Source organism: Sylvia atricapilla, chromosome 3 (genome assembly GCF_009819655.1).
Source record: "Sylvia atricapilla isolate bSylAtr1 chromosome 3, bSylAtr1.pri, whole genome shotgun sequence".
Taxonomy (NCBI): Eukaryota; Metazoa; Chordata; class Aves; order Passeriformes; family Sylviidae; genus Sylvia; species Sylvia atricapilla.
Genome location: NC_089142.1, coordinates 50,823,046 through 50,895,134, shown reverse-complemented (window position 1 = coordinate 50,895,134; position 72,089 = coordinate 50,823,046). Strand labels below are relative to the sequence as shown.

General features: G+C 39.8%; 2 protein-coding genes across 6 annotated transcripts; one reads left to right on the top strand and one right to left on the bottom strand.

The window, feature by feature from the left end:
* Positions 1-13,844: 13,844 nt before the first annotated feature.
* SERINC1 (serine incorporator 1) lies at positions 13,845-30,805 on the top strand. The gene is made up of 10 exons (XM_066315315.1): positions 13,845-14,007; positions 19,505-19,666; positions 21,153-21,346; positions 24,149-24,228; positions 24,420-24,557; positions 25,683-25,852; positions 25,951-26,041; positions 27,339-27,480; positions 27,588-27,818; positions 29,251-30,805. The coding sequence occupies exons 1-10, from the start codon at positions 13,969-13,971 to the stop codon at positions 29,387-29,389; spliced, it is 1,386 nt and encodes a 461-aa protein (XP_066171412.1). The 5' UTR covers positions 13,845-13,968; the 3' UTR covers positions 29,390-30,805.
* Positions 30,806-31,747: 942 nt separating this feature from the next.
* HSF2 (heat shock transcription factor 2) lies at positions 31,748-46,995 on the bottom strand. Of its 5 annotated transcripts, XM_066315322.1 has the most exons (14): positions 46,753-46,991; positions 43,311-43,419; positions 42,974-43,101; positions 41,462-41,586; positions 39,372-39,447; positions 38,162-38,223; positions 37,964-38,048; positions 36,954-37,123; positions 35,537-35,643; positions 35,371-35,446; positions 34,688-34,793; positions 33,714-33,773; positions 33,049-33,115; positions 31,748-32,675 (listed from the first exon to the last, which is right to left on the bottom strand). In XM_066315322.1, exons 1-14 carry the CDS (start codon positions 46,912-46,914, stop codon positions 32,386-32,388), a joined length of 1,623 nt encoding a protein of 540 aa, XP_066171419.1. In that variant the 5' UTR covers positions 46,915-46,991; the 3' UTR covers positions 31,748-32,385. The 5 variants fall into 5 exon arrangements, with proteins under 5 accessions (XP_066171419.1, XP_066171417.1, XP_066171418.1 ...); XM_066315320.1 differs by having other exon boundaries at positions 35,371-35,643; XM_066315321.1 differs by lacking the exon at positions 33,714-33,773 and having other exon boundaries at positions 35,371-35,643; positions 46,753-46,992.
* Positions 46,996-72,089: the final 25,094 nt, after the last annotated feature.

Below are 72,089 nucleotides of genomic sequence, written 5' to 3'. Positions count from 1 at the left end.
GCCTAATTTACACAGCGCCAGCTAACTTGGGTGAAAATATGAAATAAAAATAGATTATATATATATTAAAAAAAAAAAAAAAAAAAAAAAAGAGAGAGAGAGAGAGAAATGCAATGTGCTTGTGCTTGCAGTCATTCCCCAGTCTATATTTCTGTTTCACCCAGCTGGGAAAGAAACATTTCTTTTTCAGGTCAATAATTAGAAAAAGGTTTTGTTTGAAGTAATGAACTAACATTACTTACAAAACATTACAAAAGCAACAGAGCTCTAAGTGCATTCCCCAAAAGACAGAAAAGGCAAGGTAGGGTTTTAAATGTAGACTGTGTGGGTTTCTGAAGAGAAGCAGCATCACACAGAAGCTCAGAAGACCCAAAGTGGAGGTGTTCATGAGCCTTTCCAGAGCTCTGTGAAACATCCTCCAGGCCTGACACACATTATTGCGATGTTACAACAGAAAGACAGGCAACTGAAACTGTGCTTTCATTATATGAGTGTGCTGGCAACAACATGGAGTTAAGGATTTCTTCTGCCTACCTCACAGATGGTCACTTTTAGCTCCATGAAAAGGTGCGTCATCTCCCACAAATGGCAGTGGGCTCATGCTGGATCCAGGAGCAGCAAAAGGAGCATAAGGTGAGCCACAGGCACTAGTGAATATTGCCAGAGGATTATCATGAAAGCATGGTCTCCACCAAGCTATGTTCCACTGCAACCATCACCAAGTGCTTAATTGTGTGGGTCAGGACCTGGGCTGACTTGGCAGAGCTGTGTGTCACCAGTTGGAGTGCATTCAGACATGGTCTTTTGCTGGGGTGATGTCCAGTTTATGCACTGGCATTTAAAGAGAAGACACTGACTCCTTTTGTCCCACAGCTCCAAGTTCCTAGTGCAACTGAAGCAGCACAGAAAAGTGCAACTCAAGCAGTGTAGAAAGGTTGCCAGGCCATTACCTGTGTCCTAATAGTTGAGTTTTGTGGCATGAGGCACAGAAAAGGTGCAATGTAGGCACTGGCAAAATGCACTGTTTGCTTTATAGCAGTGAGAAAAACAATGAAAATTGCTCTTGCTTTGTGAAATAGCTTCTTAAGTCTCTGGTGTTCATGATTTTGTCTTGTCTACTCAGTGACCCCTGAACGTTTGGTGACAGAAACTACTCAGCAAGTTAGTTTGGCTGGAAGATTCACACAGTTCCTGTGTGAATACTCTGTGGTATTGAATTCTGGAAAAAATTCACCAGTTCTTTATACATTTATCTTTATACATTTATCTTTATATTAATTTCTTCCTCATTCTATTGGAAAGGTACAAGAAAGTTAGACATTTACTCGTGTGGCTGTCTCCAAGATGTTTCTTTACAACTAAGGTCAGTTCAGACTCTCAGAGCTGCTAATACTGGCTGCTGCAGTAATGTCAGAAACTCTATGAATTCCTGAGCTAAACATTTTCACTTTTTCTGAGCTATCTGCCCTCTGCACACCATACAGGTAGACAAAAGGATTACACGGGATGGGGAACCAGTCCCAGGTAGAAATGTTGGAAATTGTCCAACCAGGAGCAGGCTTGTCAGATGTCCAGAATAAGCTGCAGTTACTGGGGAAAAGTGCTAAAAAGGCAGTAAACTGGGTGGAAGGGGAAAGAGGGAAGGGGGAGGGAAAGAGAGAGAGAAAAATAAAGAAAGAAAAATAGTTGGATAATAGCTGAAGAATAGTTGAAGAATAATCTCAAGTTTTCACAGTCTACAAGGGCCAGGTTCACAGCATTCCTTTTGTTCATTTGTTTATGTCATGGATGTATAGGCTGCAGTGGCATCTCTGAGGTCTTCCAATATTATTGTCTCAATTTTTACTCTTTTAAAAAATTGTTTATTTTTAAGTAAAACAAACAATAGCTTCTCTTTCAGCTATAAGTTCCCAGCTCTGGGAACTGGCTTAGGAGAACTGCTCTTTTCACATGGCAGTCCCAGCTAAACACATGGCATGTTAAGGCACCAAGCTTAGCTTGGTTATCTTGAAAAAGCCAGGTTGTTCCTCAGACTTTTGTCAAGTAGAGAGCACTCTTTAGTAAGCAGTGTTTAAAGGAGCTGGAGCTTTTAAAAGGACATAAACAGGACTCTCAGTGGCTGCAACAGCTGGAAGAGCAAACAAACACCAAGATGTGTCACTGACAAATGAAACACAAATCAGTAGACAGACAAGACAAAAGACAAGAGCAACAGCACTGGGGACAATTATTTGCATGGCATCACAAGGTGATTGGAGAACTGATATTACAGGCATCCAAGTACATCACTGTCTATTAATTTGGTGTTAGCCGTCATTTAAATTTAGTATCTGAGTAATCTGGACTAAAAAGTTTCAGACATAAAAGACACTAAATGCAAGTAATTTGGACTAAAAGAAATCAGACAATAGAGTGGACTTGAATCTGAGTTTCCACTTCAGATGTAGGGATCATTATGTCAAGAATGATGCAAGCAGTAATAAGCTTGCATTGTGTCTTCCTGGGGGGTACTGATTTCATGGCTGGCTGAGAGAAGTCTCCAGGGAGAGAGCACGTGGATACTGAAAGCAGAAAAAATCAGTTCTCAAGAGGGGTGAAAGGACTTTTTGTCCTGGGAAGAAAAAAAAAAAAAAAAAAAAAAAAGAGAAGATGCTTCATGAAAGAACCTCTCAGAATGAATCAGCTCTTTGGAGTGCATCAAGTTAGCTTTACAAAACAGACTGTTTCTATGTATTCACCATGCAGGAACCTTCAGTGACTCAGTGAATTAATTTCTTTCAAGAAGTTTCTCAGAAGTGCCTCACCAGCATTACTGGAGAATTAATCTTTATAATTCAGTTGTCAAGCAGTGTGACTGATCACCTATAGTCTAATTCTTGCTCCCTCATTAAATGGTCTGTGTTTCAAAAAGACATTTTCTCCTAAAAAAAAATAAATCACCTAGTCACAAAATTAATCTCAAATTTAAGCAGCCTTGAAGATCGAAGTTCTTAACTTTGTGTTTATTAGTCTCAGGAAGCGCATGTCTAGGGCATAGACAATGGGTTTGAAGATACAGACTGACCCTCTTAAATAACTTTGTATAAGATTGTCCTGCCTTTTGTAAGATGAGAGTATAAATAAATTAGAATATCTTTAAGATCTTTAAGACCATGATGGATTTGGAGGTCCAGAATATTATACCAGGTAATGAGTCTGTAGGGAAAGAGATTAAGGATGGAAATACCTGAGATTTGATCAGTTCTGAGGCAGCCAGTTTGAGTAAGACTATCCAACAGAAAAACCATCAGTGAAGGGTTGGGGAGAGAGATGAAGTTTCAGAAGGCAGAACTGAAATATGTCTCCCCTGGTGGTAATTAAAACATGAACTGTCCAATCAAAACTACTGAAACAGTTTCAAGAAGAAATCATATTGAAATAAAAGTTGGATGTGATCAGATGGTGCCAACTAGAAATTTTGTCCTTATCCAGAGCCAGTGAACGTGCCTATCTCCAGTTTATTCATAAATTATTAGGCTGCCAGAGCAGCACCTCTGTTCACAGACTCTCTGTGATGGTGAGAACAGCTGTAATGACTCACACAAAAGTCCGATGACTACAGAAACGGTGCACACAGTCTTTCCGTAATGCAAACTTACAATGAAGTTCCTTCCTGCCACAATAATTTAGCAACAGTAAAGGGCTTGGTTGCTGTGGAATGCAAAAGTTTCAAATCATCACTTTGTAGGGGACACACAGCCTGAGGGTTTTTTCCACTTCCATAACCCCTGAAAGACACATTTCCTCTAATTGTGCACTAGAAAATATTATTTCCTCTTCAGACATACCATGAGACAGTTTACAATGTGCAGAGATGGCTGGTCTACATTAAGAAATCAAATTATTTGAGAACCTGTCGCTAGAAAGTTCATTTGCTATATTGTTTAGACTTTATGCAATGTTTACTCACTTGAATGTGCTTTTAAATTCAATAGAGCTGTTACTATAATTAAGTCTTCATACAGAGGACAGACAATGTGGTTCTTGCAACATGGAAAGTGCTAAATATTGACATATTTTTTCTGGTTTGGTTTCATGCAAGAGAACAGAGAATTTCTTCTGCTACACTACAGATGTGAAATATGCAGAAAAAAAGACGTTCCTCAATCAGAAAACCTGACACATTTTTTACAGTTTGTGTGTATGCGTGGGGTGTTTTTGTTTTTGTTTGTTTTTTTGTTTAGTTAATTTAGAAAATACAACTTGACCATGACAGAATAATGTCTGGAATCAGAATATGAAAATAAGAAAAGGAAAAAATGCTTTTCATTGAAACATTGAAACACACTGAAAAAGAATAATTTTCCAAACTTTAATTTTAATTAGCACCTATTAAAGTGCAGCCTCACATCCAAAGCAAAAGTATGACAACATCTTATTCCAAAAAACCTAAATGCTGATTGCAAGATATAACTTCATAGGGGTTTTCTCCATTTTAAGGTGCTTCTAAGGATGTTTAAATGTTAATGAACCTCTTAATTATTTTGTTTTTAAGCATTAACTGGATAACCAGGTAATGTGACAGAATACCAGGAGCAAAAAAGTAAAATATAGAGTTCCAAACATAAACAGTTTGAAGGTGAAACTATCTTAGACTTGGTTGTTCCAATGGACATTTTTGTTGTAGACAGTTCTCCTTCAAATTCATTATATTCCTATTTTATCTAGGTTTTGTTTCTCTCCTAGATTACACACTGCAAACTGAGGAGGCGTTGCTACCTTAAGATTCCCTTTCACAAAATCCCCATGAGATGGTCACAGATGTGCCGGCGTAGGAGTACAATGGATCTATAGTTTGCTCCCTTTTCTTCATTCCCTGGAGCATGAAAATTTCTGGGCCTGATCTTTTTCCTTTCCTGCAGTCATCTTTAAAAACCCCACTTTTTCTGCTAATGGCATATCGAGTCTTGACACAAGAATGACAGAGTGATCCACAAAATGGTGCCAGCCGCCCCAGCTTGACTACGTGTTGTGCTTTCTTTAGGAAATATGCAGAAAGACTTGTACAAACATGAGTTCCAGCGTTTATACTGTTGCATATGAAAATACCTGTCACTAAATGGAATGTTAGGAATGTTACCTGGGGCTCAGGACAGCATCTGTCACTAGCAAAGCTGACAAGGATAAAAACACAACACTGAAAATTCAATTTATAGGCATTGTATAATGGAAAATATTCATGATGGGTTTAATGTATTCCTTCTGCGCTAATGTCTGTGTTTTATATACAAAGATATGCTGCATGTTTATAGGCCCAAAGTACACTACACACATTGGGACACCAGACTGTGCCTCCTTGGATGTGCAAGTCCAGATTCATCCCATCTTTGGCAGTGTTCAAGGTTAGCCTAGATGGAGCTCTGAGCAATCTGGTCTACTGAAATGTATCCCTCTCCATAGCAAGGAGGTGGGAACTAGAGGATATTTAAGGACTCAAACCATTCCATGATTCACGCCAAATGATCCTGCCCTTGTAGGTAGCTCTCCACTTTCATTCTCATTTCATCTGTGTTAGGATATACAGGCAGGAAAGAGGTTGTCTGCCTCCTGAAACATGTCTCTAGTCCTGAAACTTGGGGTCCTGTCACCAAGAGTCCAAAGCCCTCTACCCCAAGTATCCATCTTTAAATCAATAAGAAAAATATCAGTGGGCTAACCACCATCTGCTCGCTGACCACATAGGGTAAGGGAGCTTGGGGAACCAGATGTTTATCTCAGGTACATCATGCTTTAAGAAAACATTGGGAAAGCTTTAGAATTGCTTTCTATTTGGTATATTGCAAGAGATAGATGAGGGCATCCCTGGGCCTGTAATTTACCCAAGATGATGGACACCTTTAATCCAGCACCACCTGGACCAGTACACTTGGACCTTTCTCTTTCACCATCCTCACTGTCCTAAAACTGCACCTGACCTCCTTCAGACCTGTTACATCATCTGCCTCACTTAATATACTGCTGTCACAGATTTTACCCCTCCAGAAAGAAGACAAATTCCATTTTATTCTTTTTCTTGGAGCATTGAAATTGAAATTGAAGTCTGCCTCTGTTGTTGGGTAGCTTGGAGCTGGCTCTTCTTACCTCAATTTCAAGTGGGTAGGCATGAACACTTTTATACTCAAGCTCTGGTTCACTGCTCAGACCTGGCAGAAAATCTCATTGCCTTTTTTACTAGACCTTGCATGCCCACCTGAAATAAGTTTGCTGCAAAGAGATAGGAAATTTCTCTCTTGGCTTAAGCCCTACAGCCAAAATAGGAGTTAATGTAGTTCAGCATTTGGAAGGTTCATATCAGGGTAGGTGTTAAAACATGTAGTGGTTTAACTGCTTGCAGTATGACACAATAGTGCCAAGAGGAACTGCCAGAAAGTCTCTATTAAATAAAAAAAGAAAATTACTGAGAGTCCTGTGTCTCTCATAACGAACTTCCACATGCAGTGTACTGAACCAGATGTGTGCAATAAAACCTTGCTGTGCTTGGGTTATCCCACAAGCACAGAGAGAAAATCAGTGCTGAGCATATTCCAAAGCAGTCACAGAAATATCAAGCTTCTGAATGCTTCCTCTCGCTGATGACTTTCCATCATTGCTACAAAGCGACTGCTCCAATACAGCTATTTCAGTGCAGAACACCATGGATTATGAAATTCAGATTTAGCAGTGAAAAAAATCTCATCCAGAAACCAACCTGTCAAGCCAGAGAAGAAAAATGCCAGAAGTATGTTTTTGTTGACCAGTGTGTTTTGTTTTGGTTTTTTTTTTTTCTTTCATGGTATTAAACAGTTTAACTTTGGTTTCTGCAAAATAGGTAAGCTATCCATCATCATAAATAAGCAACTGTTGAAAGAGAATTTTGGCTGTAAACATTCTCTCAAGGTTTTTATTTTTTGGAAATAGGGACTCCAAGTTAAGCATGATTGGCCTGAGTGGTCTACTAGCAGGAGGTCCAGAGAAGCAGACAGTTCAGCTGAAGTTAACAGGACTGCAGAGGAATTGTTAACATATTAATTTAGGCATTCATCACTGAAAACATTGATTCTTCTTCTCCTTGTTTACAAACTGATTCCATATGAAGTCAAAGTATTCTAAAAGTGAACTCTGATTTACTTCCTTGAATGCCTTGATCAGTATATCCATAGTGTGTTTTACTATTAGGCTATATTTGCACACAGGCAATTTGTTCCACTCCAAAAAATAGCAGCAAACTGTTTTAGCTTGCCAAGAGATCATACCGACAGCTGAACAGATTGAGAGAGCAATTTGCCCATTTAGTACACAGACATAAATCTTTACACCTAACAGCTTTGCTTAAGGGCCAGGACTGCTCGCTCCTGCACCTGAACCTGCCACCAACACATGTATGGTCGTGCTGGGAAAGAAGCAGCAGTGAGGCAAAATGCTTGGATTTACAAATGTTGACTTGAATAGTGTGGCTCTCTCTTGAGTTTACACAGATGCAGAGTTCATGGTGCAGTCTAAACTTTCTAATATTCAGTCCTCCAGTGCTTGTGGCTGTGTGAGCCATACGTGTACAAATTCCAGCTTTGCCTTCCCCAAACAAGTGCAACACTTTGGCTGAAGGATTATGGTCAACTTGTGTCCCTGATGGTGTCCCAGGATTCTGTAGAGGAGAGATCTTGGTACACTTAGCAAACTGCAAGCACCATGTTCCTTTTTCCAAAATCTTCTAAAAACAAGAGCAATGACAGATTTCAGAACTACATCCCCCTCCTCCCCCCGCCCCCCCCCCCCCTTCCCCAACAGATGTGCTCAGTGGACTGGAGCACCTCTCCTATAAAGACAGGCTGAGAAAGCTGGGATTGTTCAGCCTGGAGAAGAGAAGGCTGAAGGGAAACATAATGAAGTATTTCAGTACTTAAAGGGAGCTTATAAAAAGAAGAGAGAAGGACTTTTTTATATGGGCAGATAGTGACAGGACAAAAGGCAATGGTTTTGAATGGAAAAGACAGCAGTTTTAGGTTAGATGTTAGGAAGAAATTCTTTACTCAGAAGGTGTTGAAGCTCCCTAAACAGGTTGCTCAGAGAAACTGTGGATGCTTCATCCCTGGAAGAGTTCCAAGGCCAGACTGAATGATCCTTTGAGCAACCTGGTGTACTGGAAGGTGACCCTGCCCAAGGCGGGAGGCTTGGAACTAGATGATCTTTAAGGTCCCTTCCAACCCCAACCTTTCTATGATTCTATCGAAAATTCTTGCTTCATTTTTACCTAAAATTATTAAGTTACAGAAGGAACTGTCCTTTTATCATTTAAAAAGAGAAAACTACAGATAGTTGCTATAACTCAGAGCACAGTAGGACACTTAGCTAAGAATATCAGGAAGACTGCACTAGGTCAGGGTAAATATCCTCTTGCCCAGCATTATGTCCCTGAACAACACCAATAGCAAATGCTTCAGCAAAGAGTGTAGCTGAAGGACAAGCAGATGGTGATAGCTTTGCCATTCCAGTTTCAGCAATTACCATTTTAAGGATTTTCTGAATAGAGATTGGAGCTGGACAATTATGCTTAATAGCCTTTGATGGATCTTGCTAGTAGCTACTAATCGAAAAGGGAGCCTCTTTTGTCATTTTGTGACTGATCAGTTGCTTTGAAAGCTCTTAGTGAGGACCTTGTATAAGGCCTTCTTTAGAAATTTAGGCAACTGCAGAAGCCAAATCACCCTTATTCATATGTTCACTAACGTTTTTTGAAAGAATGCTATTAGGTTTCTGCAGCATGTGTTCCCAGGGGGCTAAGCTGGGCAGGTGCCTCCAGAGCCTCTGTGGCACCACATTTGTGCTCCCTGTTTTCTGGGACAACTCCCACAGCCAGTTAAATGACAGCTAGTGGTTCAACATGTTCACATTTTAATTTGTTCAAAATAGCTGGTAAGCTGCATCTGATCTCACCAATGTTAGAATGTATTCAAAATTAGCCACAGTGTCCAAAGTATCAGTCCTAATAGCAGAAGGATCCCTAAGTTCCTGCTTTCTTGTTCCAGCTAAATGCTTTTATGGACCAAATACTAAAATCCTACATCTTTACTTCCTCATCATTACCTTTTAAGAAGATCAGAACCTCTGTATTACCAGTCATGACTGGCAAAGTTTATTCTTAGCCAAAACTCATAATTGAGGGAAATACACCTTCACTGCCTTTAAGAATGAAAGGTCATTGACAAAACAGACCACTAACAGCTGGTGTGAATCAGTGTAGCTCCAATAATATCCCTGCAGATATATAAAAATAAATAAAGATATTATCTTCTCTTAAAATACGTAATTTTTCCTCAACCGCCTGCTGCTTGGATGGATGGGTGTATTTTAAGGGTCATTTAAAAAAAAATAAAACAAAAAAAAACAACTTATTTTAGTAATCACCTGACTTCAGATCTTGGCCACCTGGGCACACGCTGGCTCATGCCCAGCTGACTGTCAATCAACATCCCCAGGTCCTTTTCCAGGCAGTTTTCCAGCCACTCTCCCCCCAGCCTATAGCGCTGTGTGGGGTTGTGACCCAGGTGTGAGACCTGACACTTTGTCTTGTTGAACCTCATCCCATTGGACTTGGCCCATGGATCCAGCCTGTTCAGATCCCTCTGCAGAGCCCTCCTGCCTCCACCAGACTCCCATCCACCTGTGTCATTCATAAACTGAGTGAGGGACCACTGAACCCCCTCATCCATGTTGTTGATGAAGATATTAAACAGGACTGGCCCCAGTACTGAGCTGGGAGGACACTATTCGCAACCAGCCTCTCTCCAAAGCTGTGCTGCAAGCTACCTTCAGCAAAGCCACTGTCTGGAGCCTGGAGCCTGCCTAATGCAATGCCAGGGATGTGCCCTAAGGCACCCCTCCTGGCTGAGCCTTCCAATACACAAGACAGGGTGATTTTGAAGAATACAGATGGATTCTAAATTCTTGCTGGCTGATGACAAATAAGGGCAATAAATCATTCCTTGATGAATTTCACTTGTTTCTTTAGACTCATGCCCAGGATAAGTGGTACAAACACAAAGCTTCTCATGGCTCGACCAGTAGGGAAGATGGGAACAGATTGAAAGTTGTCAGTATTGGGTTTTAAAGGCATCCATCACAGCCTGTCACAATGCTAGCAGCAGTCTCCAAAATGCCAATTATTTAGAAACACTGAACCATACTATGCCATACAAATTGTAGGGGGCTGATTTTATTATAAATATTTCTGTCTTTTCCAATTAAGAATGTAACATTATGTAGTGATGTGAAACTGTCTTGTTAATTTACCCTTGGAGAGCATTTATTCCAGGCACACAGTAACAGTAACAGAGTAGAAATTAGTTTCCTTTCTCACTTGCAATGACTGTCATGGGGCTTAATAGGAATGTTAATAACAATCTTGACCCAATCCGTATCTAATGTTCTGCTGCCATAAATGGAGTGACAACAATTTGCACAATCTGATGATATTTTGCTCTTTGCTTCATGACAGTAGCTGTATAAAACAGTTTTAGATTATCCGCTCTTTTGTAAAGGATTAAATCCACATATATTTACATTAACAAAAAGTTGTTACTCAGAATGTTGTTACTCAGTTTCTACTCAATAATGTATTCTTCAGGATGATAAAACATCATTTTAGAAGCATACACGATAATGTTTTACCATTTAAATTCATTGCTTTGTTTGATTTTGATATACATAAAGAGGTATTGCTAGAAGAAAAAAATTACAAAACCCACAAACTTGTAAGAGGGAGATAAAGAGGAACATTTATTCTATATTCCTATCTATTTGAATCTATTAGATTTCTATCTAGGTCAGTGCTTGAATAATATGGCCTCTGAATTCCATTAAATTTCTGATATCCCTATTACAAGTCCTTGCACAGTCCATCAGAAATAAGAATTTTATTCTTTCGTGTTCCACTTCTCTCTCACAATAGAAATGGAAACCTGGATATTATTAATCTGTTGTCACAGACATTACTTCAATATTACATTTCATTTAGAGGATCAAGGGGGGAAAAAAGGTGGGCTATTGTATATTTCACTTAAAAATGACATAAAGTAAGTGAAATGTGGAACTGTACTGTGTACACAGATTCATTCCAGAAAATACACCCCTGTGGAGTATTTTTCTGTTAACATTGTTGAGATAAAGCCCACATTTTCACATTGCCTTTTTCCATTTGAACGCTGCCAGGCAGAGATTTCAATTCTTTAAGTTGCACTGCCCTCTAGGGGAAAGGATCTTTAGCTGTAGTTCCATATCCATGCCGCGAGAACAAAAGCCCTCTTGGCTTTTCTCCTTCTGTTTTGAAGGCTGAACACTTTGCTTCCTCCAAATCTTACGCTGATGCTTGGTACGAGTTCGGCATGAGCGAGACCTCAGTACAGCCATTTTATTTGCATCAAAACAGCCAGTGTTTTATTTGCATTTTTATTCCCTTACATGTTCTATTTGTGTGTGTGACGCCTTGCCAAAAACATAAGCCTATTTAGTAGTGAATCTTGCCCTGTCTAGCTCACCTTTCCCCTCAGTGATCCGGGGACAGGGACTCAAGAGACAAAATGGTTACCAGGGCTTTTCTGCTGGAGGGTAAAGCTTCTGTAGCCTCGTTCAGGACCCTCCACAAGGCAGCGCTGGGGTCTCTAGAGATCTGGTGTTCACTGAGGCAGCTGATCACAGTTGCTTGTGCAGACCATGAAACTGAGGTGGTCTCTAGTTCGGAAAAACTATCGCTTTCCAATAAACAGCTGACAAAAGGCAGGTTTTAGTAAGAAGCTCCCTAACAGAAACAAAATAGGAAAAAGTTATTTTTGCTATTTGAGTCCTGGTATTATTTTTATATAATAAGAGAGTCCTGGTCCTCTTTTTATTCTAAAAAGAAATAATCAGAGAGATAGCCAAATAATGGACAATTATGATTGCCACATTCATGCAAACTCAAAAAGGTCACAGGGAAGCAAGATACGACACTGGAGAAGCCATCTGGGACATAAATCAGGGTATGATCAATTCCATCCCCCTTCAAATGAAGTAAAACTGCTATTTCACCATATAATTTGATGCTGTCAGGCAACTGTATGACTTGAAAATGGAATAAAATTCCAAAAGAGAAATTCCTATAGTAGATCTTTTCCCTTTTACAATTTTTTAGAGAAGATGTGTAGTGAAGGAGGAGCAGGACTCAGTTCAGTGAAGTGTACATAATGCTTCAGTATCTTTCCACAGTAGACGCTCCAAATAGAATAGCAGAAATAATGACTGAGTCACAGAACAATGATGGGATCTAGTATCTGGAAAAAAAAAGACCCATCAGGTTGGTATGGAGAGAAATAGGCTGCCATGGCTCTCTGAAATTCTTATAAGGAAAAAGAGCACACTGTGAAAATTGTGGGAATACTGAAGTGGAAAAAAATCAGTAGCTTATGAAAACTCATCTTTGAAGAAGATTAAGGGTTTCACAAAGGAGAGGGAATGGAGATTATACATTCATCACACGGAGCAAGCTGCCATGTTAGCAGTGAGCTGATGCTGTGCCTCCAGGACCTTCTGGCTACTGTGGTGGTGTTACATGGAAGATGAACACAGCACACTTCACCGGCTCAGTTAGTGCACAAACAAAAGTGAACATTAAGAATTACTGTTGTGGATCTACTGGCTGAACTGAAGGCACTCCAAAATTTCTCAATGTCCACTAATCCTATGTACTTACCTTTCAAACAAACAGCTATACCCATTTTATTAATTGTTCCCACTTTCTATCACTAGACAGTTGCAGCCTTAAACCTTCAGCCTGCAAAAAAATTCTTTCTTAGCTTTTTCTTTTCATGTTTGGTTTTGAAAATAGGATTGCCTTTAAAATCAATTACAAAGGATTTAGCAACATCCGTAGATAAATCCAATCTGTGCCCAGCATGTAGTAGTGTAATGACTGCATGTTAGTAAGAAGAGAAAATTGTAAGAGACAAAAATGCTCTTAACTTATATCTTAACTTAATGATGTATACTTCTAAGCATTTTATTAAAAAAATCCAATTTTTTATGTATCTTTCTTAAATGTCTAGTTTTGGATCTTAAGGAATTTTACAAATTAAAGGGTTTTATTTTTCAGCTGAGACGGTATCATTGGTATTATAATACCCTTATTATTAAGTATTTTTGAATAAATATAAGTATATATTATGTCTATATTAATAAACATATATTTAATATATTTAAATGTCTCGCCTTGGTTGATTGTTTTTTAAAGGTTTATAGGCACTAGTTTTTCTTTTAGGAGTATTTTATTTTTTGTGGGCTTTTCTGGGGGCTGCGTTCATCTTCTGTGATAAGTTAGGAATTTCCATACAAGCTACATAACCCCAGCTAACATCTATGCACGCAAAAGGGGAAGGTGTGCACCTGGCCAGGGGTCTTTGTGACCTGTAAGCGTGACTTTAAGTATTATAATGGACATAGCTCAGCTATAGGGCAGGTGGACATCAAATATTTTGCCGAGTTAATAACTTATCCATAGACGTGCATCGATACCTTGACTTAGTACATCCTTAAGGTCTACTAGTTCCCAGAACAGACTGTTTTACTAACATACAACATTTTGATTTACTACATCTCGATTTGCTACATCCACAGCTTACGACTAACAGGCCTTAACCTTTAGCTCCCGGCTGTCCCTGACTGACGGCTCCTGCCTGTTCCCCGTGCCCGGTCTCCTTCTCCCTAGCTGGGTTTGAAGGCGCTCAGGGAGCTGGGGGAACACCCGGCCACACAGTCCGCCATGCTCCTCACGGGGGCTGCCAGCGGCCGGAAGTGACGTCCGCGGCCGTCAGAGCGGCCGGAAGCGCCGCTGGGAGCAGTAAACAACGGCGTCGGGAGCCGCGGCCGCCGCTTCCATCTTGGAGGAGCCCGAGCCCGAGCCCGAGCCCGAGCCCGCCGGGGACCATGGGCAGCGTCCTGGGCCTCTGCTCCATGGCGAGCTGGGTAAGGTGGACGCGGTCGGCGCGGGGGTCCCTCTCTGCCCTTGCCTGCCCGCCGCAGGCACGGAGCCGGCGCCCGCGGCTTTCCTTCCTCCTTCCCTCCCCACCCGGGCCTCGCCCGTCGCCTCCCCGCGCCTGTGTCACTCAGGGCGGCGGTGGCGCTGCCTTCCCTGCTCCTCCTGCGGCACGGGAAGGCTGCGGGCCCCGGCCCGGCCCCTACCCGGCCCCAGCCGGGCTCTGTCCGCCCCGAGCGGCCGCGGCCCCCCGCACCGCCGGGCAGGGCTCTCTCCCCGCCGCCGTGCCCCTCTCTCGGGCTGCTCCCGGGGTCTCCAGGGTTCTGTCAGAACCGTTTCTATACCGGCGCTATGGGGAGCTTTGTCCTTAACCCAGGCCTGTCGAGCTGCTGGGCGCTGCTTAATCCGCGTTCCGGTGCGGGAGGTGTTACGGTGTCCGCTGAAATCGCCTCTCCCCGAATCTGTCAAGAGTCTTATCAAAGGCTTTGAACTCCAAGCATTTCTTTAGGGAAAATCAAAACCCGCACGTTTCCCTGATTCTGATATTTGTATTTATTTCCTCTTTCTTACGGCTTTGTCTTGAGCAGCTCCACCCTTTGTAGCATCTTTGTCTCGCCGAGCCATCCTTTCCTCGCGGCACAGTAATCCGTGGTGATGTGTCACCACTGGGCTGTGGGAGCACTGTCAGGTGATTTTTGTTCATGGGAAACAGCAGATTGTTTTTAAATGCTATCTCTAGCATTTAAACTATTGGCACTGTGCAGGAAAGCAAAGAGGTTGGTAAAGTCTTCAACTGAGGCATTGCTTTTTTATTCCTAAGTGATACGTCTGTATTGACAAAACCAAGTGGTTTGTGAGTTTTTAGATGTTTGCTGTAAGAATGCCAGTGGGATTGTGAAAATTTGGATTTTTCATACTAAAAATATTGTACCATACATGAATTAAATTAAATTGCCTATTATTAAAGCATTCATACACACACATCTAGTGATATAGCAAAATCCCATATTTATCCAACCTCCTATTTTTGTGATATCTGGATGTATAGGCTTTGGTTCCTCTAATACAGAAAGACCTTTAATTCAGAAAGATGACCCATAATCCTGTAATCTCATGTGAAAATGATATGAAATTACCATAGAAAATTATTGGAGAATCTTTGTAAATTAACTTCCAGGCTGATGTGCCTATAAATTATCAACTAGAACACTGATAATATCCTTTTAACTTATTACTGTGAGCATTCATTTCACTCTTATTAACATTTTAAATACTACTTGTTTAGCCAGTTAGACTTTAATTACTAACTGAATATAGTTAACATTATTATTTTTGATTATTTTCAAGTACTTCGTAATATTGTGACTACAGGCTTTAATTCAAATACTTGAGTTACTATATACTGCATTTTCAAGTTCATAAGCAGCCTTTCTGATAACTAGTTAGGTATTTGTAGTGTATGAAGAACTCCTGTCTACTTGCTCTTGATTGTTTGTTTCCCTACAGAGAAATTCAGCTAATAGTTTGTTAGATTAAATGATTTGCTTGGGATCATAGTCTTAAATAAGCCAGATTTGCTGTGAGTAGTTAACCTCTGTCCCTTCCTTTAAAGTGCCCAAACAAATCAGGTTGGGTAGTTTTTGTTGGTATTGTTTTTCTCTTTCCCCTGATGGCTTTAAAGCGTTCATTTTCTTTCCACGTTTAAAACCACTGCTAATCAGCACTTAAAGCCTATACAGCAGTTCTGAGTAGGAGGACTCTGTCCGCGCGGGTCTCTGAGGATATGGCAGTACAGAGTGTGGCTCTGAGAAGGGCACAGAGTGAGGGAGAGGCTGAGCCAGGTGCAGTGGGTTGCTGTGGGCTGTGCCCGGCCAGCAAAGCGCCTTCTGTGAGGAGCTGCTGCGGTGTTGCTGCTCCGCAGGGCCGCGTCAGGCTCCTGCAGAGCCCTCTGCTTGAGGCCCCGCGTCAGGCGTCGTGCTGTGCTTGTGTCTGCTGGGCTTTGGTGTCACTGCTCTGCCCTCCCGTGTGCTGATCCGTGCTCCAGGGTAACATTTTTAACAGCAAGAGGAGCCTGTCGGAGATGGGGGTGAGGCCAAAGCTGTCTGTTCGAGCAGAGCCATCTCACCGAGTGTCTTCTGCTCCTTACAGCCTAGGTTGATGAGGCAGCACCGTTTTCCCTCTGCTGTGTCTTGCCTCTATTGTTCTCAGTTTTGCTCCTTTAATATTCTCTGTCGAGGCAAAGATCTTGATTAATTCAGTGTCTTTAAGCTTAAGAGTAGGGATGACGTAGCTAAACCCCAACAAGGGCCCAGCAGGGGCTTAGTGTTTTTGCAAATAGTTAATTCAATATCTTATCATTTAGTCATTACTCCAGTAGGAAGATTATGTTTGATATTAAAAACTTGTTCTGTGTGCATCAGGGGCAGTAACATTTGACCTTCTATGATTTGGTGGGGTTTTGTATCTCCTGCTCTCTCCTTCAGTATACATCTTGTTACCTGTTCATCATGCAATTTCCACTGCCCAGGGCAATGAAGTGACTGGTTTAGCAGGCATGAATTAACTTGTCTGCCCAGCTGGCTGCTCCCAGAATAGATGTGTGGGTTGTCTTTTCTTGTTTTGCCTTAGTAGACGCCTTAGAGCTGCTTATTTTTCTCAAAAACACAAAGAGATATGCGTTGATAGGTAAGTAAAAAAGTTTCTGGAAGGCAATAGATTTTTTCAGTTGTGTCTGAGTAACTTTTATCAAAGCTTCTTTATAGAAACAAATGAAAAAGTAATTGTAGAGTAGCTTTTTGACTGCGTCTGTGAGTAAGCTGAGTCACACTTGGGGAGTTAAGCTTTGAGCTCCATGGTATTGTCTTGCTGTTTGTACTACTGAAATTTTTATGGGAGGTGTGCTTTAAATTTGGGAAGAAAGTGGCACAAACTCACCTTGTCTCCTCCGTTGGTAAGCTGAATTCCATGGGCTTGAATGTTCTTTGGTTTCTGTTCTTTTTGAAGTCTGTAGCAAGTAGTTTTGCCAATAGTAGAATACTATTTTGTTGGAATGGTATTTTATTCCCTTTTGCCAAGGAAAGAGAGACTTGGACTGTAATGTGATTCCTTGTGTAAGTAGCCAGCTTGTATAAATAGTGTCATGTATCAATAGGTGTCTGTTGTTCAGAGATGTATGTGCATGAGCTGTTTTGGGGGCAAAACATTTTAAACGCTGATGTTGGAGCTCAGACACCCCAGTGAGATGTATGGCCTCTCTTCAGGCACATTGTTCCCAGTGAGGTGGAAACAATCATCTTCGTTTCAGCTACTGCTGGTCTTCCCTGTCTGTAGAAGCATTTGTGCTTCTGCTTCCCCTGAGACAAGAAGCAAGTGGCTTGAATTATTTAGGTATTTACCAAACAATGTAACATTGGGATTCCTTACAAAAGGGAATTTTTGTAACAGGTGCTCCTGTCCCTCATTTTCTGCAGTAGATGAGCCGACTCATAGGGCCTATTCTGCCAAACTCAACCTTCTGTTCTACAGTGTGTTTAGAAATATTAATGCAGACAGAATAAGTTCAAGAAAGTAATTTTTTGAACAGAGAACAGATATTTTTCACTGGAAAGGTTATTTGTATGTGTAGGAAATAATGTAAGTTCTATAAAATCTGGATGCATTCGGAGATGATATTTGCCATACATTTCCTGCTTATGAAGCACAGATGCTCCTTGTGTAGTTGCTTGCAGTCCTAGAGCAGCCCCAAAGGTCCACCTGCTCCATCCTCTATACAAAAGAGGGCCTGAGTGAGATGATCTGGTACCCTGTCCAGTTGCATCGTGATAACCTCCAGTGATGGAGACTACCATATCCTTGCAGAGGTTTTTTGCAGGGACTGGTTGCTCTCAGTCTAAATAATTTCTTTATTATATTCAGGTGAAATCTCCTATGATCAACACTTTCATATTATTTGTGCTATGACAATACTGAGTGGATAAGATAAAAATGGCCAATATAATAACATTTATATTCTGAAATACTTAAAATGAGAATCCACCTCATTTCACTGCTTTAGCACGACAAATGTAATAGTGAAATTTGCTAATTCAAATATGATTCTGTAGTGTAGTGAAGTGAAATTTCTTGGCTCCTTGGGAAGGAACATGTACCAAAAAGAATATAGGGAAGTGGTTTAAAAGATGAAGTTTATGAGTCCAGTGTGTGAGTCTGGTTGAAACTGTAAGAATGATAATTGGCCTTTTCCTCAGGGAGTGTTGTGGCTTTTCTCTGCAACCCCTGGGGCTTCTCCAGTAGGAGTGGGCTGCTGGCATTTTTGGTTGTTGTATGACTGAACTGCTGAGAACTCTTTCTGACACATGCCATACTGGGTCAGACTGGGTGATTGGCATGTCCTGCTCATGTGGCCTTGTAACTGCTCCTGTCCTTATGTGACTGTCTCATGCAGTGATGAACAGAAGTCAGTGGCTTCTGTCCCATGGTGATGTTGTCCCTGGATGTGTGCTGGAAGAAAAGCTTGGGGTTTAACCCTGTTCTGTGTCAAAGGTAGTGTGGTTTGTTGTAGCTCAGAGAAGGGCAGTGATCACACATTTCAATTGTACCTCTCCTCCTTTGGCTAGTGTTTACTTGTGGGACCTTGCCACTTACTTCCCAAATAGTCAGTCAGCAAGTGGCAGAGAATTTTTCCCTGCTTCCCAACCCTTTCCTGGTGAAATAGGTCCCTTTTTTTCTTCCCGCAATTTTCTATGTAAGAATTAAATACAGGTAAATTTTGTCCTGTTTGGCTATTTTTTTACTTGTAGTATTAGAACTGTACAGCGTTTCCATCCACTTTTGGTGTTGGTATTTGATCTCAGTAACATGTGTACTGTATGTTTGCTCTGTTCTTGGTGTTTGTAACTTTTACATTGCATAAGTTAATTTTGCAGACAAACAGAATTATGTGATATATGAGTAGCTGCTAATCTTAAATAGTTTGCAACCTAAGATTTAGGCTCTATCACCTGTTTTTTTGTGTTTTGGAAATATTTATGACCCCAGTGAGGATTATATCCCAACTGTGCCAGGTGCTGAGAATGTACCTACATGACAGTTGTGCTCCTGTCTTTTTCCTGTGATGTGTTTGTTTTAATCTCTGCAGCTGTGGAAGGGAGGATATAGTTGCTAACAAAACCAATCCTTGCATGTCATTTAGCTGAAATGAAATACAATTCAAGAGAGCAAATGAGCCAGAATCCAGTCTTTATTTCTTCTGAATGGCTAAATGATTACTTCAGGCACAGCCCTAATTTCTCTGTGCAGCAGTGCATTGGGAAGCGCCGTTGTTGGGTGTCTCTGTAATGTGTTGCAGTGACTTAGTCTGCACCAGTGGTGGGATGCACAGGATGAGTCATCTTCTATCATAATAACTGATCATCTGCACAGCGTGATTAAATATTGAAATCTAGTAATCCAGAGCTTTTTAAATAATTCATGTTCTGTCTTTGTCAGATACCATGCTTGTGTGGAAGTGCCCCGTGTCTGCTTTGCCGGTGCTGCCCCAGCGGAAACAACTCCACCATAACTCGGCTGATTTATGCCTTCTTCCTACTGCTTGGTGTCAGCGTGGCCTGTGTGATGCTAATACCGGGCATGGAAGAGCAGCTGAAGAAGGTCAGGTTATTTATTGTTAACATTTTTGGTGGAACAAATGTCACAGATAATAGTAATTGACATCTTGAAAAGCATAAATTTTATTTGGAAATATGTCATTTTGCTACCAGCTATGCTTCACAGTCATCATTAATTTGTTTGAAAGTCAAATGAAGTTGGGAGAAGATCCCTCTATAGATGAAAAGCACTGTTTTGAGGTAAAGCCTCTTCTTTGAATACTCAGAGGAGAAAAAATAAAGTTTTGCATCAAACAAAATTTATGTATGTGTAGTTTCAAATTGAGTATTCCTGAGATGCTTGTATTTATGGCACTTAATTGATTTTTATTGTGGTAGCAATTAAAAAAAACAAATAACCAGATTCTAAGATGTCTTCTAGTTTGGTCATGCTGTACTGGTTAAAAATCTCTTTTAAAGTCTGCAGTGTGTAACAAAAATATCTTTCATATTTTTCATATTAATCATAGTAGCATGTTTTCTGCCCAGGGAATGAGAAAGTGTCTGTAGGATCTTACAGTTTATTAGCTATATGAAGATGTGATATAAAATTGGAGAGTAGTAATGTGAGTTACAGTTACAGGCTCACTGAACTTGGGTTGCATATACTTCAGTCCTGTTTGGCAGTCTTCAGTTTTTTTCAGTAGATAGTAGCTTTGGTTAGGCATGATTTTCATATTTTTTCCCCCAAATGATTCATCTGTAAATGTGTACTGTAGGTTGGTATAGTTACCGCATTAGAGTTTCAGGGAGAGCCATGGTAGTCACCTAGGAAAGAAAATTACACCCTTCTAGAGTATGATTTGACTTTAAAAAATGTTGCTTATGTCCTGGTTGTGACTGGAGAGAATGTTCTCAGCTGTTTCATCTGGAAGTTATGGATACACCTAATTGATGGTGACAGTACCTTTTTGGAAAAGGCTGTGTCTGTTTTAAAGAGATGTAAGCAGGCCACCCCCTAGCTATGTAATAAGCCTGATGGTAACTGTCAAGCAAATTTACCAGTTCCCATATCTTTGATTATCTCCTGATTCAGATCAACAAAGGAAAACTGCATTTCTTTGAGAAGTTCTGAAATTACTAATAACATAAAAAACCTGTTAATAAGATCCTTGTCCCATTCCTGTAAACATTCAAGGTCAGATGGGATGGGACCTTAAGCAACTTGATGTAATTGAAGATGTCCTTGCCCATGGCAGAAGGTTTAGTCTCAGTGAGCTTTAAAGATCGCCTCCAACCCAAACTATTCTATGGAAAGATTTATTTTATACTGCCTGTGGAGGTTTTTTTTTTCCTTGCATGTGTTTTATATTCTAGTTGGACTGTAGCTAATGTTTGTTCTGTTCTTCAATATCGTATTTTCTAACAGTGTTAATAGTTATATAATGTTACAATATTAATGAACTGTGTATTGGAAATTTATTAATATACATTTACTGATGGGAGGTCTTTTAAAGATGACTGACTGACGTGTCTTGTATTTATCACAGATTCCTGGATTCTGTGATGGAGGGTTGGGAACAAGTATTCCTGGTGTGCAGGGCCATGTGAACTGTGATGTCCTGGTTGGCTACAAGGCCGTGTACCGTGTGTGCTTTGGCATGGCCATGTTCTTCCTTCTCTTCTCCTTGCTGATGATCAAAGTGAAGAGCAGCAACGACCCCAGAGCAGCAGTGCACAATGGGTAAGGTGCAGGAATAAGTGCTGAGATGAGTTAGTGATTAATTTTTGCTTCATTCCACAGAGATTTTTTTCAGGAAATAAAAAGATGTAAGAGCCTCATCTGTTCTCTGAGAATTATATTCCTCTTAGCTTAGAAATTTGTAAGAACTTTTGTTCTTTTCTGGACAGTTTTCCTTTAAAGGTTATAGCAGTTACAGATAGATGAATAAAACATATCTTTTCTCCTTCTCCTTCCTATCTTTTTGGTTGCTCCTCTGCAAAGAGAAATGATTTATGTATCTAGTTTCTGAGCTTTCCAGTAGATTTTTTTTTTGTATTTCATTTGAGTTAGGATTGTCAGATGGAAAAATATAGTGGAACTTCAGCTTGTGTGTTGGCACAAGTGGTAGTTGTCATCCAGGGTCTGACTATGTGTAATGTAGCTCCTTGAACCAAGGAGATGTAAATATTTGTAAGAGGGGATGATGCTAAAAAGCTTAAAACCATTTATGGTGCCTAATCTTGGTGGTTGCTGTGATTGCTTAGACTACTGCTTTTTCAAGGTGACTGTATTTAACAGAAGCTATGAACAGCTGAGTAATAAAATTTTATTTTATATTCAGTATAGTATGATTGAACATGTCTAGCATAAAATGAGAAAAAGCTTCAAATTATCTCTAAGGAAATAAAATAATTAGGACTGAGCAGAATATTGTTTTGCTTATTTTTGGGTTTTTTTTGGTCTAAAGAAAAGGTACAGTAGTAAGATATGTTAGCAACAGTAACTCAGTTCAACCTTTCCCTCCACCCTGCTTTGTTCAGAACATGCTTATTGCAAGAAAGAAGAAAGTGGTTCAGCTACATTTTGTATCAGCTCTGTTGGGTTGTTGGTGTTTTTTTTTTTTTTTTGTTTTGTTTTGTTTTTTTTCTCAGAAAAAGGCACATGGTGATTTTACATGATGTGGGATGTTTTTTACCTAAAATTGTTCTTAAGTGTTTGGCATCTTCTTCATAACCTTATTTAGAATTGTACCGTCCAAATTTAGGTACTGTTCATGCAACCCATGGCAGTTTGCTCTTCTTAGCCAATCTAACATCAGCACTAGGATAAAAGTAAAAAAATGTTATTTAACTGTTGCTGGTAAAATATTAAATAATATTACTTTCAGCACTTCTGTTATAACTCATTGCTTTATGAAAAGCTTTATGGCTTTTGATTTTTGAAATTGTGTGTATGTTCAGTAATGCTTTGAGATATAATCTGAAATATTCAGAATACTAGGTTTTTGCATATATGTGTTCTAACTTTTTCATGCTTGCATGCAGGTTAAGCTCAGTAATGCGATCTAGTGCCAATGTTCACCTTCTCTGCTTTTTTAATGGCAGAGTGGTTTCTTGCCTCAAGTTTATGATAGCAATAGAAAAAAATAAATTATAATGTATCTGTGAGATAGTTGCTGGCCTGTACAGAATGCATAGCAGCTTTAGGTGTTATTTCAGAGGACTGTTGTTTTCAGTTGTCGTATGGGGTAGAGCATAAAGATTTCTTAAAAAAAGTCTAGAATTGGAGATCAAATATATGCAAACTTGAACCCATTCTTATTTCTATAATTAAGAGTGACATTGATTTTAAAATATGGGTTCTAGAACTAGTTTTAGTGAGGTTTGTATTGCACTGTAAATGTTACAACTTAATTCAGCTTTCAGACTGGATTTAGTAAATTCTCTATATCCCAGGGAATTAGTCCATTTTGTTCTGCATTCTCCACTTCTGTCATCTCACATGGTTCCTCTCCACACAATTGGCACTTGTTCTTCTGTCTCCATCACTTGATTGTAGCAGCCAGTAAGAGAGATTGAACTTGTTCACAGTATGGGAAGAAATGGGAAGCGATAGAAAATTTGAAAATTTAACAAGTGTTTGACATTGTGGGAGTGTGGTACATATCTTTGTGCTGTTACATTCAGTTTTGAAGTGCATGTAGATGGCATCATGCCTGTTTTTGGAGCTGCCTTTCACTGGGATCAGAAAAAATAGTCTTGACCTTCTCACAGTTTTGTTGACATAACAGTTTGAAGTTCCCTATGCAGGGTATATTTATACAGTTAGTATTTGTGGTGAGTTTGGTCTTTGGTGAAGGATGCTCCCCTGTATGTTTTCTGGAAACATCTGATCTGTTCTGGTGGTCTGTGAATGCACATCTTTTACTGGAAGAAAAGTTCCAATGACACTACACTGAAACAGGGACTTAGAACTTGATTATGTCTTTTCTGTGCAGGACAAATAATTTGCTTTTGTTTTTGTGATAAATCCTCATCAGCTGTAGGCTTAAAGAATCTGAAGTTGGGTGGGAAGAATATCCCACCATGTTTTGTATGTCTCTCTCATGTAGGAAGTGAAGCAAGACTGGTAGGATGCTCCAGCATAAAATATTATGTCATTGTAGGCACCAGTCAGATCTTTGATATTAAAAGCAGGAAAGGATTTTTTAACCCATTTTCTGATCTGCAGGCAATTCAGTAATCTCTCTGCTGTGGTTTAAAACATTCTTAGGAAGAAAAAAAAAACAGCTCACAATTGGCCTAATTTGTAATTCATGAGTAAGAAGATACCTCTGGGAAAAGTGTCAAACTCTGTATCAGTCTAGTACAGTTTAAGCATAATGTTTTGGAGAACAGAAATTTTGGGCAGATGAAATTTTTATCCTGCTTCAAATGAGGCAAGTTAAGAATGAGCAAATAAAAAAAAGCAACTCTTAAGATGTGTATTCTATGTGTGAATTAGACCAGACTTCACAGCTGCCTTTTTTTTATTTCCCTTTAGATTCTGGTTCTTTAAGTTTGCGACGGCACTTGCAATTAGTGTTGGAGCTTTCTTCATACCAGAGGGACCATTTACAACTGGTGAGGGAATATTGTCTTCCTCTGTATCATGGTGCAGTCATATGTAGTTTTTAAAAAAGTAAGTGCATGGTGATGTCATACAGTTTTAATTGTAGCTGTGTAACTGAAGTGCTCCTCTGTGTTCAGAGACACTAAGATGGGGGGTAAATCACCTATGATTATTAACTGTTTTTTTTTTACTTCTCTCCTAGTGTGGTTTTATGTAGGTATGGCTGGTGCATTCTGCTTTATTCTTATTCAACTGGTCTTGCTTATTGACTTTGCCCATTCCTGGAATGAATCTTGGGTCGAAAAAATGGAGGAAGGAAACTCAAGATGCTGGTATGCAGGTAAGGAGGGACTGTACTATAATCAAGTTTTAAATTTCATTTAATGTGCATTGTGTTAATTTAGTCACTGAACAGTTCATTTTACCAGTGCAGAAAGGGCTGCTTCATATATAAGTATAATTTTCTCAGATGAGTAGTTCAGCTCCATTGATGTCCTTCTAGTTTCAAGTTAAATAAGGGGAAGCAGGGAGAGGTGCAGCAGCTTCTGAATAATAAGGTCTATTCCCTGGGAATAGGGCATGAGTTTCACAGATTCACAGAATGGATGAGGTTGGAAGGGACGAGAGCAGGTCATCTGATCCAGCCTCCTAGCTCAAGCAGGGTCATCCCGGAGCACGTGGCCCAGGATTGTGTTCAGATGGTTCTTAAATATCTCCAGTGAGGGAGACTGTACAACCTCTCTGGGCAAATCTGTTCCAGGGTGCAGTCATACACAAAGTTAAGAAGTTCTTCCTCGTGTTCAGGTGGAGTTTTCTGTGCATTGTATTAGAGAAGTGGCAACTGCAGCTTGTTGTTGTTGTTTTTTTCAGCCACAGGTTTTGCCATCCATTGAGTGCTGATTAAAAGCAAAGTAACCTGTTAGCGCTTCATGTTGAGTAGAATCATCTCAAATATTTTTTTCTGGTTGCCAGTCATTCTTTGAAGGTATATGCTGAGTGAAAGGCCAGGGTAGTGAAGGAGAGTACAGGTCATCTCACTGGAGAAATGATATTTTAATAAAGTGTTTCAAAAGACAGCATGACTTGTCTTCATTCAGCATCCACTGCTCTGTTTATTAAGGTGTAATTTAGAAATGAGATTTTGTTTTAGCCTCTGTTGGAGAGGGATTTCTTCAGTTTATTTTTTTAGCTGTCAGTCAAAGTGTGTGCAGTACAGCTGTATTCCTTTATCCTCCTTGCTCTTCCTAGTTGCTGTTAGAGCACTGGAGAATCAAGCATGGCTTCAGGATTCCCATTTATTGTTTTTTTTAAATACTTCATAGGCTATTTGAGAACTTTTTCTAAGTTTCATTGCCCAGAACTTTTGCTGTGTATTGTATCCCACACTTGGTAATCATGCAGTATTATTCCAATCATAGGTGTCTTTGTTATTAACCAGTTTAACTATGGTTTTGTTTCTTCACAGCTCTGCTCTCAGCTACAGCTGTCAACTATCTGTTGTCTCTAGTGGCTATTGTCTTGTTTTACGTTTATTACACTCATCCAGAAGGTTGTTCTGAAAACAAGACATTCATCAGTGTTAATATGCTCCTGTGCATTGGTGCTTCTGTAATGTCAATTCTGCCAAGGATTCAGGTACAATTTTAATTCTGTTGCCTCTTGTGTTATCACAATGGAATCGTGTCTGCAGCTGTTGATTGCCTAACTTCCCTGTGTTGTGACTCCTTTTGTAGGAATCTCAGCCAAGGTCTGGTTTGCTGCAGTCTTCGGTGATCACAGTTTACACAATGTATTTGACTTGGTCAGCCATGACCAATGAGCCAGGTAAGTGCAGTAGCAATGTCGAGCTTTTTGGGTAAGCAGTTCAGCAGTAATTTTACTTTCCCCTCTCTTGCAGGGCAGCATTAGAACAGGGTAATAGAATGTGCATGCATTAGGGCTCAGCTACATGTGCTGCCAGGAGCCTGCTCTTCTCAGGGATGGGAAGGGATGGGCAGCAGTGAGGGAGGGCAGGGTCTGTGTGGCTGGTCCAGGGAGGCTCCCTTGAGGGGGAGAGAGAAGCAGAGTGGCACTTCCAGGGTGTGCTCACCTTTTCCTTCCCCTGAAGACATGCTCCCAGCAATGATATAAAATAACAACCTGGCCTTGCCTATCCATCTCTGAGCTCTGCACCCTCTGCAACGAGATAATATCTTTTCCCTCTGCTTATATGGCATGTAAGAGTTTTCTGCTGTTTACTGGCAGAATTGCAGTATTCTAAATCTTAGATTTTGCAGATCACCGCAACTCCTCTGAGGGGTCTAGAAGTTTCGTCTTTCTACCAGGTGTCATGTTTATTAGGTGACCAAGATACTACTGCTATTAAATTTTTCCAAAGAGAGGAATTCTAAAAGTATTTATAAAAGTATTAATAAATGTTGTCAATGTTTATTGTGTCTGAAAACAGTTGAATATCTCTAAAACTAAAAAAATAAGTGCAGAAATTCTGGTGATAAAAATAAATCCCCAGATATTGATTTTAGTGGTTTTAGTTGGGTCTTTTACCCTTTTATCTTAGTTATGGACAATCTTCTGTGCTTCCGTGTCATGAAATACATGAATCATCTAATTCAGGCAGTGATTATGGGAAAATAACTTTGTCCAATAATTTCAAGCTGTTTCATCGGTGTTACCTGTGCATGCTGTGGATTGGGAACCACTCATAGTAAAAACCTGACTTACTGGCATTGTTTTCCAACTCTGGGATGACTCGGGTAAACCATCTATAGAGTATGATTGTCAAACTTGTTTTCTAGCAGTACAATTTCTGAAGTTTATTATACAAATTTTTTGTTGTTGTTGTATCTAATTATGTGAGATGGAATAGTAAAGCAGTTGATGCATATCTTACATAAGTTCAGAATCCTTTTATCTGCGCCAAGAGACAGATATTTATGCCATATATACTGTCATTTCTCAATCTAGAGAGATTCAGTAAGCTAAAATTAGATTCAGATTCTACTTCAAGACTGTGACAGTCACGAAGTTCCTTTCTATTTCTGTGCATTCAGCATGGAAATGTGCTATTAAGTATTTGTCCTGTTCTTGTTTTATGTAAGTTCTAATGCAGTTTCCCTCACAGACAGGCGCTGTAACCCCAGTCTGCTGAGCATCATTGGTTACAACAGCACCACCATTCCAACCCAAGGTCAGGTAGTGCAGTGGTGGGATGCACAAGGAATTGTAGGACTGGTTTTGTTTTTGCTCTGTGTTCTCTATTCAAGGTAAGATTCCTTTAAAAAAACACATTAATTTGTACCACTTTTTACTGTTGGATACTAAATTGTATTTATTTGGGTAACTGTACCATGTCCTTTCCTGCCAAATCCAGCATCCGGACATCCAACAACAGCCAGGTTAACAAGCTGATGCTGACCAGTGATGAATCAACACTGATAGAGGATGGAATGCCCAGGAGTGATGGCTCCCTTGATGATGGAGATGATGTTCACCGAGCTATAGATAATGAGAGAGATGGAGTTACTTACAGTTACTCCTTCTTCCACTTCATGCTTTTCCTGGCATCACTGTATATCATGATGACGCTTACCAACTGGTACAGGTATTTACATTTTAGATGCTCTGCTGATAATGAGCATACACAATGAATGCCATCTCTTGCTGGACAAGGAGGCACAAGTTGCATGCTCTGGAATGTAGGTCTTGAGTGGGCCCTCTCAAGGGAAGTTACTGTTTCAAGTTACATTTAGGGAACTGTATTTGAAGACTGTAGCCAACCTTGTTCACAAGTGCCTGTTGCATTTTCTTGGATGATTCTTATCATTCACTGAACTGCTGAAACGCATCCTGCTGAAGTGAATAGGAGAAAGTCTTAAGTTACTTAACAATTAAAAATTAGTAAACACTAGGCCCGTGTCTGGTACAGAGAGCTAGAAAAAGGACATGTTATATCAACAGGTCAAGGGGGAGGGTGTTTCTTTCCATCTCCTCAATGCTAGTGACTCCTCCAGTTCTGGGTCTTCCCAGTATGACAGGGAGTCCAGCAAAGGGCCACAAAGATGATGAAGGGACTGGAGCATCTGTGGTATGAGGAGAAGATGAGAGCTGGGACTGTTCAGCTTGGAGAAGGGAAGGTCCAAGGGGTGTCTCACCAATGTATATAAACACCTGAAGCAGGTGTGTGAAGAGGATGGAGCCAGGACTTCTCACTGGTGCCTTGTAACATGGCCAGAGGCAAAGGGCACAACCTGAGACACAGGAGATTCCCTCTGAACAAGAAACACTTTTCCATCGTTAGGGTGACTGAGCACTGGCACAGGTTGCCAGGGGAATTTGTAGAGTTTCCATTCTTGGAGGTATTCCAAAGTCATCTGGGCAGCTGGATCTAGGTGTCCCCACTGGAACAGTGGAGCTGGACTAGAATGGTGGAAGTAAATTATGTTGTCTGCTCCTTGAAAAAAAATCTTGACAATAAAATAAAATAGTCCTCCTGTGTGTGAACTGTTGCTAACAGCTTGATCAGATGTTCTTCAGAATTAAGAAATACAAACTAAGGTCTCTAGTAACGTGGCAAAGAACAATTTCTGTCAAAAAAGCAACACTAAAAGGTACTTCCTTCAGAAATAACTCTAGTCCTGCTGTGGATTTGATTTGTGGCCCTACTTGGGTCAATGACATCAAGATGAGTAATTTCTCTAGGTAGTGTCCTTTGGCATGGTAAAACACATTCTTTCTGTCTCTAAGTGCTGCCCTTTTACTGCCTTACTGCAGATTTGTTAGAGATTCCTTGTAATTATTTCTGCTTGGCAGCCTCTCATACTGAGTATTTTTTGTGCTGCTGTTGTTTTTCCACCTCCTGTGACACCAAGGTGCAAGTGCTGGTCTTGTACAGGCTGGTGTGAACTGCCTGGAGGAAGGGTACTTTGAGGTGTGAATTGAAAATGATCTCCTGTGAAAACAGTGCTGAAGGGTGGCTTAAAACACAAGTATTGAAAAAAAATTTTCAAGTGATCCTTTTTCTTTCCTTTTCACAGTCCCGATTCTTCTTACGAGACAATGACCAGCAAGTGGCCGTCGGTGTGGGTGAAGATCTCCTCCAGCTGGATTGGCATCGTGCTGTACGTGTGGACTCTGGTGGCTCCACTGGTTCTCACCAACCGCGACTTTGACTGAGCCCTGCTGCTCTGTGTTGGCGCCTGAAACAAGCAGTATTCCGGGTAATGGTGGGGTGTAAATATGTGTGTGTGTGTGTGCTGTCCAGGTAGTATTCTCTGCTTTAGCCTGCATGATTACCTTGAACCACGTCTTGTCATTTCATTAAATGACTTTTTCTAGCTGAGCTCAATGGTAATTGCTGTAATGATGGTTTTCATAGGATTACTCCTAGTTTGAGTGCTTTGGGAGCACAAGATGTAAGATCAAGAGCTTTTGGAAGTATGTTTTTTTCCCCTCAATTGCATTAACTGGTTTTAGGAAAAAAAGTGCAAGTGTTAATTAGGGTAACTAAACTGTGTTAGGTCAGGCTTTGCAAGTAAAGGAGGGGCTGCCTTTGATGATCCCTGTTGCCTTGATTCCAAAGTAAGCCTTGAGTAAGTGTTGTTAGACTCAAAGTGGAGCATGTTGGGGTTCACTGCACATCGTGCAGCACTTTGGCAGTAACAGCCTGACCTTCCCCATGCCGAGGGCAGCAGTACCTTCAGCACAGATGTGAGAGGGGGAAACTTGCACCTGGAGCTGCAGAGGAGCCAGTCCAGTGTGTTCCATTACACACTGGAGGATAGGCATCCCTGGGGAGAACTATCCTGGTATCAGATGCTCAGAAGCATGTTTTTAAGGCACCTGTTTACAATGTGCATCTACATATTATTAATATTGGTTTTTTAAGTAGTTTAAATGGCATAGCTGTGCTGTAATTTATTGCTGTTTTGTGTGCCACTTTCTTCTTGGCTAAGCTACAATCATGGAGTTTGCAAGGAGCCGAGTGGTGAAAGCTGTGTAAGCCCTTTGGAGGAAGTTGAGTGTTGTGATTGAAAAAAAAAAAAAAAGGGCGGAGAAAAAGGAGCACTGAAATTGCAACTACTAAAGGAGGAGGTTTGCATTTACTGAGGCTTCAACTGAAGGGTTTAAATATTTGGGGCTCTGAATCTTGAAATCTTTTACTGTATTAGGTATTTTGCTTGTTATCCATTGCCAGAGATGGATTTGAGCCTAGAAAATTTAAATCTAGGCATAGTTCCTGTGCAGTTACAAAATCTTAAAATGCTTTTGTGCTTGCTGCTTTGTAACTGAAGTACATAAGCTGCATAATTTCTCTGTTACTCGCTACAACTTGAACCTAGAGCAGCCTGACTGGGAGTGACCCTAGAGCCTGCAGCAGATGTCATGCTCATCTCTTTCCGTGGTGTTTGTAACTGTGACTTCCTGTTACTATTCTCTAAGCTTTTAATTCTGTACCTGAACACTGACATTTACTGCAAAAGTCTGACATGTCAAGTCAAACTTGAGACAGTAATGGAAAGATTAGTAAAGGCTTGTAATAATTTGGAATATGTTGTTACCTTATTAATAAATAAATTTGGATGAAGATGTCCCATGATTCTTGCTGTCTAATGCTGCTGCCAGATGTGGCTATTGCTTCAAGGGTTTGTGTAACCTTCTCATCCCCTCTTTTTGGAGATAAAGTCCTCTGACAGTAATGTGCCCTCGGCAGCTGTGTCCCAGCAAACACAACACACGCATTGCACCTGTAACTGCATTCCTGCTTCATCTACTGCTGCCACCTCACTGGATTGTGCCTGTTTAAATTTGGGTAAAGCACCTGAGCACCACTTCTACTACAGCAGTTCCTGAGTCCTGTAACAAAGAACAAGGTGCTGAATTCAGAAGATTCAGACAGCTCAAAGAATTCAGCTCCTTGTACAAGTAGATAGATTACTCCTTTGGAAAAAAAAAATTAAATTGACTGTCAGAGTTGGGGAATGTGATTTTTGTGTTGCATGTATGAAATTACTGAAACCTAGTTCCTCTCTTTGCTGAGCCTTTGTGCTCTGGAGGTTCTCAGACTTTTCCAGTTTGATTTAGTTTGTATTATAATCAGGAACTCAAGGTGAGACGATCTGGTTTCAAGTGTGTCAGCTGCCCCTTCACCCAGTGGGACAGGAACCCCTCTGGCCCTGTAGCACAAGTACACTAACTCACTGCAGCACCTGTGGCCTCCATGAGGGCAGTGGACAAACACCTTGCAGGAAGTGAAGGGCTCCTCCACTGGAAGGAAAGTGATGGGGCTCTGCCACAGCTCTAAGTAAGAAATCAGAGAACACCCTTTTGTGTGCTACTATACTGGAAAAGCTTGCTGCATTAGACACTTGTTTTGGAGGCTTACCAATAAACCCTTCAAGCAGGAGATAACGCAACTATGTTCCAGGAGCTGTGCATGCCAGACCCTGCACAGCTACTACGATAGGAAAACAAGAGGCTGTTAAATCTATAACCACCTGGGACACAGAGTAGGAGACAAACTCTTGACACGTATCACACTTAAGTAACATTTATTTTGTCAGCATAGATGGTCCAAGTTAAAAGTACTCATGCAGTCATGGGGCCTGGCAGCTGTCAAGAACTTTTCCCCAGTTTGTGCTATGTGTGAGCACTTCCACTGAAGTGAAAGTAAGGCAGAACCAAGATTTAGCAAGGTACAGGCACTTTGTTCCCAGTTGAAGCAGGGAAAAAAAAAGCCTACATCAGGTCCTGGTCCCCCCACCCCAAAAAAGCCTCATGTGTGTTAAACAAAATGTAAAAAATAAAAACCCCAAAATACAGAAAGTCAGTGTTCCCTAACCATACACTACCAGTTTATGTCATCATAGGTAAGACAAGAAGTATAGGAAACCATAAACCAAAGCTCACTATTGACAAGTGTTGGTTACCCGCGGCATGAGCAATGTGTGCAACACCAAGTGTTCACATCAGTGCAGCAGCAGCCTGGCCCAGCAGTGCCAGCTGGCCTGTCTAACTCCATAGCTAAAACAACTGCTTGTATAAGATAGGAAAGGTACTTCAGATCCACATATCTGGTTACATAAAACGGTGATTTACAAAACCTCTCATACCAAACAATATTCTAAATAAATAGTTCATCTTCATGACTATATACAGAGCCTCCCCTCACATCAGTTATCCAAGAAGGACATGTCTGTGTCCATGGGTGCTGGGGCAAGTTCGCACAGGTAGAACAGCGTGGCTTCGCTTGCCTCTGCCTCTGTCAGCGGCTCCAGACGCACCAGTTTGCTCTGGGTGGGCTGGGGATCCAGGCTGCTCTCCAGGAGCTCCTCCCCTTCCAGGGATTTTTCAACAGTGGAAGGAGTTTCAGCCGTGAAGCTCCCACCCTCAACGGCAGAGACTGGGTTCCCATCGAGGAATGCAAGGAGTGGAAACGCAGTGTAGTGTATCAGCTGCTTATCTACAGGGAAAAAAATGTCCAGAATATCAATTTGTGTACCTTTCTACACGTAAAAGGAAAAAACAAAATCCAACACACAGTACTTATTTAAAGAAAAGTTAATAAAAAAATATATGTGTTTATGCTTTCAAAGAATTGTTATGTTCATGCATAACATTATTTGTGCAGACTCGCATGCAAAGAATCAGTTTCTCTGCATCCAGTGCAGAGGCAAAAATCTAAAAACAAATATCCTAAGTATTGTGTTTTGGTTATTTATCAGTGTAACATAAAACCAGATAAGGAGCAAATAAGTGAGATTGCTTTCAGAGTAATGTTCAACTGTTGAAGCGCTTAATAGATCGATACATCTAACCTGATCTGGGCTTAGTACCTTGCATCTCCTGTGAAGTCGCTGGACCAGCATTATTCTTGTTAGTTTCTTTTCCCTTTGTCTCCGCCTGGGAACAAAAGCAAACTCTTAAAATACATGTTTAAAGCCTGTTCCAATGCCACTGGAAAACAGCTGACCAACTACTACAAGAGAGGTTGTTTTTATTTGTGATAAGATGCAGTGGCATGATGAGCATTACCCACACTAACACACCTTGGCTGAGAAAACATGAAATGGAAACAGGCTACAAAGCAAGAACCCAAACTAATGCTTTAAATGAACAGGACAATTTCAAGGTGCTACATCTTTGCTCCACTGCTTACTACTGTGTTTCTTTTCCCACCAGACAATACAGATGAAACCATTCTGATATTAGTGTATACCATGTTTGCAAGTAAAAAAAAATCTCGGGATACAAAAGTCAAGAGACTGGTACAATGTAGAGGTAATACTAGTTTCAAAGGACATTACTAATTAATTGGGGTGCTTTTTCTTTTGATGTTTAAAGCCCAACAGGTTGAACTCAGCTGCAGTCTTCTATTCTCATGCAAGTCTTAAAAGCCAGAGCACAAAGTGCCATGATTCCAGTAAAGAAAACAGCAAAAGATGAGTGAATTTTGCATCTCTCACTACTGTGTATGTTCAGCAATGGATTTAAGACTTACTTTGGTATTAGTGACATGATCATGATCTGTGGGATTCATCTGCACAGAACTTGTAAAAAGCTGAGTAAGACAAAAGACATCAAGTTTTAGGTATCTCAGTGTTGCTATTAAGAATACAAGACCATTGCTTCTCCACGTGTGAGGATAACCCCTGTACTTATTCCACCCTCTGAGTCTGGAGTCTATTTACAGGTACTGCTTTTACAAAGAAAATCTAGCTTTGGAGCACAGTGGTTTGGAATTCCATGTGAAGCCTGATCACAAAAGAAACAACTATATGGCATCTAACACGGTTTGCACAGTCTTAAAACACCAATTTCTTCTGACATTGCTGCAGGGGTAATTCTGTCTACAATATGGACAAACTCAAGCTGCAAGTGACACCAAGCCTGGAAGGAGTCATCAGTAAGTAGAGAGCAGAGCTGCTTTTAAAAACGAGGGATCTCAGTAAAGTGTGAGAGGGGCCAAGAGGCACTCCAGCAGGTCCAACAGCCATGTCACCAGGAGCCAGTAACCTCATGCACTGGCCCCAGTTAGGGTTGAGTAACAAATGGACAGGGAGCAGCACCTCAGAGAGGGGACATGTGAGTCATGGCAGACAACACCCTGACAGCAGCCAGCAACATGGCCTTGCTACAGGGAGCAAGGTTCTTTTCAACCCCAGCTCATTGAGAAGACCACAGATGATGTGCTGGGTTATTTCAGAACAAGAGTATTAATTGGCTTGACATCTAAGTTCACACCAAATGAAGCATTATTTCAATAAGAAAGCCATTTTTCCAAAAGAAACTTAAGCATTTACTTGAGCAGTGGTGTAGCATTAAGATTTATACCAGTGCTCCAGAAACTCAAATATTTGTAACTTTGCTTTTGTAAAGATAATTTTTGATTTAAATCCATATTAAACAGCAACAACACACACAAATGTTTTCTATATCCTATTATGAAAATACTTAAAATTAAGTCAAAATTACATCAACCAGGAGATCTGGATCTATGCTGAACTGTCGTCCTGACAACATAGCCTGGAAGTCCTCTAAACTGCAGTCGATACTGTCCAGATAATCCAGAAGTTCAACTCTAGAAGGCAAACAGTATTTTATTGCTGTGTCCCGCAATAAAATAAGAGAAATCCTTAAGTAAGCTTTACACAGATGTACTACATGCATCTAAAATTCTTCACCAGAAGTAGAATGAACTAAGTCTTTCACAAGAAATGACCTCTGGAAAAGAATGAAGACTTTTAGCCTCATTACAGGGGAACCCAAGTCAGCAGATAGGTGCTCTGGAATAGGTAGCACAGGAATTACATCAACATTAACACCATTACATGACATTAGGAGAGATGCAATTCTTTCATCCACATAGCCCTAATGGGTCTAATCCACCTGTGGCAGTGACAAAAATCAATCCTGACAGTTTAAACAATCTCCACAACATTACACTGCCAGACTAAACATCTCAACTCACTCACTCTACAATGAAAATCAGAGGTCGCATCTTAGGTCACATTTAAAATGGAAGAATCTTCAGAAACTGGCTGGAGTAAGTGGCCTGTAAGTTTAAAGTTCTCAGTAGATACTGCTATTCAGTACTTTTTACTTCAGTCAAATGATCAGTTCTAATACTTGAAAAAACAAAAGACCAGACTACTCACTTTCCAAGGAGATTTATATTCTGTGAAATCACTCCATTTTCATTGAGTATGGAATCCATCACAGAGACTGGGTCTTCTGCAGTTAAAGTTGACTGGTTATTCAGCTGTACAGCACTTGATATGAGTGGGCTTGTACTGTCACTGACAGAGCTGACTGGATCATTACCTGGGACAGCAACTGATTCAGTGTTTTTTTCCCCTTGAATTACAGGGGCATATTCATCTTCATTATCATCTTCCACAATTACAATATCGGGAGAATGGTAGCTACAGCTGTAATGTGAGATAAATAAGTTACAGCATTTCATACACATTTAAACTGGTATTAATCCACAGGTTTAGTTACCTCTCACTTTAGTCAAGCTACTATTCAAGTTACAATCAGGAAATAAGCTTTTCTATTGCTTTTTAATACTAAAGAAAGATACTCAAAATATCGGTTTTCCATTGATACAATTCTGTAATGATCAATGCAATTAATGCAGCTCAGTTAGCAGACACTGTTGTGCCAGACCACAATAACCAACTGCTAAAGAGCTATAGGAACACTGACACTGGAACAACTATAAGCTTGCATATAAATATGGAGTATGTACAAAGTGAACCAAATCATACAAGGTCATCAAACCAGACAGACAGTATATATTTTGTGTATTTCCTGTTGAACAGCTTCAACTCTAGAGCACCCATAACAAAGCATCCCAGTCTGCAAGTTCTTAGTTAACCTTATTATGCATACTAGGAATGAAACCTGAAAACCAAGAGCAAGCCTCAACTGATTTGTTTTCATGCCTATTCTGGTTCTTAACCCTTAAGAAACTGTTAGTTAGGCTTTCTCTCTATCATGGCCTTTTTCTCATTAAGCTCTTCAGTCAGAAAATGCATTCCCAGGCATCAGCTGAGGAAGAACAATGGTGCAAATTCAAGTATAAGGCACAAATATTGAAGTTTTTTTCCTTGAGGCATAATACAGGCCCTATCAATCCAATGCAACTCAAGAAGAGAGTTACATCTAAATCCCTGGACCAAGTTTCAACTTGCTTGTAAGTGAAAGATGAACAACTTCTGTAGTACTGGAGTAGAGACAGGAAGGAGCATAATCACAAAAAACAACTGGGACTGTAAAAAAAACGCAGAACCCTGAAATTAATTGGCTTAATGCAAAGACTACACCAAAACCTGATAAACACCACATGTAAATTATTCTCCACACTTGCAAAAACAAAGCAAGTCATTCCTGTTTGTACATGTGACCAAAAAGCAAGAACTCTTACTCTGGCTTTAGTATATTTAACTATAAATGTTGAAGTATATATACTATAAAGTATATATGCAGTAATACAGATTGCTTTCACCGGTTTCCTGGTATTAAAACTCCAAGAGCCAATTAACTATCTTGGAACAAATCCAGAGGTCAATAAATTGAAAGTCAGTGTGAATTTACAGATGATGTTTCTGTATGTGCAGGAGTGCTGAATAATTCTAACCACTTCACTAAAAAAATTATCTAAGGCATTTGAAATAGTGCATATTATACAACACTGAGAGCCATTTATCAACACACATTTCTGGAGACTTCTTACTTGGAAGAATCTGAAGTGGTATCTTCACTTGTTTCTGGTGTAACAGGAAGATTTTCTTCATCAGCCATGGGATGTTCTTCCTCACCCACATCCTCAGTGACATCATAAATAACAATGTCATCTGAAATCTGTTCCCTTTGTTTTAAGCCCTCATTTCTGTTGAGAGGTACCTGAGAATTATTTTTAAAAGAGTCAGGCTGCAGAGGGATGGTAAGCTTCAGCATTTTGACAGTTATCATTGTATCTTAAAATGTTTCACATCTAATGCAGTCTAAGAGCTTTACTGCACCTTGGAGATTACAAGCTGTTTGTACACATCTGTGTTTAATAGAAAAAGCCCTACAAGTAAATAAACAAGCTGGAGAATAACAGCTACAGGAGAAAGAATTTGGCAAATACTACAGGCACAGAAATAAAATTATACTAGCACTGTCAGGTAATAGAACTAAAAATATTAAAACAGTGTTGTTTAAACAGTACTATGTTATAAAGCTACTGATTCTATACTACATACTCATAGTATAGAATTGTTTTAACGATTTCCTCACCAATCATTATTTGGACAGCAGAAAACAACTTTCAGTGGTTGGTGTGACTCATTCAAATACAATAGGAACATTGACAAGATTTTGCTGGGTTGGATGCTGCCTTGCAGAGCAACACACTGGACCCGTGTCCCTGTAATAGGGCCAGGGATGCCACATTCCCAGAGATAACAATGCAGCATTACACATGCTATTTCTAACAGCACCATTCTTAAAAGGAAACTGCAGGATTATGTCAAGCTGCATTTAATACACAGGTAACTGGTTTATATGTGCTTATGTTGGAAAGTGAATGGTGATTATCAAAACATTTAGCTTCTGAAAGAAACAACACAGCCTATCACTTCTACAAGCTGACAGCTCTCAGTACACAGCTGTGTTACAGTCTCCGTATGACAATGAATTCGATCCATCTGCCCACCTGCACTCCATCATAACAGAGAGTACCCACAACAGAAAACTTACATGGTGGCTACTGTCAGCTGGCTCTTTCACAATTTTCTGAAATACATTCGACTTTGTAGGTCCATTAGTGTTCAGAAGTAGAGGCCTACATCAGAAAGAGTAAAGGAAGAAGGCCATCTCAAACCCACCTCTTTGGTAATTAGTCAACAAACCTGTCAGTTCACCAAGTGGACAGAAAGTTTTTGAGACCATATTTACCTCTTGCGTTTTAGGCTCACTAGTTGGTTGTTCTGCACCAAGGTAACAATGAATTGTACAATCTGTAAGGGAGAGAACACTACTGTTGGTTGGCTCTACTTTGTAATTGTTTCTCTTGAGCACCAAGGCATCTTATAGCAAAAGACAGCAATAATAAAATCTATACATAAACAGCAAAACACTTCCTTTGTGTAGTAACTTTTATACAGAGCTGTTCAGAAAACCTAAAAATCAAGGTAAAAAGCAGTGCTGATAATATCTAAATAGTTATTCAATTGTTAGAGAAGGACTTTTCACATAGCAGGTGATAAGAGCCAGCTTTTACACGACATCATACAACACACAGACAGACATGCAGCAACTCAAACGATTAAAAGGATTCTAATTACCAATGACAAAAAGCATATAGGGATGTGGACCATACAGATAATCTGTCTCTGTAAATACTGGTTCTGGTGTAAGGCATTTTTGACAGACTCAGAAAAAAAATACTTGTACAATTAACAGTATTCATCAGCTGTCTTTTTCTTTTGAAATGTTAGCCTTCCTTCTCCTTCCTTTTAAATCTAAGGCTTTAATTTTATCTGGCTTGAAGAAACCGAGAAGAAAATCACTAAGTCTTAGCTACAAGGCTACTTGCAGTGATGCCCTTTCTGATATGTTAAAAAAACAGATCTATAAACTTATTGCATTTATATCGGTTTTGGTAAATCAAATATTCTAAGTTAACATATTTTCAGTAGGTTCCACTCAATTATCTATTCCTGTGGTAACTAGGAATATACAGTCAGTGAGTCAGTTAAGTGGGGCAGCAGTAAACTTCCAACACAGAATCTTGTAATTCTTGCAGTGACAAAGTTTCTCCTGAGATCAGCTGACACAGACAATTAGATATCTGATTCCCAAAGTAATAAAAAATGGATGGACCAAATTAAGCGCAACTTAATGACTGATGTAGGATGTTCTTGAGCCTTATTCTTTGAAAATGTTTGCAAGACTTTTGGCCTTATTTTCTGCTTTTGCAATAAAATTCCCTGAATGTTAGTCTCACTAGGGTTTGTCCATCATATACCACCTTGCTGTTTTTTCTAATAAAGAGAGATTTTACATTATAAAAAGCTGAGTGAAGGCAAAGCAAGGTAATGTGGCAAAGCATTCCTACTTCAGAAGCACTCACTCAAGCACACATGACACTTGAATGAAGCCTTACCTTTCGAATAACCTGCTGCTGTTGCAAGTGTTTTGCTCTCAGTTCTGACACTTCCCTCCAAAGGGATTCATTCTCTCTGTTTAAAAATGATGATTTAAATGTCACACTAAAACTAGTTATCAGTTTTTTGTTAAAGATCAATTGGCTTCACTAAAACTCTTTGAAATGTGTTCCTAGATTGGAGGTTGCTGTGGGAGTGTCCCACAGGCAGCTGGCAGCCTTGGATAGTAACTATGAAACAGACCTGAACACAACAAATAGCCTGTGGAGAATTTTAATCTGCTTTAAAGGAAAAAAAAAAAAAAAAAAAAAAAAAAAAAAAACAACCAAAAACACCACCCAAATTTAGCAATAATCATTACTCATAAATTCAGCATTTAAAAATTAACTATCAGCATTTAACAGTTACCTCCATTAGCTCCAGTAAATGAGCATGTTAGGTGATAAAAAATTACAAGAGCATGTCAAAGGTAGCAGTTTTCAAGAAACGTTGCCATTTTAGTAATCTTGGTTCTTCCAGTACTGACAGGACTCCAGTCACTAAGACAGTGTAAAAACTGCCCTACTTTAACCACGAGCCTTGTTTCCAACAGTGTATGCCATAGTAAGAGATAGACAATGAGCACCAAAAGCTCCAACAAATATGGGCAGACAACATACCATCCTACTCTCTTTTGTAGTTCAATTTTCAACACAAACAAGCCAGCTCCACTGGTGTTTGTGTTTTTAGAAAACGTTAAAGTTTTCAGAAACAGCAGCTCATATGCAGTGTGATGCAGGGTAATACTTGCTCCTCAAACTGCTCCAATGTCCAACATACAACTGAAGAGTAGAGTCCCATCACAAAATTAACAGCGTAAGTCAGGGATTCTGAAGTTTCTCAACTTTTTCAATAGGTTTATCAATGTGTTTTGTAGGACCAGGTCTTCTGATTTAGCTCCAGTTTTTACCTCAATAACTTTAAACTGATCGGATGACAATATGGATGTCAAAGACCAACCACTATGTTCTCATCTCTACAAACTGTCAGCTCATGAGCAACTGGCCATCACCTCAGTCAAAGCCAGCCCTGCTCTGGGCAGCAGTTTGCACCTGATGGCTCTGAAGTTCCTTTCAACACAAATTTGTCTAGGATTTCAAGAGGGCAAATATGATTTTTACTCTAGACTGGCCGGATTCTAACAAAGACTGTGCCTAAGCAAAAGGAGCTAGCCTTTGAAGATTCTACCATTCAACTCACTACAACTGAAGTCCTGAAATGAGAGAATTTACTTTTTAAAACCTGAACTAATCTGTGACTTCTGCCACAGAGGTACACTGTCATAACACCTTCTACTAGAAGAAGAAATAGAAAGTCTAATGGAGTTTCTATTGCGGTGATGTGACTTACAGTGCATGACCTTATGCTCATGTATATTGTCTCTATCTACATATTCTAAAGGATTAAGTAATTTGTGACACACATATCTACTACTGTTGAGAATAGATCATAATTTCTAAGCAGGCAGTACTGAAATTCTAAAAAAACTCAATTTACATTCGGATTTTACATTCTGTTTCTCTGTCAATGAGGTAACTAATGAATTTCCAAATTAGATTTCTAAACACATTTTCAAATGTATTAACTCTTCCACAATTTTAAACAGTGGGGGAATGAAGACAAAAACAATAGGAAAATAAAAAACAATCAACAAAGACATTAATTGTCCCATAAAAGTATTATATGCAAATTGCACAAACCAAACTCTGCCTCAAACCAACTACAGTAACTCTTTCTAACTTGAAGACAAAAACCAGCATACTTTATACTAAGAGCTGATTTAAATATTCACACTCAGCACCTAAATAGAACAATTATTAAAGGTGCTGTTTAATTGCCTACTACTAGACAGTTCTGCAAACACCAACATTGCCTATTACTTTATCAGAAAATTCAATTTTAAAGTGATTTTTCTATTGAAATGTAGGATCCTAAAGCAATGATTCATATTAGGCAATCAGAAATCAAGAGACACTAGAATTAGTTTTTGTCCAGATCTAGCATCACAATTACTCAGCATTAAGGATCAGAAACAGATGAAGCAACTTACCTCTTCAATAGAGACAACTGAGATTCAATAGTTGTTTGTTTAATTTGCACTTTTTGAGCACTGCATATTATTTTAGAGAGATCTTCCTGACGTATCTTGTTTTCTTCAGGTCTTGAAGAAGAAACCTTTAAAAGATTAGAATCCAGAAACAACACTTCCCTTAACTCCTGCTTAACTACTTATTCTCTTCTGGTGATCAAGTATATTTTCTTATTCATGTTGACAAAATATGCTCTTAATTTAATAATATATCAAGCATCCAAAAATCCCCAAAACCAGAAACACAGGTGACACCACATTAGCTTTAGTTGTTACAGACATTTGTGTACGCGCAGACTCTTCAGGCATTTTCCCAAGTACTCTGCTTCATCCTAACTGCATCACAATAACCTGGCGATAACAAGTGTATCACTGTTTGCTGGTTTTGGCTGGCATGGGGTAATTTTTCTCATAGTAGCAAATACAGGGCTGTGTTTTGGACTTGTGCAGTTGTGCTGCAGTGCTGACAATACAGAGATGTTTTTGTTATTGCTGAGCAGTGCTTACACATGAAGTCAAGGACTTTTCTGCTTCTCACCTCATTCCACCAGACAGTTGGCTGGGGCTGCACAAAAAATTGAGAGGGCACACACACAGCTGGGATAGTTAACCTCACTTGACCAAAGAAGCATTCCATATCATATGATGTCATGCTTAGCATATAAAACTGAGGGGAAGAGAAGGAAGTGGGGAGGATGTTCAGAATAACATTTGTCTTCCCAAGTGACCGTTACATGTGATGGTGCCCTACTTCCCTGGGGATGACTGAATACCTGCCTGCCCATCGGGAGTGGTAAATGAATTCCTAGTTTGGCTTTGCTTGTGTGCGTAGCTTTTGCTTTATTTATTAAACTGCCTTCATCTCAACTCATGAGTCTTCTCACTTTTACTCTCCCAATTCACTCCCACATCCTGACATGGGGGGAGTGAGTGAGCAGCTGGTGTGGGGCTGAGCTGCTGACTGGTGTTAACCATGACAGCCAGTTTAATTTGCCACATTTCTATTTGCCATCTATAATCACTTGACCCAGTAACAGCAAAGCACACTTCAGAAGCATAACAAACGTGTTTATAGGTTTGCACCATTCTCATGGGTGTAAAGTCTAATGCATACAACAGTAGCTTTGTTCTGAAACAAGTTATATAAATGAGCAGTTTCTTATATTGCTGATGGTAAAGTCAAAGCATCCTCTGCACTTCTAATAGTTATTTGCAAATTGTCATATTACATAACTCACACTTTTTAGCACCTGTGAAACTTTACTATAATGACAACAAAGTAGATAAAAAAGTCTTGTCAAATCCCCCAAAATATCTTTAAACTAGCTCAAGATATAAATGAAAGCAGGGCAGTTTGTTTCCATAAACTCCAAACTTATTTGCACTCACAATCCTGCAGTTAAGCTTGACATGAACTTCGCCATTCGTCAATATTGAGTAATACAGGTTTTCCACAAATTAATTTTGACCAACCTTCCTTTTAATGTGTTCCAGCAAGTCCTCCCGGCCCTGCCGAAAATACGCGTGCCGGAACTCCACTGGACCGTCCCGCTCCAGTTTGACAATCCCAGAATCAACATGGACCACTTTACGGAATCCATCTTTAAAAAAACAAAAGGAAAGAAAAACTTCAAAACCCACATTAAGAAATTCAAAGTATGCTGTCCCAACTATCCTGTTGCAAATTTTGAGGATAAGACAGTATAGTAGCTGCAGAGAACACAAGGCCACTGCTCAAAGGAAATTATAATTTTAACTTTTATGTACAGGATTTAGAACTGTGCTAGAATGCAAAAATCCAGGAACTTACACATGTTTAACTGTCTGACAAAGCTTGCCATGTTGTTATGCTTGAAGTACTTGGGAAGGATCTCCTTTGCGAATCTCTGTTCATTCAACACCAAGAAACTCTTTCCATTCTAAAATGAGAGACACACATTAAGCTACTTAAAAACCATAGCAGAAAACACACTGGGCTTTTAGAATTAATCACCAGATTGGAATGTTTCCTTTTGCATGCAGTACATAACTGATCTGCTTGCCTACAATTTTCCAAAACAAAAAACGTACAAACCTTGCAGTTGCAAAGCAACTGAGTGCTATCAATTTACATTGTCATCAGTACCTGAAGGGGAATATCTCTATTGTTACACACTGCTTCATTAAGATATGAACTGTCTACCAGCAATTACCACAGTTTCCCTACAAGGCAATACTATCAATTTTGAATGTAGTTTTGAAGCCCTGGTAAGAAATCTTAACAAAGAACCTGAGCAAGGAAAAAAATCACCAACAACCAGCTGACAGTCCCATCTGCTTTTCAGTATAAAAGCATGCTTCATTTGATACGACTTGTAGAGCAGATGGAGTTGTCAAAGAGGTGATGGTGCCCACTGGGTTTCTGAGTTACCAAAAAAGTAGCCACCTAAGCAAGACTCCCCCTTATGAAATGCCAGTTGTGAGGGAAGACTGATTCTTTATTTTATCCACAGGCTTTAACTAAAACAGAAGGACCAGCTCTTTTTTCTTCAATGTTTGCACTCCATTTAACTACAGGGCAAGGAGCTGTCAGAATGCAAATTACCTACTTCAAAATGGTTTAGGTTTTGTCTACACATCCACAATACTCTCACCCTGTAGTTAATATGAAATTTTATCTTCAACAAATGTCAACACTTTTCCTGCATCTTCTTAGGAGGCTTTTTTAGTTTAATGAGTCAGTTTTCTTATCCTCAAATGCCAGCAGTTCTGTGACCTCAAGAAGCTTAAAGAACCAACTGTAAGAGGATATGAAGATCCTTGTCCGAAGGCAGGTGTCCTTGTTTCAGCTAGGACAGAATTAATTTTTTTCTTAGTAGCTGGTAGAGTGCTGAGATTTTTGATTCAGTGAGAAAATAATGTTGATAGTAAGTTGATGTTTTAGTTGTTGCTGAGTGCTTACCCTAAGTCAAAGTCTTTTCAGCTTCCCAAGTGCTGCCAGTAAGCAGGTGCACAAGAAGTTGGGAAGGTGCACAGCCAGAACAGCTGACACAAACTGGGCAAAGGGATATTCCATACCAGAGAACATCGTGCCCAATATATAAACCAGGAGAGTTGATTTATCCAACAGGAGGGCCAGCTGTTGTTTTCAGATGGACTGGGTACCAGTCTGCAGATGGTAAGCAATTGTATTGGGCATCATTTATTTTTCTTGTGTCTGCTTTATTACTGTTATCATATACTTCATTTCCATTTTAAATGGTTATCTCAGCCCAGAGTTTTATTTTCTCTATCAGGGAGTGGGGAAGTCGGTTAAGTGGCTGAGTTGTGCGAGGTTGCCAGTGGGGCTTAAACCACAGCAGCTCGTTCCAGCAAATCAGCAAGGAGCATCTCAAACAGGATGTTACAAATGGCTCCCCACTGAATGACTTAGGTGCATACCACTGAGAGGAAGGTAGGGAGATTAACACTTCCAGTAATGCCTACCTACCACCTGCTGAGAATCAATCAGTGGAAGAAAAACAAACGGGAAGCAAAAGAAATGGCAAGAACAGACTATTCTGGCCAATATTGTGTGAAACTCAAACTGAAGGTGCTGAATCAAGTGACACTACAGTGACCTATGACACCAACAGATAACTTCCACGTGGTGCCCCACTTTATCATCAGTTTGACATTGTCCAGGCCTAGCACATAAAAATCTGGGAAATGCATTCACAAGCTGTTGTTGCCCTGACAGTCATCTACAGCAAAGCTGTACAGACATTAAGGCCTGTAAGCTTCACTACACAGCTAAATACGACTGTCAACTCCTAGTGCCAATGACTACAGCATACAGCAGTCTTCCAAGTGCACCATTTGGTACTCCTCATCCATATCCCAAGTAATCCCAATACTTCTCCCCCACAAGAACTGCTGGCTGCTAGTAATATCGACTGTGATGGGTGGACCTTCCCCTCCATAAACAGCCTTGCAGAATCTCAAACAATTATTTTTACTGCTAATTAAAAAAAAATAACACCAGGATATCTAACAGGTATTGGTGTGTTTACTTGAAATAAACATAAGCTATGGATTTGGAAATTCTCCATTGAAAGCATAAGGCAGCAAACCCACCATTTCTTAATGTAGACAATATCAATCTTCATACAGCCTTTAGTATCTCTTTTCTAAAAAAACCAAAAACCCCAACACCAAACAAACCGTAAAAACACCACAAAAATCCTAGTATGAAATAAAAATAAACAAAATAAAAATAATTAAAAAAAAAAAAAAAAAAAAGAAAAGCTGCTGTAATCTACTGAGGCCTCCTGCTTCCCTCTTTGGGAAGTTTTGGCTTAAAATGGTAAACCATTTTCAGTAAAATATTTAAGACATTGCATTATTTCTAAAACATTTAAAATAAGGAGCTCTCAGTTGAGTCCTATTCAATACTACTCAAAGATATTGATTAGGATTTGAGAACAAGACTTTATTGAAAACAGTACCTAGGAAAAAAAATGAAGTAGCTATTATTAAAATATGTGCTTAGCTTTCAGCACAACTGTCAATGATCCTCATTGGAGCAACTCGCCAGACTGTAAGAAGGCTGGTACCCAGTTCGACTTCCCCCCTGGTCCATTCCCTTCCCGCCACCCCAGCAGGTGGACACCGGGCCCGGGAACCCCCAGCATCCCCCACGTGGCCCTGAGGGATCCGGCCCCGCGGCAGCACACAGGAAACAACACAAGGCCCGAGCACGCCGCTCTCCCCATCCTCCGAGGCTCTCCCGCAGCCCCGGCTCCCCGAGGGCGAGCCCCGCTCCTGGGGCATCCACCATCCTGCGGGAAATCCCCCCGCAGCTCCACGTTCCCCGCACGCCGGCTTCTTAAGCGACTGGCAGAATCCCCCCGGCTGCCGGGCCCCTTCCCACCCTCCCCGGACGGCCGAGCCTGCTCAGACAGAGCCGCCAGACAGACAGCCCCCCTCCGCGGGGGTGCCTAGGGACGCGCCCCCAGGGCGGCACCGGAGCTCCTACTCCACGGTTAAAACACGGCAGGGCTGAGGGCCGAGGCCAGCCGGCCTCTCCCGAGCAGCCCAGCTCAGCCCAGCCCGGCCGGGTCCGACCCAAGCCCAACCAAGCCATGTGGTGGCCATGCCCCGATTTTCCGCCCTCCCCTGGCGCACGCCGAGGCCCACGGCCCCCGGCAGGCCCCGGTGCCCGCCGGAGCGAACCGCAGGGTGATGGCGGGGGCTCCGCCACACGCGGGCGGGTGGGGGGTGGGGGGGCCGACCTGGCTCCAGGTGATGAGCTGGTTGCTGGGGGTCTCGCCCAGCAGAGCCCATAGCTTGCTGAGGAAGGCTGGGACCCCCGGGCTGGCGAAGGGAGGCGACGGCTGCTGGGGAGGCTGCAGGGGTGGGGGTGGCGCCGGCTGCTGCTGCTGTTCTTGCTTCATTGTCGCTCGGGAGCCTCCGGGGCCTCTGGCTGGGGAGGGAGCACAACCAGACCGGACTCGCCCCGCCCCTCGTCCCCACCCCGCATGCGCGGCGGGCCCGCCGCACGCACGCGTGCCGGCCCCGCCCCTTCCCCCTGCGCCTTACATAACGTCCCCACGTGCGCCGCCCTCACGTGTCACAACAGCGCCGGCACGGGAGCGACGGGGCCAATAGGGGCGCGCCTCGCGGCGGGGGGCGGGGCCGCGTCGCGCGGGCGCACGTTCCCGGCGCGGCAGCGGCGCGTGGCGAGGGGCGGGGGCTCGGCTGAGGGAGGCGGGAACGGGAATGCTCCTGCTCCGGGTCCCCGGGAAAGGCGGCCCGTGCCCGGAGCCGCCTGCTGAGAGCTTACCCCAGTGTAGGATTTCCGAGCCGCCCGGGAGAAAGGTGAAAAATAGCTAATCAGCTCAAAAACGCAGGGCGTATGCACAACAGGAATCTCCAAGCCAACTTCCCCCAAAAGCATCTCAGGCAGGCCCTAAGCAGACCCCTTTGCAAGGCTGCTTATGTTTAGACTTCAGACCTCTCAGCTACTAAAACTGCGGAAAGAAACTGGGTATTTCAAAGAAAAAGCCTATTTTCTTTTTAATAGTCTACCAAGTACTTTGCAAAACTTAATCACATATTAACTGCAAATAGTTTTTAAGAAGTTGTTCTGTGGAACTAGAATTAGTATTTTCACAACAAACCTTCATCGACTAATATCTTTGTTGAAATTTCTCGGAAAAGTCTCGAAGTATCTCAGTGAGTTCGATCTGCTTCAGTTTGCTGTGAAAATGAAGCACAATGTCACAGAGAAGATAACAGAACCTTCAGCAGGGTAGCCTGCAGGAAAATTAAGTTCAATATTTCTGTTTGAAGCTGTATATCACACACCTTCCCTTTCGTCATATCATTACCAGCCTACCACAGCCTATAAAAAACCCTTTGACTGATGTTCACTAGATCATTCCTGAGACAAGTCACAGTTGCTAAGTTTATGGCTCAGCTTTTCAGGGTCAGCATTTGGAATGAGAAAACTTACATGAATGCCTTTTGAATTTAAACACAAATTTACAGTAATTTTCCAAGTAGGTTTTTCATCTTGACATGCATGTGCAGCAAGGTTCCACTGGATTCCATTTATCTAAAAATGCTAGATAAGCAGAGTGAAGAATATGGTTGCGACTTAATGTGGACATAGTATTGCTCTGCATTTTGTATTTCTTGTTTACAGCTTCCATTTGAAAATAGGAGTTGATTTGCAGACTTGTTGGACAGTATTTCAAGAGGTCAACCCCTATATTGATGTCTTTGGCTGAGAAGTGGAACCACACACTTAATTTTTTTTCATTTCTCTAGTAGACTGGACATCACCATAGTGGAAAGGATCGCCATGTAACTTGATTTCCAATGTCTTATGGTTGAGGGAAGTCTTTTAACCTTTCTTTATAAACCTCACTTTAGGAAAAAAAAAATTCTTCTGAAGCCTTAAGACTTAAGAACTGAAATTTATTTAATTCTTACAATAACAGAAAATGTTAGCAATGTACAACTAAAACAAAGCTTCCATTAGATTTTTATTTTATTGTCTTACAAAATCTGAGCACAAGGTAATTGCTTGTCCCTGTTCATAAAGCTTTTGGTTACATTATTTTACAATCCAGCCATTGCAAAACTTACCAGTCTTTACTCTGGGGTTGTTTGACTTCCCAGTATCTTCATAAGCAGTGTTGTAATGTTTTTCCACACTGCAGTAAAATTTTCCTCCACTTAGCTTGCAGAAATCTGGGAATTATCAGCTCTGAGACAGGTTGAGCTATTTAAATCTTTCCTGATACAGTTCTCACCCTCTCCTCTCCAGAAAAACATAACACTTTAAAACTCTTCAGGTATTGTGAAATGTTGGGAATTCAGATTTCTTCCCATATCCCTGAACTAACCCCTCAAGCCCCAGCAGATTCTGTTCCTCCTGAGCCTCCTTTGGGCCCATAGTTTCCCCACTTGTCAGAGTTCCAGCTAAGACCTAGTGCTCGGGGACTAAGGGAGCACTGCCAACAGGAAACATCTGATTTCCAGCGCTTTTTTTCCACAGTTTTCATGGAGAGGCTACATGGTTAGCAGCACCTCAAATCTGGGCAGGAGGCCAAGAATAAAGTTAGCTGTTCATATCACTATCTGTTTATTTTGACATCCCATATGCCTAAAAATCGCATCCGTCACATGCTCGAGCAGCAGGCAGCCCCACAGCACTCCTATACTCTCTTACAGGAGCTCTAGCCGCTGATAGTCTAGTTTTGATGTGCTTTAAGGAAAATAAAGGTATGGGGACTGTTCCACAGCACATTTACAAGTAGGGGTCACAAAGTTGCCCTCATGTAACAGTACTTTTCTCATATGAACTTAGCCTATCTTCTCTGACTTCCTATTTTCTTCCCCTGCAATGAAATATGCAGCAGGGATCAACAGCTCTGCTTGTGCTGTTGGTCTGGCTCTTACAAGTCTGAAGTGCAGTCTCTGTGAACTCCAGTTACGACAGACCCTGAGTAAAGCCTGAGTCAACTCCCCAGGGGATATCAGTCTGCAGATTTTCCTCACGACAAACAGCATGATGCAAAACAAGAAACTGAAAATGACAGGAGAGACAAAGGCAGGGTGACAGATTCTAAGGCAATGCCCTCCTCTTTTTGCAACCATTGTTTGGCCTGCCTGAAAGGGCAGCATTTGAAGGTTATCTTTATTGATTCATCGGTATTGATCCATACGAAAGCAAGACACAGATCAGATGCTGAGCTTGCACAGATGTTACCCCTGGAACAAGCACAGGCAGCCAGCCACAAGTAGGCTGTCCTGGATCAAACACTGCAGAGCACCTCATAGCCAAATTTGATGCAAGACTTCCACCTTTAAAAAATGATTACACCACTTAAAAAAACTGAAAATGTTCTTGGGAGTCCCAGATCTGAACATACTAGGGTCTCATTGAATCAGAAGTGGCGCTAAGAGGCCTAGCTTTAAATAAATCCTCCTTTAACTAAGGATGGTCTGAGATCTCTGTATTTGTGATAAAACTAGCTAGAGCAGGCAAGGTAGATGACATTTCAGAGAGCTTCTACAGGGATTAATCTTCCAAAATAATATCCATTCAGTTAGTGTTACACCATTCTTGTGCATCTGATTCAAGTACCACTCAGTGTTTTGGAGGGCTAAGTAATAAATTTTCCTTCTTATGCCCTGCAGGGAGAACAGTCAGCACACCGGATATTTAATAGACAATGATAAAACAAAGGCTGGCATCAAGTTTCAAAATTAAATTTTGATAGCTGTTGCCCACAGCACATTTAAAATTCAGCTATGATAACTGAAACTAACTTCCAGTCATGATCAATGGCTTTTCTTTCTTGAAAGGAAAATTCAGACCTGCATTCATATTGACTACAATTCCAGAGCATGGCAAAACTTTCTTCAAAGACAAATGTCCCTTGCATTGGTTTATTCTTATCAAAAACACAGTAGAAATTCTTCACAAAATACCAGTGAGCAACCTTAACCATGTATTTGACGCAGAAAAGCAACAATGTTCTGATTAAGTTTTAAAATTAAAATTATTTTCAAGAATAAATTAGATTAGATTAGTCTGCTCTCAAGGCCATTCAGAGATACAATTTGAATGGATAAAAACCACCTACTCTGTGGGTGTGGAGTCTCTCATATCATGTCTCCCCATGCTAATCACCGTTTAAAAAACTCTTTAGCCTGTTTAAACCATAAAACACTGAGACTGAAAACAAAACAAGCCAGACTGGCTAATCTCAATCTAATTTACCTGAACCCAAATAGGTGGACCTGTAATATCCTATGTCTAATCTACTGTTCTTGGTGGTTCAGGCTCTTGTAAGCTTTTATAAAAGAAAAAAAAAGTTTACTTGAGTTCCAGAAACATGGCCCAAATTACTAGCTTTTCTGTACTGTCAGAGATACTAGAAAAAAACACAATGATTTACTGTAGTAGCCACAGGATTCTGCTGTTTCCTTCCCAGTTTGGTTAAAACTGCTGCTGTAGCAGCCACGCACCACAGTTGAGTGGACAGCTGGTGACTGAAATGCTATCTATGTTGTCACTGCAACTGCAGCTGTCATCACCTTTGTTAAGTTGGTCAAATGTAATTCAGCCCTTATCAAATGTGTATCAAAATGTTGTCTTCCATGCTAGGCTGCTTATTCCAAACTGACCATTAAGTTGAGAACTCCCTGCAATGAGTTGTTTTCTGTATTATGCAAATGTAAACACTCAACACAGACAGAGCATCTTGACTTCAGTTCTGGCAGATTCTGTCTGTGGTTTGCACATATTTGATGCCTTATCCTGGAATTTTAATGTAGTCCCAACACTGTGTCAATTCTTCCTGTCCCCTGCTCTAGATAAGAGCTACAGTCATAGCCCAACAACACATCTTTTAGGGACATAACAAATAAATTAATATTCATTTGACTTCACTCTCCATCATAAATGTCTGCCCTCCCCTGCTGGGGCACAAGTGTGGCACAAGTGAAAACCATGAAATTATGATCATAATCATAATTTGCTGTATGAGCAAAGCACCTGAAAGTTAGAAAACCATGGAATCATTTAAGTTGGAAAAGATCTTTAAGATCTTTTAACATCTCAAGTCCTGCAATCAACCTGACACTGCCAAGTGCTCCACTAAAACATGTCTCTAAGCAGCACATCCACATATCTTTAAAGTATCTCCAAGAGTTGGGTCTCCACCACTTCCCTGGTCAGCCTGTTCCAATGCTTGACCATGTTTTCAGTGAAGGAATTTTCCCTAATATCAAATCTACACCTTCCCTGATGCAACTCGAGGCCATTTTCTCTTGTCCTGTTGCTTATTTATTGGGAAAAGAGATTGACCTCCACCTGGCTACACCCTCCGTTCAGGCAGTTGTAGGGAATGATGAGGAAGGAGACTCTCCCCTGAGTCTCCTATTATCCAGGCTAAACAACCTCAGCTGCTTTTCATAAGACTTGTTGTCCAGAGCATTCACCAGCTCAGTTGCCTTTGTCAGGACATGCTGCAGCACCTCAATATTTTCTTGTATGGAGGAGCCCAAAACTGGACACAGGACTCCAGGTGTGTCCTTATCAGGCCCGAGTACAGAGGAGTAGTCACTGTCCTGGTCTTGCTGGTCACATGATTTCTGCTACAAGTGTGGCATTAGTGGCAAGAATTATGAACCAGAATCTGTACTCTAAAAGCTGTATCCTAAATTTTTCTTTTACCAAGGCAGTAACACTCAGGGGACCACTAGGACATTCCACTTGCACATTTGCTAGTTATATTACTAAAGAAGTCCTGTTAACATAATAATACTTTTTCTCCTAAAGAAACAAAGGGTTTTCTCCATGTTATTGTTAAGAAATTGCTGTCCTTAACTTCATCTAAGTGCTGCTTCTTCACAGAGAGAACACTCCAAGAGCCCTAAGGACATGAAAGGCTCTAGTTCAGTAACATTTTCTCCCCCTCTGCCTCCCCTTACAATGCAGTGTTATTCAATGCTTTTCACTCCCTTACTGCTGTGCTAACTCCCACACTAGGTTGTAATAACTGTTAGATCAAGGCAAATTGGATTAAAAAACACACACAACAAATAATGCTTTAGACGCCCAAGGGAGAGTAAGTTTTCAATCTGTATCAGTTCTATAATCCAGCTCAAGTAATTCAGATCCAAAAGCAGTTGCAGCATCCCAGCCAAAACAATGTCCTAGCGCTGGAAGTGAAGAGCTAAGAAGCTTGAGTAAGTGCGCACTTGGGATTCTAGTTAGAGGATACCTTGGGATTCTCTTCTCCCAGCAAAGGATTTATGTAGAGAGGTGAAGCACAATAAAAGCAAGACTACTCTATTTTCAAGTGCTTAAAGTACTTGAAAACAGATCCTGACTAAAGCAGGTCTCAGGCTTAGTAACCTTATTGTATGGACTAGTTCCTTTTCACTATTCAGCAGACTACTCAAAAATCCAGCTAGCTAAAAAATATTCCAGTATTTTATTATTACTGTTGTAAAAGCTGCATTTTAAAGGTAACAATGAAAATGCTAGAACTAAATCTCACTTTCTGTATGCATTTCTGTTGAAGCCTGTAGGAGATATTGTGGAAGTAAAATGAAAGCATTGTTTGTGTATTAATTTTAACACTACCCTGAAAGCAAACACAACTCTACTCAAACATTCAGCCATAGTAACCATCAACAAACCATCTCAGGAAAGCATTGGTTTTTTATGCTATAGACGTGAAATTTGAAATGAAATACCAATAAAAAATTCGTTGTTAGATCTGTGGAGTTTCTTTGGAACAGGGAAAAAAAAATCTGTGACCAGAGCAGTTTATAACTATGGCTAGTTGAAAAGGGTAAAATCACTCTGTTGTATTTGCAGTTGCCAGGTGGTCATGAAGTGCAGAGCTCCCCTTCGGAAGGCTACAAGGCAGTAAAGGCCACAAATGCAACTGACAGGCTCTAACCACGGTTTTATTCCTATGAAGTATTTACTCTCACTGTGAGGAGGGGTATTTCTGCTTAACATCTATAGGGCAGTGCTACCAAAACCATCATGTGTATGAGACCAGTACCCCCTGCTCCCAACTCTACGTTATGTGGTTGGCATAACCAGTGCTATTCTATAAGCCAAGCAGCCACTCTCTGTAACCAATAAGGTAAGGTATTTGTTCACTTTCCCTCATTATCAGGCTCTGAAGGTTCAGTGAGCCAAGCAGACAAACCAAAGAGATTTCTTCTTCCCCTCCCGACCTGCCTCAAGGTTGCTGGGCGCCAGGATAATTACTCCCTTCCCTGCCAGCCCTGGAGGCCCCAGGCACCCAGCCAGGGAGGTGCTGTTGTTGACCCTGAGGGAAGCCTAACAGCACACAGAGCTGTCTGTACCTTCAGTTGTATGATAAGCTTGAGTTAGGGCACCACTGTAATTGTAAGTTAGGTTGTACTGTAAATGCTGTATTAGGCTACTTCTAAATTGGAGTACCTTGATTCTGCTTCTACAAATCCAGTGCCATTCTAGCAATGAATTCTTTGATATACTGATTATAATAGGCTGCTAAGAAAATAAAGCTTTAATTGTTACTGCAGGTTCTCATCATCATTATTCTGCCTAAGATCCCTAAAAGAACCTGTCTGTCCTCTTAGCATCAGGTGACACAGGTGTAGGTATCTCAGGACTGAGCACATGAATTCAGTCTGTGTGTATGCCATATATGTATCTACCAAACTGTGGGAGTGCCCAGTTCTTAATGAAGTCCTCGCTGCCTGGTCCAGACACCTTTCTTTCAGACTCAAGGGGACCACAAACCAATCACATCCTGTACCACACGTGTTCTACAAGTTCAGCACCTTGTCCCAAATGGCAGTGTAGGAAGTGAACAAAGTGTTCCACCATAGTATCAGCCTCAGAAGTTACTAAGGGCACTTGTTTCGGTTATAGCCCAGTGAGCTCAGTTCTCCTGGAAAATACTCTTTTCACTATCAGTGTAGAATAAAACAAAGGACAGCAAGACTTTCCTCACTTCTCTGAAAGATGCAGGAGCACTCTGGAAATGCTGCTGTCACCTCAGTAATACACCAGTCCCCATCCTGCCAAATCAGTTATGGTAACAGCTGAGCTTTCCAGATTTAGGGAGTGTTAGTTGTAGGACTCCAGCTTCTGACTCATCCTCACTGACTGGACAGCTGGAGAGGCTAAAGACATCTGACAAAGGCATTTTGAGTCACTCCACTATCTAAAGGATAAAATCAGTATGATTTGAATCAATAGTCTAACCCTTTAAATACTCATTTGAGATAACTCATGTAAACCATCATTGCTATCTATACTTATTAACTAGCACAAGGGTTTGGAGAAAAGGCTGCATCATAGATAAAATTAATATAAAAGCAGTGAGGTAGGTGGACATGCTTTTTTCAAAATAGCTTGGTTAACCCACCAAGATTTGGATACTCACATGCCAGAAGTGACATATTATCCATAGGTATTTAAGACTCATTTTCCTGAGCATTCTTACAGAGAAGATTCAAATGTGGATGCAATGCTCATTTGAGTGTTGAAAGATCCTAACATAGTATCGGCTGTGGTGATCCAGATGAAGTAGCTTCAGTTCCTGCTTGTTCCTTCTTTCTTGGTGTAATCTAGGTTTGTGCCAGTGACACAGTGCTCTGCTTATCCGTGAGTGGCTGTTGATGAGAACAATACCTGTGCAAAGCTGTTACTACTGACTCAAGCATGTACAGAATTCTCACTTCAAAACCTTTTCTACCATGAGGGAAAAGGAACTGTGTTAGAAGACTCTGATATTAAATACATGAGTATTACTACATACAAGACTGTGGGCGTAGGCAGCTCTATTTAGATACTGATCTGGATCTGGTAAAGAATACAGAGACATTGCATTGAGTCAACTGCTTACTCAAGACTTTTTTTTAAAGCCATGCATATGTGTTATCAGACAACACAAATTTAACTATGGTATTATTGAATTAAGCATGTCCTACACTGACAGCAAAATATTTTTTTTAAGGAAGAATAAAATGTTTTGTTGCTCTATAAATAAGTAAAGGACCAACTCTTAATTTATGGATTAAAGATTTATGGTAAGAGTAAGAGGCTGACAAGCACTGTATATGCTTGGCCAGTTCTGTTTACTATTTTATTGCTTTTCTAAAGTGAAAGCTTCCTAGAGCAAGCTGTCAGAGCAATGGTAAAAATGGAAAGAGCCATTACATCCAGCCCTACCACCTGTTTTCTTTTTCCACTGGGGGATCACAAGATCTATGACTCTTGTTTAAAAGCAGTTTAAGTTCAAGGCTCCACCAATGGAAGCAGTACTCCAAAAGTATGCTCAGAAATCCTAGAAACCTGCTGCAAAAACTGCAGTTTGTGAACTGCAGGCAGCTGTAAGTTTGTTAGTATTTTTAGATCAATAATTACTGAGGTAAAACAAGAAGTTGCAACCTCTGCTGCTTTGTAAATATACAGTGCTTTATACCACAACATAAAACCAAATACCCAAAATAATGGTTTTGTTTTGGATAAAGATTATCAAGTGAAAATCATCCACCTCTCAGAAAATATAACTTGCTAACTGAACAGGAATACATCCTCTTTTAGGCTCCTTCATTTCCTAATGTCTTAGGAAAACACTCAGATTCTCCCCACGTCTGAGAACACATTTCACACTGGCTGCCCTAATCACAGATAAAGTTTTGCTCTTTGCTTTCCACAAAACACAAGTCATTTTTCCAGGAAAAAAAAAATTACCCCAACTGTCACAAATGCTGATTTTAGATTAAAAGCTTCCATATAAGATTTTCATTAAAAATAGAGACTGCTGGATTTTACAGTAGTAGTGGAATGTGTTTGGGCAAAGTGCACCACAACATTTTATGTTTGATTTTAATTGTTAATGACTTAACACAACAGTATCTCAGCATCTTCATTCGATGTACTCTAAAAACATTTATAGGCAGATGAACTGCAAGGAATGTGACCAAGGAAAGCCAGCTCATGCTGTAGAGTGGAACAGATAGTTCTAGCATACTAAAAATAAAAAGAAAGCATTAACACACCATGTGCTGTGCAACCCCAAATTATTTAGAAGTGTTCCAATAAAAGGTAACCATGACAAAAGTTCAGACCTCCTGAAAAAAGCAACCAAAAGTGATTGAAGCCAGCCACATGCCTCATTGCATAAAATAAGCACAAGTTTTAACTAACAATTTAGTTTCTTTGATTTTATGCAAACTTTAGGTTAACATTCATCCAGTCACAGAGTTTTTCTTGGTAACACGAGTAGTAACCATGCCAGACAGGAGTTGAAATGTGAGTGATGAAGCAAATTTTGGGTTGTACACAGCCTACAACTGTGTTTTTCTTAAATGATTAACTTGTCTTGCACCTCAGTTGTAGTAACTTCTTATGGAGTAAATTCCATTAGAACTCCTGTGTTCATATTACTGTGCTGATTCTCTCTCAGACTGTATGAGCAAAGTTGTAAAAAAGGAAAGAGTTCTTCACTAAAACAAAGTATTTGATATCATAAAATCATGTAATTTCACCATTTTTGGAAGCTCCATGTGACATGTGCATACACAGTAAACAGTCAACAAGCAAATGATTTTTTCCCCATAATTTTATACTGTAAATAAGAACCAGAACTGGATTATTTCTTAGAATGTTTCAGCTAGTGATCTTGCAAATGGGGAGAGGCCAAAGGAGATTTAGGAGAGGTAAATCTTTTAAACAACAGAAATGCTTCTAACCACAACATAGTAGACAAATTCTCTGACTGTAGCAGGGAAGTGGGTGAAATAATTTAATGACATCACAGCCCTGTGCAAATCTCGATCAAGTTTTCACTTTGTTTATAAAGTGGTGGCGGTTTCATACACCCTGCAGCCGAGATGTGAAATCAGTTAGTTACACTCTGAGTTCCTCAGAGCTGGTGGCAAGCTTCTCAGTCTTGGCCTTCTTGAAGTGCTCACTCATACTGTTTGGGTAGCCAGCTCCAGGAGCATATACACTGCAATCACAACATTTTCTTAAGCTTTTGTTCTGTTCTCTTGGAGTCAAAACACAGTGGTCTGCCTATCAACTAATTTGGTCTTTTGCCTTCTGACAAAGAAGTTAAAGCATGGCATCAAAACAGGGCACATTTGCTCAACAGCTTCTCAATACCAGCCCACCAGAAAATGTGGAGCCAAATGCAATCCACTTTATCCATATTAAAAAGCTTCACTAAATTACCATTCTGCGAGATAACCTGATGTCAGCAAAAACATATGTCAAAGATTAAAACACTCTAAAGCATATTCTAGAAAGGCAGCTTTAAACCAAAATGGTTCCCGGTTCAAATTTGTAAGATTTTGCCTGGCAGGTGTCAAGTATTACTGAGCTGTCTGAAAGAACTGCAGTTGATTCAAAACAGCAACAACTTCACATCTTTGTATTGTTCAAGAAGATCTATCTCATTAGCATATTGGATGGTAGTTCCAGAGTCCACGATGTATGCTCATTCTGGCATATCCATATGCTGAATACTACTAAATTCCTTTTCAAGAGCCTAACTAGAATATCTGTTCTTAACAGAGAAGTTAGACTAGCAACTGGCACTTGCACTCATAGGGTAGGGAGACAAAAAAAGCCATTCCCACCTCAGACCAGCACTGAACCCAAGCTACCATTTTGAGGCCTTTGCTGGGGCCTGGCAGAACTCCACACTGAACAGCAAGAACTAAAATGCATCTGGCTCATGACTCACTTGGAGCAACTGTTTGACCACAACAACTTACAGTGACTGAACACTTTGTCCTTACCACTGCCCGCTTCTGCCTTAACCTGCCTTGCAACACAAACAGAAAATCCGAACAAACAAAAAACCCCAAATTTTACTTTTCAACTCATAACTTACCAAGTAAAAATGAACAATACCCTGAGAACTGGCAGGCCTGTAAGGAAAGAGTCTCTGCAGAGACAGAAAAAAGGATCTCTTTTCTAACTCTTGTTCTGTCACAAGACAGCTGTCACTAACTCTTTGTATCTTAAGAGAACTTACAAAACTTCCATTTCTTTTTCTTAACTCATTAATAGAAAGGACAGGTAGGATTATGGAGCAGCACACTATTTTGAGCCACGTCATTGCTCTTTTTTAACATTCAAACATATGTAATATCTACTGATCCTTTCCAACACGCCCTCCTACCCCCACATAATACTCTTCCTTTCGCCTACTACTAATTTTCCCCTTTTTAGTTCAAAATCAGTTGACTCAAACCAGCTGTGATTACAAGCTAGACAATGCCGAACCAGCTGTCATGAATCAGGGCAACTTCAGCCACAGCTGAAGGCAAACAGGATACAAGAAGGAAGGACATTAGTTCAACTTGGTTACAGAAAAGCTCTCTACTCATTTTTACACAATGCTAAACTTCAAGACCAGCCTTCTTCCTTGCTTAGCTAGATCTAAAAATTCTGGTACTGTTTTCCTCCTAAAATTAAATGCACTACTCTTACTCTTTAGCTGTCCTTTTCTATATTTGCGATGTGTCTGCTCAAACTCGTCATTGATCAAGATCACCAACTCCATCTTCAACTTTGGTTCTGCCTCCTGTCCCATCACATTAATTTTCCAAACTCTGAAAGGAAAAAATAAGGCACCTCAGTGGTTGCTTTTAGGCAAAAACAAAACAAAACAACAAAACAACAACAAAACAACAACAACAACAACAAAAAACCCAAACAGAAACAAACAAAAAAAAAACCAGACCCAAACTTTTCCCTATACCAGGCTGCAGTTTTCTTTGAAACAATTAAATCTTTATTCAGTATAAAGCAAAATGAAAATAAAATTCAGAACTGGTATGGCCCTATTTAATTTACGTTGCAAGGAATTATCCAAGTCTAGCTTAGATTATACAAGGAATGTGAGGAGGAGACTGCTACAGTCACAAACAGGAAATGACAGTATTGAATAACCTCTAAAATGGCCTTGCTTCAGCACTGCTAAGGGACAATAGAGAGGGTTTGTAGAATCACAGAATCATCTAGGTTGGAAATTACTTTGAACTTCATCAAGTACAACCTATGACCTAATTCCACCTTGTCAACTAGACCTTGGCACTAAGGGACACATCCAGTCTTTTCTTAAACACCTTCAGGGACAGTGACTTTACCACCTTTCTGGCAGGCCATTCCACAGCAGGTTTTCTCTTAAGTGTAGGTATTACACAGCAAATGAAGGCTTTGAACTTCAGTCATAACACATATTTGTTGATCAACATCAGCAAGGATCAAGAATGGGCTTCCTAACACTGCATTTCCAAGTTCAGAAATTTGATTCGTTGAATTTACCAAAATTCCTTTTTCAGAGAAAAATAAATCTTCTGGTATTTTGATCATCACCACTACATTTAACACAAAAATGTTTGTCTTCAGGGTTCTTTGGTGTTTTCACAGGAACTTTTGTGGCAAAATATCAACCTCAATATCCAAGCAGCTTGACCAGCAACAGTTCAATGTCTGTCATTGAAAGGAACACGGTCCTCTGATGACTGCAGCTGTGAGGACACCAGTTAATTTTTCTGCTCTTTCAGGAATGCATACTATTTTTATACAGTCCCTCAAAAACCCTCTCATCTCTGAAAGCTCCAAACTCCATTTCTATCAATATTTTAATTTTACCAGAAGTTTAAAATAAATATTTTTTTTTAAATCTAGAAAACTGATCTTTTCTAATCCCAAAAAAGAATCTAGCACTTGAAAATTCAGTAGGGAAATGAGTGCTCCCAGGTGACAATCCAAAGAATATGAAAAAAGAGATGTATTCATTTAATTTAAAATTTTACCTATGATGGCTGAATTACAGCCCCTTATAACTAGTATGTAAAAGACTAAACTCAGGCTACATAACATTCTTCCTTAATATTTCAGATATTAAGTAGCATAGCAAGACTTTATGTAGTATATCTTTCAGGAAGTGAATATTTTCCAAATGAGTCTAATAATAAAGCTAACTCCTCAATTTCCAAATATTGATGTTACTGTGCCAACGGTATAGTGTGACTACTAAAACATTTTTTTAAACTTTGAGATTCTTTGTCTCAAGACTGAACAAATGCCATTTCAACACTGCATGATATTAACTTGAATATTTTAAAATAAACATATTTTCAAGAAAAGCAAGTTAGAATGAACATGTGTGAGTAGTAAGAATTACTGTTATATGTGGCATATTTTTGCAATGCCATGAAGAATATGCTTTGTTCAGTTAGATGTTTGACCCTGAAAAATACACAGCAGAACATATGAGAACTGTTCCAGTTAAGCATCTTTTTTTTCCTTTTAATTTAATACCCCTTAACACTGAGACTACCCAAAAATTGCACTGCTACTATGCAGAATGGAGCAAGAGCACTCTTACAGGGAGGTCACAAAAGTTACTTCATATTTTTCAGTGTATACACTCCTTGCTGTTTTCATACTGGGTTATTTAGATCCCACATCAGCAATAAGAAAAACAAACACACTGCAAAAACTCCACTAGCTGCATCAGTGTTGTTTTAAGTGATGAAAATTATTACTAAGCCAAAAAGCGAATGAGAGTTAGAGTCTAGGGCCAAATGGAAAACCTCTAAGAAGAATTCCTTTCTCTACATCCTTAGGAAGGATTGAGTAGAACTGACTCTATGTGAATTAGCTACTGTGTTAATTGTGACATCTATCCATAAGCTAGGAATTCAAGTGCAAATTTGTATTGAACATCACCAGTTACTCTAGAGAAGAGCTATAAGTTCCTGGGGTTTGTGGTAGGACGGTATACAGAATACAGGAAAAAAACCCAAATAAACATAAGACATTTTGTGGGAATAGAGACCAGTAGTTTTCAACTTCTATCTCAAGTGTATGGATCATTAATTACTTTTAAGGCACCTGCAAAAAACATCTGGTAAAAACAAACCTAAATCTACTAATTTTACAAGTGCTGTATGTGTATGTTCTTACCTGTCACTTTCATGACCAGTGACATGATTCTGTGTCATGGCCTGAAGCTGTGTCAGAGGAGGTTTAGGCTGGGTATCAAGAAAAGATTTTTACCCAGAGGGTGGTTGGGCACTGGATCAGGCTCCCCAGGGAGGTGGTCAGAGCACCAGCCTGACAGAGTACAAGAAGTGTTTGGACAATCTCTCTGGCACATGGTGTGACCCTTGGGGCTCCTATGCAGGGCCAGGAGTGAGACTTGATGATCCTAATGTTCCTTCCAACTTGGCATATTCTATGATTCTATGATTACAAATTTTCCAAGAGTTCCATTTAGAAATAGGCTTGAAACAGATTTAGAATTCAAACACCACAAGGTGTTATGTTTAAAAAAATGATTCTGAAAAAAGTGTCTCTCATTTACAAGCACTTGTGGAGAAGTATAAACTTTAAGTCACACAAGTAGCTGTGAAGCAAATACACTATTTGTAACCAGTGACATTTTCTTTATGTAGTTGTTCATCATTTTGTATTTGCAAAAATATAAAATCATTTGTATTTTGCAAAAGGACTAAAACCCCACTAGCCTCACATTTAGATTACTTGAACATCAAGAGATGAAATTTCCTAAACTGGACCTGAAAAAAGAGTCAGAAATTCTAGGAGAAACCCATAGGATACACTGTAGTAAAGACACAGATAATGCAGAACACCTGGCTCAAATATTTTCAAATGAAGAGTAAAAGTTTCACTATTGTTTTCATTTAATTGGGTTTTTTTTGTTTATTTTGTGTCGGGCCAAGAGTTGGACTACAAGATTGTAAGGTGATATTTTTGGGAGAAGGGAGGGAATGTGAACTGGAGAACAGACCACTTGCCACTCCAGTTAGTAAAAATAATTCTTCCTACATCAGTTCAAATCCAGGTGTTCATTCATAATCAAGATAAGCAACATGTCAGTGATTGTTTGCAATCGTAAGACAAAAACCTCAGGACCGTGAGATGGCATTAACTGTATTAAATTCCTCTGTCCTAACATTAAGGAAGCTGTAAATTCCAAACCAACAAAAGAGGTATGAATCAAAAGAGTGCTGACACCCAGGTAAGGATAGGTAAGGTAACCTACTAGCAACTGGCCAAAATTCCTTTAAATATATAATTTTGAAGAGCCATAATAAAATCTGTAAGTGCTTGGAGAAGGCTACAGCTAGAGATTTATAGATTACTTCTAAGAATATTGTAATTTCAATAACATTGAAAACACAGAGATCTGACTTCTTCAGGTAATCGTTAGAAGACCTGAGGAGTGTTTGCACATTTTAATAGAAAAGGAAGTGCACACAGTTTATGAAGATGGATATGTTTGGGCACTATGGCTATATTTTATGCTCTTAAAAAAACAGGTTTCTCAATAACTAATTCGTTCACAGTTTAAAAAAAACCATCAACTTACGTACTGAACAGCATTTAGCCTTAAATTGCCTGAAAAAAATTGCTAGTGAGACAGAGGTACTACAGGGATTGTTGACAGTATAAAAACCACCAGAGCAAAGGTGTTTTGCTGGCTCCCTCCTCTGGATCATTTTAACTGCCTAGACAGATATGTCATACTGATACTTCTTATATACAAACATACACATTTATAAGATAAGGAAAGACATTAAATATTTCACCTGAAATACCTCAGAATAATCAGGTGTAAGTAAAGAATTCTGAAGAGAAGCGATAGAAACCTTCACAATATTTTACCTGTTTAAGCCAAAATTTGTCTTGGAAGTCCATACAGCTGGCAAACACAGGTGGACAGCAGTATACTCATCTGTGTCAGAACTTCTTAAGTAAAATAAACATAATCCCACAATTTTAAACCGTAGCAAGTTTTATGTTTTAGCATCCCTCTGGAGCTATGGTTATTCACTGCCTCAACAGAGCTATTGATGCCTCATTTGTTTCTGCATTAAGATCAGTAACTTCCTTTTGAAGGGCTCTTTTTCCCTTGAAAGTTCAAGGGAAATATTTCAGGAGATCTTAAAAAAGCCCAGCATTTAAAGAAAAAAAGGTGAAGGGAAATTGGAATCCTGTAAGCAACACTAAACTCTTTAAAACAATCACTGAATGATTCTGTAAAACCTATTTACTTGAAAACAGAGATCTGTGGAGATAAAACAGAGCAAGTAAAGAGACCATTACTGACACATTCTAACACTTCATTAGTTAAACTGCTTTTGAATGTAACCATTATATCAAACAGAAAGTAATCTTGCATAAAGTAGATCTCATAAACAACTTCCTAGTATCCCTTACTCAGTAACTGAAAGGCAACAATAAATGTTGTCTCATGAAGCATTGTAGTGCTTATGCACACAAATTAGTTTTAAAGCAAACATGACATGGTGATAGATTACACCTGCTTATACCTGAAACATGGATGACCTTTTGGTTCCCTGAGTTATAAATCTGAGTCTCACCAAAAACATGCTCTAAATTGATGATGAAACATGCCAGAGCCACTGCAAAGCAAAATTTTCAATTTCACACATTTTGTTTCCCAGTTTACTTACAATTCACATTGATTAAAGAAGACTTACATCTTGAATATAGAACTCCCTAGACCTGAAAAGAAAGGTGCATATGGCAAACAAGAGATGAGGGAACCAGTGTGATTACATAGGAAAGCCTGTTGCTTTCCAGTCTCGATAATGGTTGCCATGCTGCTGTACATTTAGACCATGAAGGCTGCAAGTCAGACTGTTTCTATGGCGAGGTAATTCCTTTTATTAGATTAGCCAATATAGCTGGAAAAAAAGACCTGATGAGCGTCTGAGCACATAAGCCTTCTGAGGTCACCATGTGACCAAAAGCTTGCGTGGCACCCTGTCCCATTATAAGCCAGTGTAATAAAAGAGAACTACCTCCCTCCACAAACCTCATCTGATAGGTATCATTTCATCACACTTAGTCTCTGCAGAGAGAGGATAGTGGAAAATCAGGATACTGGTTTAGCAAGATTCATGTGCCTTCATAATGCAGAATCTCTCTAGACTGTTACAGCACTTCATCAAAATGTCCTGCACAGCAAAAAATCTAGGCCAAACAAAAAAAAAAAACCAAAAACAAACAAACAAAAAACACCCAAAACATTGATTTATCAGAAAGCCTTGATATATCATTTTTGGGAACTCCCTAGATTGAGAAAGCAGCACACTTATGTGCTTATGTTAATTTTGTAATGCAATTCTGTGGAAAAAGGCAGCAGGAAGAAATTGAATCCCTGGGGACAGGGAAGAACTTAATTATCATAATGGCTTTTAATAAAAGAAATTCCTGTATTACAGGAGCTGTTTCTCTTAGAAAGCAAGAAGCATCATGGGAGCGGAAGTTAGACAACAATCATCATGAACAGATGAAAAGATATGGTATTTCACCTGAAGAAGCAAGAATTATGTACATCCCAGGTACTGACACTGACTGTCTACTGAATTAGCTTTAAAGATGAACTCTTCACAGAAGTGTTCAAAACAGTATCAGTCCTAAGCTGGCTCCTTGGCTTTCACCAGCAGGGGTTCTCCAAGGAAAAACGTTGTACAAGAACATGCTAGGCAATTTAGGTTCCCCAACTTTCTTTTACAATACAAGATTTAAAATTCTGCTTAAGAAATGCATTCTCATAAGTCAGTTGTACATCAGACTTAACTGAGTAACTCTGCAACAGGTGTAAGGCAGTCCAGGCATGATACATTTCAGCCATCTTCAGGCATCTAAAACGTTGACATCTAAGCTAATGAATCCAGATTCAGGGAGCCATGAACACCTAAAGAGTAATTTATTGCATACTGGAAGAAGGTGACTTTAGAGACCTAATTTTCAAGAGTTCCTCATTTACTGGTTAGATTGTCTCTTGTCTACCCTTGGTACATGGTTGCAAAAAAAAATTATAACTAAGTTAGATAGTACTGGTATCCTAAAGATGTTATTTAGGAATGTGGTTCAACACTGGTAAAAAGGGCAGTGCTTTACGTAAGTCAGGTGCAGTGGCCCAGCTATGAAATGCGGTACACAGCAAGCTGTTAGCTACCACATTTCATTAGCATATCTGTCCATTCCCACTAAGTAGACCCCTGTGGCAATGAACAGACTATAATGGGATGGTTTTCCAGAGAAAAATTGAAATTACTGTTTCCCAGCAGTACCCAAACATACAAGGATTTTCATAGTTGAGGATGATGGTAGAGGAAACAAGTAACCTCCCACCTGTAAACCAAGAAAGAATGCACATGCTCAACTCTGATAAATACCAGCTGTAGAAGGATTTAACATACTGTTTTAACAATCAAACTGTGGAATCCATTACATTGTGCTTTCCTTGAACCTGATGAACTAACACCTTGTCAATCTCCTCTACATCATGCTTGCCAATTTCCATGTAAGGTAAAAGTCTCTAAAACAAACAAAATGGTTGTTCCCACTGAATAAAAGCAGTGGGAAAGAGACAAAACAAATGCCTAACAAGTTTTTTTTAATTTAGTATCTCCCTCATATTCTCAAAAGGTTCATGGAAAGGAAAGCACATATCTGTGGCCCGTACCCCCCACTGTAGTTAGCCTAACTAACAGCATTTTGTAAGTCTGAGCAGAGAATTCACTTTCTGTCTGAGCAGAGAATTCATTCCTTTCTCCGCATTATCAGGTCCCAGAGGTCCAGTGAACCAAGCAGACAAAACAAAGAGATTTCTTTTTCCCCTCCCAACCTGCCTCAAGGTTGCTGGGCGCTACAGCAATTACTCCCTTCCCTGCCAGCCCTGGAGGCCACAGACACCCTGCCAGGGAGATGCTGTTGTTGACCCTGAGGGAAGCCTAACAGCACACAGAGCTGTGTAAAATCAGCAAGTCCTTCATGGAGAACTTGGACCCAAACTGCTGTGAGACTGAGACTCTACACTTCCCCATAACCAGGGATGCCTCCACTGCTGGAGGTTTGAGGGAGCCACTTGTATTCTTGTGTATGAATGTGAGCCTAGATTATGATTGTTATATTGATACAGCAAACCACATATTAAGATCTGACTCGACCTGCAGAGGGTCCAGGTGATTAGAAATTGAAAGATTGGTTGCATTGCAAGTGCTGTATTATGCAATTATAAATTGTACTACATTAATTCTGTTTCTAGAAATCCTGTGCCATAGTAATTGCAAATTCCGTTCTGTACTAATCATAGAAGCCTGTGAGGAAAATAAAGCTTTAATTTTAACTACAGGTTAGTGTCAACATTATTATGCCCAGGATCCTTAAAAGAACCTGTCTGTCCCCTTTGTGTCATATGATGAAACAGAAGGAAAATGAGCTTGAAGAACCAGAATAAACAAGCTTGTTCACTTCTAACATTCACATTAACTGAAATAAGGTCTTTAAATTCCAAAATAAGAACACTGTTTATACAGCTCCTTAGACACAGCAGTTAGATTTGCATGAGTTGTCAGCACTTCAGGATTAGACACAAATTGTGCCTTCCCAGACAGCAGTTTGTGCCTTTGAGTCTTTACATTTTTAAATGAAGATAATATGTTAGGTGGCTCACCATTAAAAGTTTTCTTGCACCGCAGTGCTAACAGAGGATTACAGAGGCTGTAGCCGCGCTGTGTGCAACCAGAAAAACTTCATCGTAGCAATACTGATACTCTCCAGCAATACCCATAAAGGCCTCTCATACCTTAGAAATGAATATGACTGACCAAGAATCCAAGACTAGAAGATATCTGTGAGATGCCCTATGACCAAGGAGATGTGTAATATTTCAAACCAAGGAACAAACTCAGGCTATTATTACCTAGGAGCTTAAATTGAAGTTATTTTTCTTTTTACCTTTCAAAGCAAATTTTCCAGACCTTTATTGAAAAAGGTGGTGTTGGTGCTTTCCAGAACCGTATTGTTCTTGCTGAGCAAACCCCCACTCATATTGTATAAATTATTGAAAATAATTTTAAAAGAAATGAAAACACACAAAGTTTTTTGTAAATGGCATAGCTTTGTGTGCAAAGAAAAAGGCAAAACACAACAGCTAAGACTTGCATTAGCAAGGAGAACAGTACATTCAGCTGCCAAAACTGGACACAGATGTGGCCAAAGTTTTGATCTTTTGTGGAAAAAACAAACAAACAAACAACAAAACAAAACAAAACAAAACACCCCCCCCAAAAAAAAAAATCCACCAAAAAAACCCAAAAACAAAACAAAAAAAACCCAAACCAACAAAACAGACTGAAGTTTTTCCCCAGAATGGGGATCTGGGAGATGAGGAGAGAGAGAGGGAGAGAAAGAAATCTCCCTTTGGAATTTTAAGGTCCTTTTCAAATATTCTGAAGTCTAAATGACAATTGAAGTATCCACATTTTGACAAAGACCCAGATTGAAAAAACCCAAACACCTCCCATTCGCCACAAAAATATTCCCCCACTAAAATCTTTAGCCTATGTTCTTAGCTTCTGTACAGAGATACTAGCCAGCTTTTCAGTCCAAGTAAACTGCATTATGGATCCTGATACCCTTGAGGAACTACTTTAAACACAGTCTCTAATACATAGAACTTCTTCAGCATTAGATTAAACAACTCAGTGCCTGGAAAAGAATGACACATCTTTCTTCCAGCCAAGGACCCCAAACTGAACAACTGAGGAACAGCAAAGAAAACTTACAGAATATTATATGGAGGCAGAAAACTGTTAGAGGAGATAGTTAACAGAAGCACTGAAAGGTGAATATACGAAAATTGTACTCTGCCAAAATCAGAAGGGCTTCTGTTCCATAATGTAGACACGCACATGCATTCTTTTTCCTCTCCCAAAATCTTATTTTTTAATAAGTACAAGTTATTTGCAATTTATTTTAGACTTAGTATATCTGTTTCTGAATTCTGTCACTGAATTACCAAGCATAACATATAAAATATTTTTTTTTACCTGTTAATATAAGATGAATGCAAAAATTAAGGTCAGAAGTAGTTGAGTGACCAGAAAAACCCCCCAAAAAAACACAAACACAAAAAAACCCCAAACCCCCAAACCCTCAAACAAACAAACAAACAAACAAACAAAACAAACCAAACCAAACCAAAAACAAAACCAAAAACAAAACCAAAAACAACAACAACAAAAAAAACCCAAAACAAAACAAAAAACAAGAAAAACCAGCAACAATGACAAAAACCCCCAATACCAAAGCCCAAAGACAAAAGCTTTTTTGCTGTCTTAGAGTATATAAAAATATTTATGAAACTTGTCACAATATTTGGAACTTTTTTCTTGCATTAGGATGTCACAGACTGGTTACTCTGACAATTTATGTAAAAAGAAAATAAAATCGCAATCATAGGTTCTTCCAATGTATCTATGAAATGTTAGTAAAACGTTTTTGCTGTGTTGACTTGCAGCTTACATGTGTATGATGTGCTCCTAAGTTTTACTGTAACCAGCAAAGTGAAACTAGCTAGGAAAACTAAAGTGAAAAAGCACAGTGAGAAGTTATAAAAAGATGATGTTACAAACTTGTAAGAGGAGAACACCTAAGTAGAAACAGTTTCAGCAGATCAGTAAGACAGATCTCATCGAATAGAAAGTAACCTGTAATACATTAATAAATTAGACAGTACACATGATGTCCTGTAAGTGGAAACACTGCATTTTTCTGCAGAAAAAATAAGAGGAACAGTCATTTGACTGTCAGGTTAACAAAACAATCCTTTAGATCAAAGCAAGTACTTCTTGTCTCAAGGGTATGTAAGGCTTTAAGGCAGGGCTTTAAGTACTGGGCTTTGAAGCTATAAAGATTAATCCTGCCTATGAAACTAATAGTTCCTCTGTGCCTGGGCTCTGATGTTGGACAAGACAATCAAGTAGATATAATATATCTACAGTAAATCTGATAGAAATGTGAATAAGACAAACTAATGTATTTTTAGGGCTATGGGAACAGTCTTTTATAAACTCCAAAATGCCAGATTTCAGCATGTAGGAGCTTAAGCTTTGCACAAGAAAACAATCAGCACCAACTCAGAGGAACAGAGATGTAGAGTAATTAGTTCAGTGAAGGCTAACCTGTGTGGAAGACAGAACAGAAGACATTCAGAAGATTTTTAGTAACTCTTCATTACTGGCAATTATTTGAAATAAACAAAGTAATGTAACATTTTAAATAATGCTAACCAATCTAAAAAGTTGAGCTAATAATGTATTTTCATTTTTGGTCTACACTTGTCAGAAAGATTAGCACGACTTTTAAAACCTCATATTGCCTTTCCTGCCAGTGGAATTGCTGAGCTAGTTATACAAATTCGCAGAATGACACACTGCTAATCTAACAACTTGGACCTCATATTTGAGATCTGGTTTAGTACATACTCTGTTTTCAGTCTTTTGAGTCAAAAGAACAGGTTTAGGTTTGTACAGTTTATTTTCTTAAAAATACCCTAACAAAACAATAACCAAAACAAAACAAAAAATAAAAACCACCATTCAATCCAGTAATCTGTCCATACAATTGCATTCAATTTTTCATTCCTATCTCTTACCTTAGAAGACAAAAAGCAAACTAATTCTCACCTTTTCAATGTGAGAGGTTAAATTACTATACTGTGCTTTCAGTCTTCTTGACATTATAACCCAATTCTAGATGATTACTTCCACTTTGATTTAGTACTCTGGTTTAGAATGATAGCGTAGAAGCACTGAGTGCTTTGGCTACTATCTTTTCACCTAAGAACACAGAGTCCTTAGCCATTTTAGAAAACAATATGTTGTTTAAAAAGAATCATCAATATGACATCATTACTCAAACTGACCAAAAGGTAAGCAGTAGTCTCAAAAAAAGACTGTAGTTTTCCCATATTAATTAATTTTGTTCCGCTAATGCTCTTTCAAGAGCAGAATAAAACTGACAAGAAAAGTTGGCATACATCTTTCCCAAACAGTTTTTGTGAGCGTCAGTCAGACTCACTAAGTCTTTATCAGGGACACTCTGTGATGCCTTGAAGTCACTGACGTGATATGGACCAAGGAAAAAATAGCAGGCAAAGTATATCTGAGCCTTAAGGAGATGCTGAAGGTGACTATACATCGCAATAAACTCGGGAGGCTGAGCTTAAATAAAAGACAGATCTGAGCAGCTGTGTTCAAAATCAGGTATATCAAGACTGCTTTAGTACAATTTGTTTAAAACAAAACCATTTGTGGGTTTTGGCTCCTATTGCTGTGGAGGTTTTCCCATTCAAATTATATGAAAAGAAATCTGAATTTATTTTCTTTCTAGGTTTCTTTCTTTCAAGGCAGAAGATAAAAGCAAAGCAAACAATCCTTTTCTTTGTGATTAAAAGTATCATATTTGATGATGTTGGAGTACAATTTTATATATAAAAAACCTTCAAAACAGCTGGCCCAAGGAGCCTCCTTAAACTAAAGAGAGATGACATAAAGACAATTTCAAATGCAAATCTTTCTGGGTAACAGACAGACATTTTCAAATTCGTCTTTGTGGGTAAAACGTAAGCGTGGTTTTTACGTGTGCCTCTAGGTGGTGCTAACGCTATTCCAGTGGTTAAAAATCACAGGTTTAGGAAACATTTCAAGCACCAGCAAAAACTTCTGCCCACGGTTTCTGAGAAGAGGGAGGTGCATCTATGCAACAGACCGCATATTGATGATTTGCAACTAAGGAGAATTCACACAATTAATTTCTGATAAATGAATCAAATAACGTTTAAAGGTCTTGTTTGAACCCACAGAAGCCTCTTGTTTCAGAAACAGAGAAAAAAGCAAATGTCAAATCAAAGAGCTGCAGCATGCTGGATGTTGCTTGCTATTTGGAGCACCATCTTACAATAATCTAATGACTGAGCTCATGTTTATACCATATTACAGCTTGCAGTTTTGATTTTGCCTGAAAGTAGAATGGAGTAATTTGGAGTATCTGGGGCACTAGAATCACAGCTCTGTCTACCAGCATTTTTAAGGCCTTTGGGAAAGCAAGCCCTTGTAAGCCTTTAAGTATTTTGGTGGAAAAACAAACTAGAATTTTCTACTGGAAGAGATTTGTGCACAGTGTACAGGAAATGGAAGAAGCCTTTTATGCCTACAGTAAAACAGACTCTGTTCTTTCATACTAAATAAGAGATGATTATTCATTCAGACATGTTTCCTTTGGACTGTAGTGTAAAATTTCTACATAGTTCAGGATACTTTTTCATCCTCCTGTCTCATTCACACATACTTCCCTTGGCAGCCTAGGATACTTGGCATTCTGATGCTTACTTAATGGCTTTTGGATAGCAAAAACTGGGAACTTGCTTCTGAGTCACTCTTGTTGATTGATAATTTTCTTTTTTAGCGTTACAGTTTCCAGTTGAGGCAAAGTTCAGAGACAGGTTGTCCTGTAGCTCACCTCAATGCTTTATTAAATTAAAAGGAAATCTATTCAAAGCAAAGTCTCATTTGTGAGATGGTAGGTGGGCTGCACAGCCTGGTGAGAGAGGAGACAGCAGGGTGGTGGCGATGTGCCTTAAACTCACCCTGATCCAGTGCCAGCCAGGAAGTGCTTTGTGCCTGGTGGAGTGCAGCATCAACAGGCTGTGAGCCCACT

Bases quoted from the DNA above. Each gene is read 5' to 3' on its own strand.
- SERINC1 (XM_066315315.1), top strand. From the start codon at position 13,969: ATGGGCAGCGTCCTGGGCCTCTGCTCCATGGCGAGCTGG. The intron at 19,667-21,152 runs GTCAGGTTATTT...TATTTATCACAG, and splicing joins TGGAAGAGCAGCTGAAGAAG to ATTCCTGGATTCTGTGATGG. The intron at 24,229-24,419 runs GTGAGGGAATAT...CTTCTCTCCTAG, and splicing joins AGAGGGACCATTTACAACTG to TGTGGTTTTATGTAGGTATG.
- HSF2 (XM_066315320.1), bottom strand. From the start codon at position 46,914: ATGAAGCAAGAACAGCAGCAGCAGCCGGCGCCACCCCCACCCCTGCAG. The intron at 41,587-42,973 runs GTTGGTCAAAAT...AATCTTTTAAAG, and splicing joins TGGAACACATTAAAAGGAAG to GTTTCTTCTTCAAGACCTGA. The intron at 33,116-33,713 runs GTAAGTCTTAAA...TTTTGTTCCCAG, and splicing joins ATCATGTCACTAATACCAAA to GCGGAGACAAAGGGAAAAGA.